The sequence below is a fragment of the Dryobates pubescens genome, chromosome 3, assembly GCF_014839835.1.
Source record: "Dryobates pubescens isolate bDryPub1 chromosome 3, bDryPub1.pri, whole genome shotgun sequence".
In the NCBI taxonomy this organism is placed as follows: domain Eukaryota; kingdom Metazoa; phylum Chordata; class Aves; order Piciformes; family Picidae; genus Dryobates; species Dryobates pubescens.
The window spans coordinates 16,696,606-16,766,556 of NC_071614.1; the positions used below are offsets into that span (position 1 = coordinate 16,696,606).

Genomic DNA, 69,951 nt, shown 5'->3' on the forward strand with positions numbered 1-69,951 from the left:
CCACCCCCCCGCCAAGGGCAGGATGCTTCCCATCGTGTCCAGAGGTGCCCCCAGCAGCTCTTGGGTCCACTGAGCAGGGCAAGGGCAGAGCCCAGGAGGGTGGAGGATGTCACAATAGCTTTTTTTTATTGCTGTGTTTATTCCCAGAAGCCTGATGCTTTGGCACTGGGTGAGTAATGGCTGTCCCTCTCTGGAGAGGATGTCACCCCCACCCTTCCCTTCAGGCTGAGCCACCGGATGGGATGCTCCTCCTTGAGCTTTTCCTTGAGGTCTCTCCCACCCTGGTGAGGATTCCACGACTCCCAGCCGCCCCTTTGCCACCACCTGGCTGTTTCCCTCCCATCCTGGCTTTATGGGGACCTGGGAGCCCCTGGTTTGCTGCTTCACAGGGAAGAGCTCAGAATCTTAACTAAGGCTTCGGGTTTGGAGCTGAGTCTTAGCCCGGGGTCTGCAGCCTGCTCAGGGAGCGTCACCAAGGGGTAGAGGCCACGAGGAAGGGATCCTGACTGATCTTCCTCTGTGTTATCTCAGGAAATGGGGCCAGGGACACATGCTAGAGGTTTATCCCGAGCACACAAGCTTTACAAATAGGGTTTTTTTTCCCCCTGGGAAGCACTCCCTGGGAGGTGGGAGCTGAGGTGCTGCCTGCCCAAAGGCAGCACGTTCTGAACGCTTCAGCACCCGTCCGGAAAACAGCACAGAATGCTCTGGCTTGGAAGGGACCTTAGAGATCATCCTCTTCCAACTCCCCTGCCATGCACAGGGACACCTCCCACTAGCCCAGCTTGATCAAGGCCTCACCCACCCTGACCATACCTCCCATACCTCCAAGGAGGGAGCATCCATGACCTCCCTGGGCAACCTGTTCCAGTGTCTCATCACCCACCCTGCAAAGAACTTCTTTCTAATCTCCAGTCTCAACCTGCCCTCCTCAAGATTCAATCCATTCCCTCTCATCCTATCCCCACAAGCTCTTGTCAGAAGTCCCTTCTCAGCTTTCTTGCAGGGCCCCTGCAGGTACTAGAAGGCTGCTATAAGGTCTCCCCCAGAGCCTTCTCTTCTCCAGGCTGATCACAATATTGTCCTCATCGAGGCTTGGGCTGTGGGTGGTGGTAAGCCCCAAATCTTGTTTCAGTGCTGCTTCAGGGGAACATAGACCTTGCTGGAGTGGGTCCAGTGGAGGGCCACAAAGCTGATCAGAGGGCTGGAGAACCTTTCCTACAAGGACAGGCTGAAAGAGTTGGGGCTGCTCAGCCTGGAGGAGAAAAGGCTCTGGGAGAGACCTTGGAGCTACATTTCAGTATCTGAAGGGGACCTACAGGAAGGCTGGGGAGGGATTGGTTAGAAGGGCTTGGAGTGATAGGATGAGGGACAATGGTTTGAAAGTGGAGCAGGGGAGATTTAGGTTGGACATCAGGAGGAAGCTCTGCACAATGAGAGTGGTGAAATACTGGAACGGGCTGCCCAGGGATGTGCTTGAGGACCTGTGCCTGCAGACGTCCAGGATCAGCCTTGATGTGTCCCTGGGCAGCCTGCTGGAGTTGGAGGTGTCCCTGCTGCCTGCAGGGGGGCAGGACAAGAAGACCTCTGAGGGTCCCTTCCAACACAGAGCAATCTGTGACCCTGTGAAATAAATGCAAGGGAGGTGTGTGCTGGCAGGGAGGCTTTCTGGAAAGGCTATGAGGGATGGGCAGCAGCTGCTGTGAGGGTCTCAGCATCCTCATCCCACAGCAGTGGGGCCAGGAAGGCCATGGGGATATGGCCAGAGGAGGGAAGGGGGAAGGGTGTCCCCCAAGCTGCCCTGGCAGTGGAGCTGCTGCTGTGTGTTTGCACTGGGACCTCTCAGGGTCTCTTCTAACCCAATGCAATCGGTGCATGTGAGTATCTGCTGGAGCAAGGCACCCAGAGGAAGTCAGGCACTTTCTGCTGCTGACTGTTCACCACTCAGAGCAGAAATGCAGGGGGAAACTCCCCTTTCCCTAACAGAAAACACAGAAAGGATCCTTTTCCCCTCAAAGCCTCTTCACACCAGCTGGGGCTCCTGGGAAGGGAAGCTTCTCAAAACACCTTTGCCTATGGAGGCCCCCAGAGCTTGGCATGGGGATGGGGGAGGAAACAACAGTGTCCCTGTGGCCATCTGATGGGGATCTGTCAGGGCCAGGGAGCCTGGATGGCAGAGGATGTTATTCCATGTAGGGGAGCAGGGCCTCCATCAGCTTTTTAGGAAAGAAAAAAAACCTGATTTTCCTGATATTGTTTTGCACCTCTAAAGGAAATTCCAGGACTGGGAACCTTCAGGGAAACAATGGGGGTGAAAGCAGGCTGCCCCAGCTTGGTGTGCTCCTCTCACAGCCAGCACAGGGCCCCCGTGGCCCAGCAGGACACAGGCAGGGGTCTCTGCCAGGACTGCTGCCCCATCTGCACTCAGCACCCTGCTGCCTGCCCCCACACTGCTGCCTGCACCCCATCCCAAGTGCAGGACTGGGGTTTGCTTCCTCATTTTCTTGTTTGTCCAAAATAAAGAGCCCAAATTCCAGGGCAAATTGCAGCAGGAGTAGGGCAGGGATCTCACCTCAAATATTGAGCTCAGTTTTGGGGCCCCTTACTCTACTTTAGAGGACACAGTCTCAAGCTGTGCCAGGGGAAGTTTAGGCTGGAGGTGAGGAGAAAGCTCTTCCCAGAAAGAGAGATTGGCCTTTGGAATGTGCTGCCCAGGGAGGTGGTGGAGTCCCCATCCCTGGAGGTGTTCAAAAAGGGACTGGATGTGGCACTTGGAGCCATGGTTTAGTAGTCATGAGGTCTTGGGTGACAGGTTGGACTTGAGGATCTCTGAGGTCTTTTCCAACCTTGTTGATTCTATGATGATTCTACACCAAGGAGGACATTGAGGTGCTGGAGCAGGTCCAGAGAAGGGCAACCAAGCTGGGGAAGGGTCTGGAGAACAGGGCTGGGGAGGAGCAGCTGAGGGGGCTGGGGGTGTTAGCCGAGGGACCTGAGGTGGTTAATTCGTTTTGGACAGGCTGGAGAGCTGGGTGGGAGGAAATCAAATGAAGAAAGGGCAAGTGTCAAGTCCTGGGGAAGGACAGCCCCATGGATCAGTATGGGTTGGGGGCTGAACTGTTGGAGAGCAGCCCTGAGGAAAAGGACCTGGGGGTCCTGGCAGACAACATAATGACCATGAGCCAGAAATGTGCTCTCATGGCCAAGAAGGCCAATGGTGTCCTGGGATGTATTAAGAGGAGAGTGGCCAGGAGGTTAAGAGAGGTTCTCCTCCCCATCAGCTCTGCACTGATGAGACCTCTTCTGAAGTACTGTGTCCACTTCTGGGCACCCCACCTCATGTAGGACAAAGAATCATAGAATCAATAAGGTTGGAAAAGACCTCAGAGATCATCCAGTCCAACCTGTCACCCAGCACCTCCTGACTACTAAACCATGGCTCCAAGTGCCACATCCAATCCCTTTTTGAACACCTCCAGGCATGGGGACTCCACTACCACCCTGAGCAGCACATTCCCATGGCCAATTACTCCTTCTGGCAAGAACTTTCTCCTCAAGAACTACTGTAAAGAGTCCAGAGCAGGGCCACTAAGATGCTGAGGGGACTGGAACATCCCTCACATGAGGACAGCCTGAGAGAGCTGGGGCTGTTTAGCTTGGAGAAGAGGAGGCTGAGGGGGGAACTCACCAGTGCTTACAAGTACCTAAAGGGTGAGTGTCAGGAGGATGGGGCCAGACTCTTCTCAGTGGTCCCCAGTGACAGCCAGGAGGTAATGGCCATGAACTCAAACATAAGAAGTTCCACCTAAACAGAAGCAGCAACTTCTTGACTTTGAGGGTGGCAGAGCACTGGAGCAGGCTGCCCAGAGAGGCTGTGGAGTCTCTGGAGACTCTCAAGACCCTTCTAGATGCATTCTTGTGTGACCTACCCTAGGTGATCCTGCTTTGGCAGGGGATTTGTGCTCAATGATCTTTAAAGGTCCCTTCCAAGCCCTAATATTCAGTGCTTCTGTGATTCTCCCTTCTGCTCTTTCCCCCTTCCCTCCTCTGAGACACTGAGTGTGGAATTCCCAGCTTAGGGTTGGGTGTCAGATGTTTCATTCCAGGTTGCTGCCAGGAGCCAGTTCATTTACAGATCAGCTGGAAGTTATTAGGGCCCTTAAAGCAAAATAAATTACCACAAACTCGTGCCTCCCTGCAGCTGCTCTGCTCTGCATTTGTGCTGACTGCTGGAGTCAGCTAAACCCCAGCCCACAGGTTCCTGTCTTCCCCTCTGGCATCTCTGGGTGCAGAGAGAAGGGCAGCAAGGAGGAGAATGGGGGGACAGGTGCTGGGCTTTGGGCTGCATGGTCCTCCATTCACAGAAGCACACCTTAAAGATCATCCAATTCCAACTCCCCTGCCATGGGCAGGGACACCTTCCCCTAGCCCAGGTTGCTCAAGGACTCATCCAACCTAGCCTTGAACACCTCCAGGGAGGAGGCATCCACAGCCTTCCTGGGCAGCCTGCTCCAGTGTCTCCCCACTGGAGGTGCTCAAGGCCAGGTTGGATGTGCTTGAGCAACCTGGGCTAGGGGAAGGTGTCCCTCCCCAGGGCAGGGGGGTTGGAACTAGATGATCTTTAAGGTCCCTTCCAAGCCAAACCACTCAATGAATTCCATGAACCTGGGTGGGATGTTAAGAGGGAAGGATGCTCCCCATCCTTTCTGGCTGTAAAGTACCATTGGAGCATCCAGCACAGCACCTCAGAATACAGAATTAACCAGGCTGGAAAAGACCTCGGAGATCATCCAGTCCAACCTATCACCAACACCATCTAATCAACTAAACCATGGCACCAAGTGCCTCAGCCAGGCTCTTCCTAAACACCTCCAGGGATGGTGACTCCACCACCTCCCTGGGCAGCACATTCCCATGGCAAATCTCTCTGTCTGGGAAGAATTTCTTCCTCCCATCCAGCCTAAACCTCCCCTGGCACAGCTTGAGACTATGTCCTCTTGTTCTGGTGCTGGTTGCCTGGGGAGAGGAGACCAAGCCCCTCCTGGCTACAACCTCCCTTCAGGGAGTTGTAGAGAGCAAGAAGGTCTCCCCTGAGCCTCCTCTTCTGCTGGCTAAGCAACCCCAGCTCCCTCAGCCTCTCCTCATAGGGCTTGTGCCTCATTGCCCACCTCCAACCCAACACCACCATGGCCTTCCACATCCCTCAATCCTTCCAGTCATGCACCACACATTCCCAGCTTCAAGGTGCTGCATGAGAATGAAATGTGAGGGCTCTTTCCAGGGATAAACCAAAGCACCCAGGGAAGGCTCTGCCCGATGCAGGCAGGGTCTGCAGCGCTCCAGGAGAGCCAGCGGCGCCGGGGCTGACGACGTGCCCCTGTCAAAGGCCTCAAAGCCCAGCTCATAAACTCTAACTTGGCAATTAAGCACCAGCAGGCATCCAAATCTCTACTGTTGGCCTACACAGGCATTTCTTTTCTTTTTTAGCTGAATAAACTGTTTGCAAAAGCATTTCCTAGCAGTGTCATGCCCATGTCCTCACCCTTCCCCTGCTCTCCTCGGCGGCAGATCCCGTTTCTTCCCTTCTCCTGCTGAGCTCGCTCCGGATCACAGAGGAATAAATAAGCCCTGATGATGGCTATGACCTCATCCTGAAATGCTAATTCAGGCAGAGGCTTTTGGAGCTCATTTTCACAGCCCTCCAGCTTGGCAGAAGGAAGAGCAAACCTGTCTTTGCCCTTCCCTGTGCATCGACGTCGGAGCCGGAGGGACCACACAAAGTCCTATCCCTCCCTCTAGGACCCAGCAAGCCCCCATCCTGCCACCCCACACAGGGCTCTCTGGGGGCCCCAAACCCTTTTCTCCCTAAATCCCATCCCTCCCTCTAGGACCCAGCAAGCCCCCATCCTGCCACCCCACACAGGGCTCTCTGGGGGCCCCAAACCCTTTTCCCCCTAAATCCCATCCCTCCTTTTAGATCCCAGCAAGCCCCCATCCTGCCACCCCACACAGGGCTCTCTGGGGGCCCCAAACCCTTTTCCCCCTAAATCCCATCCCTCCTTTTAGATCCCAGCAAGCCCCCATCCTGCCACCCCAACAGGGCTCTCTGGGGGCTTCCTAGATCCCAGTCCTCCTTTTAGATCCCAGCAAGCCCCCATCCTGCCACCCCAACAGGGCTCTCTGGGGGCTTCCTAGATCCCAGTCCTCCTTTTAGATCCCAGCAAACCCCCATCCTGCCACCCCACACAGGGCTCTCTGGGGGCTCCAAACCCTTTTCTCCCTAAATCCCATCCCTCCTTTTAGATCCCAGCAAGCCCCCATCCTGCCACCCCACACAGGGCTCTCTGGGGGCTCCAAACTCTTTTCCCCCTAAATCCCATCCCTCCTTTTAGATCCCAGCAAGCCCCCATCCTGCCACCCCAACAGGGCTCTCTGGGGGCTTCCTAGATCCCAGTCCTCCTTTTAGATCCCATCAAACCCCCATCCTGCCACCTCACACAGAGCTCTCTGGGGGCTCCAAACCCTTTTCTCCCTAAATCCCATCCCTCCTTTTAGATCCCAGCAAGCCCCCATCCTGCCACCCCACACAGGGCTCTCTGTGAGGCTCCAAACCCTTCTCTCCCTCCCAGAACAAGCCCTAGATCATTCCTGCATCTGAGGGAGGAGGCTTTGACCTGAAGAGGAGTGGAAAAGCAGCAGAGAGTTGGTTTGTGTCATAAAAAAACCCAACCCCAAACCACCAAATAATAACAATAACAACAAAAAAGAATTGAAACACCCCAAGCCCTGCTTTCATTTCACATTTCTGACAGCATTTCTGCCTTCCCAGCCAGGCTGGAAAGAAAACAAAGGCAGGGTTCAGTTCCTGACCCCCCCAAAAGGAAAACATGCTCGATGTGCTAAATGGGCTGAAGTACCTCACTGGAGCGAGGAGGAGGAGGGAGATGAAGGGAGGGGAGAACTGGATGGGACCCAGGGCAGCTCTCCCTCCTGAATATCTGGAGTTATCAAAAAGCCTGACAAATTTCAGCTGAATCAGAGGAATTCCTGGCAGGCAGTGAGCTATCTGCCTCACCAGTAAAACATCCTCCCAGCACAAGCACGTCGCAGCAGCTCCGCTGCCAGGGCAGCTTGGGGGACACCCTTCCCCCTTCCCCCCTCTGGCCATATCCCCATGGCCTTTCTGGCCCCACTGCTGTGGGATGAGGATGCTGAGACCCTCACAGCAGCTGCTGCCCATCCCCTCACAGCCTTTCCAGAAAGCCTCCCTGCCAGCACACACCTCCCTTGCATTTATTTCACAGGGTCACAGATTGCTCTGGGTTGGAAGGGACCCTCAGAGGTCTTCTTGTCCTGCCCCCCTGCAGGGACACCTCCAACTCCAGCAGGCTGCCCACGGACACATCAAGGCTGATCCTGGAGGTCTGCAGGCACAGGTCCTCAAGCACATCCCTGGGCAGCCTGTTCTAGTATTTCACCACTCTCACTGTGCAGAACTTCCTCCTGATGTCCAACCTGAATCTCCCCTGCTCCACTTTCAAACCATTGTCCCTCATCCTATCACCCCAAGCCCTTCTAACCAATCCCTCCCCAGCCTTCCTGTAGGTCCCCTGCAGACACTGAAATGCAGCTCTAAAGTCTCTCCCAGAGCCTTCTCTTCTCCAGGATGCACAGCCCCAATTCTTTTTCAGCCTGTCCTTGAAGGAGAGGTTCTCCAGCCCTCTGATCATCTCTGTGGCCTCCTCTGGACCCACTCCAGCAGGTCCATGTCCCTCTTGTGTTGGGGGTCCCATAGCTGGACACAGCACTCCAGGTGAGGTCTCACCAGAGCGGAGAGGCAGAATCCCCTCTCTCCATCTGCTGGCCACACTTCTTTTGATGCAGCCCAGGCTGCCTTTGGCCTTCTGGGCTGCAAGTGCCCATTGCTGCCTCACATCCAGCTCCTCATCCACCAGCACCCCAAGTCCTTTTCTGCAGGGCTGCTCTCAGTTTCATAGAATCAGGAAAAGACCTCAGAGATCCTCAAGTCCAACCTGTCACCCAACACCTCAGGACAACTAAACCAAGTGCCACATCCAATCCCTTTTTGAACACCTCCAGGGATGGTGACTCCACCACCTCCCTGGGCAGCACATCCCAATGGCCAATCTCTCTCTCTGGGAAGAACTTTCTCCTCACCTCCAGTCTAAACCCCCCTGGCACAGCTTGAGACTGTGTCCTCTTGTTGTGGTGCTGCTTGCCTGGGAGAAGAGACCAACCCCCACCTGGCCACAACCTCCCTTCAGGGAGTTGTAGAGAGCAAGAAGGTCTCCCCTGAGTCTCCTCTTCTGCAGGCTAAGCAACCCCAGCTCCCTCAGCCTCTCCTCAGTTTCCCTGTCCCGCAGGCTGTATTGACATCAAGAAGTTCCCCAACCTAGGTGCAGGACCTTGCACTTTGTTGTATTGAACCTCAGGAGGCTCTCCTCAGGCCACCTCTCCAGCCTGCCCAGGTGCCTCTGGATGGAATCCCACCCTCCAGCCCTCTGCTGCTGAGGGCTGCTGTCCTCAGCCTGCTGCAGAGTGTTTGCAGTGCTGCCTTAGGCTGTCTTTGCTCCAGTGATTGCACTAATGAGCTCTGGAAAATGGTGTTGCCTCTGCTATAAAAACATTGGCCTGCAGAGGATTCCTCTGTGACCTTGGAGAAATCCCTGCTCCTTTTGCCTTCAGGCCAGGGGCTTGCTTCTGAGCAGGGGCAAGGACCTGGCCTGTGCATATCTGGACATGCTGCTGCTGAAGCTGCTGCAAAGTGGGGCAGATGCTCACTGCCACCCTTTGCTCCCTGCCAGCTGCAGCTGTGGCTTCTGCTTCACCCCTGTCCTTGGCAGAGCTGAGAGTCTCCTGAAGCTGCTTTTTCACCCTCTGCCTGATAAACACTGAGGAAGGAGCTGTGCCTACCCTTCACCAGGGCAGCTAGGGCCAAGCAAGTTGGCTTCACCTGGCCATGGTGGTACTTTTGTTGCTGTTGGGCAGAGACAAATCCTTTCTGGGGTCATTATGGAAGTGCAGAGGCCCTACAGACATCCCCTGGCTGCTCTTATTGGCTGCTGTGCTACAGTTTGGGGGGTTCTCTCCAAAATCTCCACGTGGAGAGGTTGCTGAGTGGCTGAGGAAGTGTGGGGAGGGAGGCAACAACTGCTGCTCAAGCTTCTGATCCCTTTCAGTCACTGCCAGGGAGCTGCTGCTGCAAAATCATAGACTCACAGAAGGGTTGGAGTTGGGAGGGACCTTAAAGATCATCCTGTTCCAACCCTCCTTGCCATGGGCAGGGACACCTTCTGCTAGAGCAGGTTGCTCAAGGCCCAACCTAGGTGGCCCAACCTTGAACTCTTTCAGGGAAGGAGCATCCTTGGGCAACCTGTTTCAGGGTCTCACAAGCCTTGCTGTAAAATTCTGCCTGGCTTTGCTAAGCCAGGCCTTGCTAAGGCAGTTAACTGACCTCTGCTGCCCTCTTGCATGATCCCAAACTCTTCTGACACTTTGGCTTGCCACTGCTTGCAAAATGGGCAGCTCTGCAAGAGCCCAGGGGGTTGCTCCCCAGTTCCTGTGAAAACCTCTGTGCCAGGAGGCTGCAATCACTTCAGATGGGGCTTTGGGGTGGGTTTTTTTTTTGACAGCTTGGGGCTTTTCTGGACCTTGTGTCACCTCCTGGGGACAGTGAATCAGGGCTCAGTCTCCCTGTGACTAAGTGGCTAAGTTTAGGCTGGATGTGAGGAAGAAATTCTTCATAGAAAGAGTAATTGGCCATTGGAATGTGCTGCCCAGGGAGGTGGTGGAGTCACCAGCACTGGAGGTGGTTAAGAAGAGCCTGGATGAGGCACTTGGTGCCATGGTTTAGTTGGTTAGATGGTGTTGGGTGCTAGGTTAGACTTGATGATCTCTGAGGTCTTTTCCAACCTGGTTAATTCTGTGTGCTGGCTGGCCCTGCAAAGATCAGCCACAGGCATTCATGGGAGCTGAGCCTCACTTGGAGGGGCAGCTGCAGCCTGGCTGGAAGTTGGGGGTCTGGGTGGAACTGGATGATCTTCCAGGTCCCTTCCAACCCAAACCATTCTGTAAATCTATCTCAGAAAGCAGCCCTGTGGAAAAGGACTTGGGGGTGCTGATGGGTGAGAAGCTGGACAGGAGCAGGCAGTGTGAGCTTGCAGCACAGAAGGCAAATCACAGCCTGGGCTGCATCCAGAGCAGCATTGCCAGCACAGCCAGAGAGGTGATTCTGACACTTTGCTCTGCTCTGCTGAGACTTCACCTGGAGTACTGTGTGCAGGTCTGGAGCCTTCAGTGTAGGAAGGACATGGAGCTGATGGAGAGGGTCCAGACGAGGGCCATGAAAATGATCAGGGGGTTGGAGCAGCTCTGCTGTGAGGAGAGGCTGAGGGAGCTGGGAGTGTTCAGCCTGGGGAAGAGAAGGTTCCAGGGAGACCTAATAGCAGCCTGCCAGTACCTGAAGAGGGCAACAAGAAGGATGGAGAGAGACTGTTTACAAAGGCCTGCAGGGACAGGACCAGGGGCAATGGCTTCAAAGTAGAGCAGAGCAGATTGAGCTTGGATGTGAGGAAGAAGTTCTTCACTATGACGGTGGTGGAACACTGGAACAGGTTGCCCAGGGAGGTGGTTGAGGCTCCATCCCTGGAGATATTCAAGATGAGGCTCAACAGGGCTCTGAGCAACCTAATCCAGTTGAGGATGTCCCTGCTGACTACAGGGGAGTTGGACTGGATGAGCCTTGGAGGTCCCTTCCAGCCTGGACCATTCTATGACTCTGATCCTGTGCTTCTATGCTTCTATGCGTCTATGCTTCTATGCTTCTATGCCATGTCCTCACGTCTGTTTGTCCCTGGAGCATCTGTCGTGGGTGACAGATCCACGCTTTCACGCTTCCCCCTGCGTTTCTGGCATTCCTTGGCAAAGCGCTCCCAGTTTCCCTGCCTGCAGCCCTCGCAAGTGTGAGTCTCTGCTGCCCTCTCCTGTCAGCTGTCTGCAAACCGAACTCCTCCCTGGCTTGTCCCGGGATTTGGGATGCTCAGTCATTAAATTGTCACAGAATCATAGAATCATAGAATCAATAAGGTTGGAAAAGACCTCAAAGATCATCAAGTCCAACCTGTTACCCAGCACCTCAGGACTAACTAAACCATGGCTCCAAGAGCCTCATCCAGGCTCCCTAAACACCTCCAGCAATGGTGACTCCACCACCTCCCTGGGCAGCACATCCCAATGGCCAATCTCTTTTTGGGAAGAACTTTCTCCTCACCTCCAGCCTAAACCTCCCTGGCACAGCTTGAGACTGTGTCCTCTTGTTCTGGTGCTGCTTGCCTGGAAGAAGAGACCAACCCCCACCTGGCTACAACCTCCCTTCAGGGAGTTGGAGAGAGCAAGAAGGTCTCCCCTGAGCCTCCTCTTCTGCAGGCTAAGCAACCCCAGCTCCCTCAGCCTCTCCTCACAGGGCTGTGCTCCAGACCCCTCCCCAGCTTTGTTGCCCTTCTCTGGACACCTTCCAGTGTCTCAACATCTTTCCTGACCTGAGGAGCCCAGACCTGGACACAGGACTCAAGGTGTGGCCTAACCAGTGCTGAGCACAGTGCAGAATGACCTCCCTGCTCCACAGAATGTTAGGAGTTGGAAGGGACCTCCAGAGATCATCAAGTCCAACCCCACTGCCAAAAGCAGGATCACCTAGGGCAGGTCACACAGGAACACATCCAGGCAGGTTTTGAAAGCCTCCAGAGAAGGAGACTCCACAGCCTCTCTGGGCAGCCTGCAGGCTCCCATAGCCTTCAGAGCTCTCCTAATTCTCTGACAGGGTAATTCTGGTGAGGACAGCTGTGTGACTGTTGCCATCAGCATATTTAAGGAGGTGTATTTAGAATAGAATAGAATAGAATAGAATAGAATAGAATAGAATAGAATAGAATAGAATAGAATAGAATAGAATTGAATTGAATTGAATTGAATTGAATTGAATTGAATTGAATTGAATTGAATTGAATTGAATTGAATTGAATTGAATTGAATTGAATTGAATTAACCAGGTTGGAAAAGACCTTTGAGATCATTGAGTCCAACTTATCATCCAACACCACCTAATCAACTAAACCATGGCACCAAGCACCCTATCAAGTCTCCTCCTGAACACCTCCAGTGTATTTGGGAACAGCCTGGGGTGTGCTGGTCAAGATGACCTTTGAGGGTCCCTTCCAACCCAAAAGCAATCTGTGAACCTGTGACAACTCAGCAAAGAAATCCTGGAAAAGAATCACACAGTCACAGGATGTTAGGGGCTGGAAGGGACCTACAAAGCTCATCCAGACCAACGCCCCTGCCAGAGCAGGGTCACCTAGGGCAGATCACACAGGAACACATCCAGGCAGGTTTTGTCCCCTCTCCAGAGAGGGAGACTCCACAACCCCTCCTGGGCAGCCTGTTCCAGGGCTCTGTCACCCTCACAGGGAAATAATTCTTCCTCCTGTTTCCATGGCTCTTCCTCTGCCTCAGCTTCCACCACTGCCCCTTGTGCTGGCATTGGGCATCCCCCAGCAGAGCCTGGCTCCAGCCCCTGGGCACTCACCCTGCACATCTTGATCAACAATTGAGGTCACCTCTCAGGTTCCTCCTCTCCAAGCTAAGAGCCCTCAGCTCCCTCAGGCTCTCCTCATAAGGAAGATGTTCCACTCCCTTCATCATTTTTGTGGCTCTGTGCTGGTCTCTTTCAAACAGTTCCCTGAGGTCCTTCTTGAACTAAGGGGCCCAGAACTGGACACAATATTCCAGCTGTGGCCTCACCAGGGCAGAGTAGAGAGGAATGGAGAACTTCTTTTGACTTACTAGCCACAACCCTTCTAATCCACCCCAGGATGGCACTGACCCTCTTGGCCAATTGCTTACTTCTGTGGCTGTTTCTCCAGGGCCAAAATCAGGTTAAAAAAAAATCCCTCTGGGTCCTAAAAAGGCTGAAAAAATCCTAATGGTCTGAGGAAACACTGGTGCAGAGCATCAATAGAATAGAATAGAATTAACCAGGCTGGAAAAGACCTCAGAGATCATCAAATCCAACCTATCACCCAGCACCATCTGATCAACTCAACCATGGCACCAAGTGCCTCAGCCAGGCTCTTCTTACACACCTCCAGTGATGGTGACTCCACCACCTCCCTGGGCAGCACATCCCAATGGCAAATTAACTGTTTCTGTGAAGAACTTTCTCCTCACCTCCAGCCTAATCTTCTCCTGGCACAGCTTGAGACTGTGTCCTCTTGTTCTGGTGCTGGGTGCCTGGGAGAAGAGAGCAACCCCCAGCTGGCTACAACCTCTCTTCAGGGAGTTGGAGAGAGCAAGAAGGTCTCCCCTGAGCCTCCTCTTCTGCAGGCTAAGCAACCCCAGCTCCCTCAGCCTCCCCTCACAGGGCTGTGCTCCAGACCCCTCCCCAGCTTTGTTGCCCTTTGTTGCCCTATGCAGCCCTCGGTCTTCTCCTCCCAGGAGGGTGAGGGAGGAGGGATGCTCAGAGGGAGAGATGCAGGTCGGGGCTCTGTGCATCCCCCCCTGCTGCCAGCCAGCAGAGCTCAGGCAAGGAGCTGAGCTGAGCAGGTATTTGTTTACCCGGTCTGAGGAACCACAGTGGTGTTCCTTATTCCTGCCCTGGCTGCTGTCCCAGCAGCTCCTGGATGTTGGCAGCTTGGCAGGAGACACTGCTGCGTTTCACAGCCCCGCTCAATGCCCCTGTGTCTGCGCCTTCAAATATTCACACCTCTGGGGGAGCTTGCAGATGGGGGAGCTGCTCATGTGGGGTGCATGGAACAGGGGTGGGGGGGGGACAAACCCAGGGCTGCAGAGGTGTCCCCTGTACTCAACCATTCGGGACCTTCCCCTTGCAAGTCATCAGAGAAAGGGGACATGGCACAGGTCCGGCCCCGGGTTCGGGCTGGGGCAGCGGCCAAGGTACACAGGACACGTCTGGGAGCGAGCAGCAGCCAGGGTCGGCTCACCGAGCCCCATCTGACCCAGCTTTTCAGCCCTCTGCTCCATCCAGATGCCTCTCACGTCCTCCCTGTGGGCTGGGAGACGTGGCACGGGCTGCAGGATGCTCAGGCTGCATCATCCCTTCCTTTCCCCAAGCCCCAGCCGCTTGGTGCTGCCGAGTCCAGCCCCTTGCTGCTCCCCCTGGGGGCTCTGTTTGCATGCAGCAAAGTGCAGAGGTTTGTGCACAGCTTCCCTCTGTCTGCCCAAACTTTGGCTTTATTGGCATAAGTGTTTGGGCTGTTCCAAGCCTTCCAGTACCTGAAGGGGCCCTGCCAGAAAGCTGGGAAGGGACTTTGTACAAGAGCTTGTAGGGATAGGATGAGGGGGGATGGATTGAAGCTTGAGGAGGGCAGATTGAGACTGGAGATGAGGAAGGAATTCTTTCTAGTGAGGGTGGGGAGACACTGCAACTGGTTGCCCAGGCAGCTTGTGGATGTCCCCTCCATGGAGGTGTTCAGGACCAGGATGGATGAGGCCTTGAGCAACCTGGGTGGTGGGAGGTGTCCCTGCCCCATTACAGAGGGGTTGGAACTGGATGATCTTTAAGATCCCTTCCAACCCAACACATTCTATGAATCACCCAAAGCTGGACATAACCTTTTAACCCAGGGAGCTGATAATTCACTTCCTTGCTCTTCTCTTCCCCATGAGGGTGGTGAGAGCCTGGCACAGGTTGCCCAGGGAGGTGGTGAAAGCCTCATCCCTGGAGGTGTTTGCAGCCAGGCTGGATGTGGCTGTGAGCAACCTGCTGTATTGTGAGGTGCCCTGGCCATGTCAGGGGAGGTTGGAACTGGCTGAGCCTTGAGGTCCCTTCCAACCCTGACAACTCTATGAGCCTGCCATTGAGGGGTTTGCCAGGCTCTCAGCTCTTGAGGGGTCTGGAGGATGCCAGCACAGCCAACCTGGCACCTGCCAGGCCCTACTTGTCTGCCATAGACCTGCTCCAAAGCATCTCCCAGGTTTGGAGACATGAAAGCCCTTTGAGAGGCTGTGCAGGAGGCACTGAGGTGGAAATCTTAATTAATATTTAAATAGTGCAGGGGAATTTGTCTAAATCCTGCTGGATTAAATGCAGACATGGTCATGGATGAGCTTGAACTGCTGATGGAAGTGGTGGTGAGCTGTGCAGGAGAGGGAAAGCAGCCAAGGGACTGCTCAGAGCTTCGGTGCCTTCAGGCTTTGGTCCAGCTGCTGATGCACCTGGGCATGGCGGTTCTCATCTTGTGGTTGGAGCTGTCACACAATGCCAGCGTGGTGAGGGTTGGCAGGGACCTCTGGAGTTCATCTAAAGAAGAATTTCTTCTGCATCTCCACTCTCCATCTCCCCTCTCCCAGCTCAAAGCCCTTGTCCCTATCGTCCTGGCACTCCCAGCCCTCCAAAGTCCCTCCCCAGCTCTCCTGGAGACCCTTCAGGTTCTGGAAGGTTGCTCTAAGGCCTTTCTGAAGCCTTCTCTTCTCCAGGCTGAACAGCCCCAATTCTCTCAGCCTGTTCTGACAGGAGGAGGCTGAAAGCCCCCCATGAGAAGCTTGAGGGCTCACAGGGATGTTTCATCCCTCCTGGTTTGGAATCACAGAATTGTTAGGGTTGGAAGGGACCTCAAGGCTCAGCCAGTTCCAACCCCTCTGCCATGGCCAGGGACACCTCATACTGCAGCAGGTTGCTCACAGCCACCTCCAGCCTGGCTGCAAACACCTCCAGGCAGGAGGCTTCCACCACCTCCCTGGGCAACCTGTGCCAGGCTCTCACCACCCTCATGGGCAACAACTTCTTCCTGACATCCAATCTCAATCTCCCCACTTCTAGTTTTGTTCCATTCCCCCCAGTCCTATCACTCCCTGACACCCTCAAAAGTCCCTCCTCCTTCTTAAGAAGAGTGACCCAGAGCAGGTTGCACAGAATCACCTCCAAGTGAGCTGGGAATCTCTCCAGAGAAGGAGACTCCACAGCCTCTCTGGGCAGCCTGCTCCAGGGCTCTGGCACCCTCACAGCAAAGAATTTTCTCCTCGTGGTCAGCTCCTGGGTTCCAGTCCGTGCCTGTTGCCCCTTGTGCTGTTGTGGGGAACTGCTGGAAAGAAAGTCTGGCTCCATCCTCTTGGCCCTCCTTCAACCCCCACAGCAGTGGGCCTTGCTCTTTAGCTATTGGAAGGAGAAAGCAATGAAAATGAAACTCAGGAGGTGCTTGTGGCCCCCAGCTCTCCAAAGTGCCTCACTAGAAATGATGGAGCACAGCCCTGTGAGGAGAGGCTGAGGGAGCTGGGGTTGCTTAGCCTGGAGAAGAGGAGGCTCAGGAGAGACCTCATTGCCCTCTGCAACTCCCTGAAGGGAGGTTGGAGCCAGGTGGGGGTTGGTCTCTTCTCCCAGGCACCCAGCACCAGAACAAGAGGACACAGTCTCAAGCTGTGCCAGGGGAGGTTCAGGCTGGATGTTAGGAAGAAGTTCTTCCCAGCAAGAGAGATTGGCCATTGGGATGTGCTGCCCAGGGAGGTGGTGGAGTCACCATCCCTGGAGGTGTTCTAAAACAGATTGGATGTGGCACTTGGTGCCATGGTTTAGTTAGTCATGAGGTGTTGGGTGACAGGTTGGACTTGATGATCTCAAAGGTCTTTTCCAACCTGGTTGATTCTATGATTCTATGGGGATGGTTCTTAGAGCCCCTGGTTATGGTGTGAGGGCTTCAGGTCAGGGCAGCCAAGTGAAAGGGGAGATTGCAGCCAGTGTTGCCAGAGGTCAGTGCTGGGTCCAGTCTTGTTCAGTGTATTCATCAACAGCCTGGATTCAGAGACAGAGTGGACCCTCAGCAGGCTTGCTGATGGTACCAAACTGGGAGGAGTGGCTGATAGCCCATCTGGCTGTGCTGGCTTGGGCAGAGTGGAGAGCTGGGCAAACAGGAGCCTAGTGAAGTTCAGCAAGGATAAATGCAGAGCCCTGCGTCTGGGGAGGAACAGCACCATGCACCAGCACAGCTTAGGAGCTGACCTGCTGGAGAGCAGCTCCACAGAGAAGGACCTTGGAGTCCTGGTTGATAACAAGTTAGCCACGGGCCAGCAATGTGCCCTGGTGGCCCTAATGGGATCCTGGGGTGCATTCAGAGGAGTGTGGCCAGCAGGCTGAGGGAGGTTCTCCTCCCCCTCTGCTCTGCCTTAGTTAGGCCACATCTGGAATATTGTGTCCAGTTCTGGGCTTCCTAGTTCAAGAGAGACAGGGAACTACTGGAGAGAGCTCAACAAAAGACTATGAGGATGATTAAGAGACTGGAGCTGTGCTCCAGACCCCTCCCCAGCTTTGTTGCCCTTCTCTGGACACCTTCCAGCAGCTCAACATCTTTCCTGACCTGAGGAGCCCAGAACTGGACACAGGACTCAAGGTGTGGCCTAAGCAGTGCTGAGCACAGGACAGAATGACCTCCCTGCTCCTGCTGGCCACACTGTTCCTGATGCAGGCCAGGATGCCCTTGGCCTTCTTGGCCACTTGGGCACACTGCAGGCTCATGTTCAGCCTTCTATCAACCAGCACTCCCAGGTCCCTCTCTGCCTGGCTGCTCTCAGCCACTCTGACCCCAGCCTGTAGCACTGCCTGGGGTTGCTGTGGCCAATGTGTAGAACCTGGCACTTGGATGTGTTCAATCTCCTGCCCTTGGACTCTGGATGGCCAAAGCATCCTGCAGGAGTGGGGGCTAGTGGCCCCAGGGATGGGCTCTGGCACCCAGCAATGTCCCCAGATGGCCTGTGGGTCTTCTAGCTGCATACTAACTGGAAAGCTGTGGCTGCAAGGCTGGGCACCCACCCACTGCTGCTTTCTCATGGCTTTTTTAACTCTGGCTTCTCATGCTCAGGTGAAAGGGATCTCCCTTCTTCCATCCTTATCCCATCCTGGCTCTCTTGCCAACAGGAGGAGAAGCTGCAGGGGTGCCCAAAGCATCTCCCTGTTTGCACTGAGCAAGGAAACACCTCCTGTGCTTTCTTGAGCTGCTGGCACTCTCAGAGGAAGGCTGCTACCACCTCAAAACCATTTGCAAATATCTTCTGTTTGCTCAGGCAAACACTGGAAAAAAATACATCTTTTTTTTTTTTCCCCTCTTTCCCCTTGCAGCAGCCTGTTCCTTGCCCTCTCAGCTCAAGCTCAGCCCCAGGTGCTGCTCAGCACTCCTTCCAGCAGCCTGCTGCCACGGCTCCGGCAGGTTTCCCACCAGAGATGTTCTCCAAGTAGCTGCCACGTGAGGAAAGGCTGAGGGAGCCTGCTTTGCCCAGCATTGAGAGGGGAAGGCTGAGGGAAGACCTTATCACCATGGAGCAGTGCATAAAGGGTGGCTGCCAGGAGGATGGAGACTCCCTTTGGACAGGGAGCCACATGGAAAAGACAAGGGGTGATGGGTGCCTGGATGGGGGCTGCAAGACAGCTGGGAAGAGCCTTTTGACACAGGCTTGAGGTGATAGGAACAGAGGGAGTGGATTGAAGCTTGAGGAGGCCAGATTTAGACTGGAAATGGGGAAGAAATTCTTTCCATTTAGGAACAGGTTGCCCAGGGAGGTCGTGGATGCCCCCTCCAGGGAGCTCCCAGGTTGGATGAGGCGTTGAGCAACCTGGTCTGGTGGAAGGTGTCCCTGCCCATGGCAGGGGGGTTGGAACTGGATGATCTTTGAAGTCACTTCCAACCAAAACCATTCTATGAATCTATGATTCTGCTGCTGGGGAGCTGCTGATCAGCCTCCAGCAGAAACTGTTTCACCATGGGAGCAGTTAGAGATTGGAATCATCTCCCAAGGGAAGCAGTGGATTCCCCTCTATGAATCTATGATCCTGTGATTCTATGGCTCTATGATGCTATGCTCCTATGAATCTATGACTATGATTCCATTATTCTGCTCTTGGGGAGCTTCTGATCAGCCTCCAGAAGAAACTGTTTCACTCTGAGAGCAATTAGAGACTGGAATCATCTCCCAAGGGAAGCAGTGGATTCCCCTCTATGAATTTATGACTCTATGATTCTATGACTCTATGAGTCTGTGACTCTATGACTCTATGATTCTATGATTCTGTGAGTCTATAAGTCTATGACTCTATGATTCTATGACTCTATAATTCTATGACTCTATGACTCTGATTCCATGAGTCTATGACTCTATGATTCTATCATTCTGTGAGTCTATGACTCTATGAGTCTGAGATTCTATGACTCTGTGACTCTATGATTCTATGACTCTATGACTCTATGATTCTATGACTCTATGAGTCTGTGACTTTATGATTCTATGATTCTGTGGGTCTATGAGTCTATGACTCCATGATTCTGAATCTATGACTCCATGATTCTATGATTCTATGACACTATGATTCTGTGACTCTATGACTCTGATTCTATGATTCTATGACTCTATGATTCTATGATTCTATGATTCTATGATTCTGTGAGTCTATGACTCTGAGTCTGAGATTCTATGACTCTATGAGTCTATGACTCTATGACTCTGTGACTCTATGATTCTATGACTCTGTGACTCTGTGACTATGACTCTATGACTCTGTGACTCTGATTCTATGACTCTATGAGTCTGTGACTCTATGATTCTATGACTCTATGAGTCTATGACTCTATGACTCTGTGACTCTATGATTCTATGATTCTATGACTCTGTGACTCTGTGACTGACTCTATGACTCTGTGACTGATTCTATGACTCTATGAGTCTGTGACTCTATGAGTCTGTGACTCTATGACTCTACGACTCTATGATTCTATGACTCTATAACTCTGATTCTGAGTCTGACTCTATGAGTCTGTGACTCTGTGACTCTATGACTCTGTGACTCTGATTCTGTGACTCTGATTCTATGACTCTATGAGTCTATGACTCTATGATTATATGATTCTGTGATTCTATGACTATATGATTCTATGACTCTATGACTCTGACTCCATGATTCTATGACTATGATTCTATGATTCTGTGACTGATTCTATGACTCTATGAGTCTATGACTCTATGATTCTATGACTCTATGACTCTATGATTCTGTGACTCTGATTCTATGACTCTGAGTCTATGACTCTATGATTATATGATTCTGTGATTCTATGACTATATGATTCTATGACTCTATGACTCTGTGACTCTATGATTCTATGACTATGATTCTATGATTCTATGACTCTATAATTCTATGACTCTGTGACTGATTCTGTGAGTCTATGACTCTATGACTCTATGATTCTGTGACTCTATGATTCTATGACTCCATGAATCCAAGAATCTATGATTCTGCTGCTGGGGAGCTGCTGATCAGCCTCCAGCAGAAATTGTTTCCCCATGAGCTCAGTTAGAGATTGGAATCATCTCCCAAGGGAGGCAGTGGATTCCCCTACATTGGGCAGTTTTAAGACCCAGCTTGGCAGGGTGCTGGGCCAGCTCATTTCAACTCCCCTGTCACCTAGAAACATGGGACCAGATGGTCCTTGGGGTCCCTTCCAGCAGAGGGGGTTGGTCTCTTCTCCCAGGCAACCAGCACCAGAACAAGAGGACACAGTCTCAAGCTGCACCAGGGGAAGTTTAGGCTTGAGGTGAGGAGAAAGTTCTTCACTGAGAGTCGTTTGCCATTGGGATTTGCTGCCCAGGGAGGTGGTGGAGTCCCCATCCCTGGAGGTGTTCAAGAGGGGATTGGACGTAGCACTTGGTGCCATGGTTTAGTCATGAGGTCTGCAGTGACAGCTTGGACTTGATGACCTTTGAGGTCTCTTCCAACCCTGGTGATTCTGTCCCTTAAAGCTGGCTTTTCCTCCTGCTTATCTTCAGTGGCAGGTAGCAGGCCAGCTGTGTTCTTGAGGAACATGCAAACTGGGCTCGGAGAGAGGACGTTCCCCTGCCTTTCCCAGGGCTGCTGGTGCCACTGGTGCGGCTGGAAGCCTCCGTGCCCTGCTCTGCCTGCGTGCTCCGAGGGAGTGCCCGAGAACATGCAACACCTCGGCGCCGGCTTAGTGTTGAAGTGTGAGCTTTACTCGGCCTTTACTCACTGTGTGCACAGCTGGAGGGAAAAATCACTCCCTGCTTCAGTCGGGTAGTTAATGCCCTGCCCAAGGAAATGTTTTTTCCTGCCCGAAGCCCGGAGCGAGGTCTGGCAGCTAGGTGAGCAGGAAAAAAAACACCGACCCAGCAGCAGTTTGGGCTGCTGTTTGCTCAGGCGAACGGCTGGGGCAGTGTTGGATGTTCCCAGCTTTCCCCGTTGCTTCTCAGCATCCCTGTGCCGCTCAGGAAGGCAGAGAAGCTGCCTTCTCCTCCACTTTTTGATAGTCGGTAGTTTCTGTGGCATCAGCATCTCCAAAGGAGGGAGGTTGTAGTCCAAGGAGGGGATGCAGTGGTCCAGGGAGGGGATTCAGTGATCTGGAGAGGGATGCTGTGATCCAAAGGGAGGATGTAGCGGTCCAGGGAGGGGATGCAGTGGCCTAGGAGGAGATGCAGGTGTCCAGAGAAGGGCAACAAAGCTGGGGAGGGGTCTGGAGCACAGCCCTGTGAGGAGAGGCTGAGGGAGCTGGGGTTGCTTAGCCTGCAGAAGAGGAGGCTCAGGGGAGACCTTCTTGCTCTCTCCAACTCCCTGCAGGGAGGTTGTAGGCAGGTGGGGGTTGGTCTCTTCTCCCAGGCAAGAAGCACCAGAACAAGAGGACACAGTCTCAAGCTGTGCCAGGGGAGGTTTAGGCTGGATGTTAGGAAGAAGTTCTTCACAGAGAGATTGGCCACTGGAATGTGCTGCCCAGGGAGGTGGTGGAGTCCCCATCCCTGGAGGTGCTTAGGAAGAGCCTGGATGAGGCACTTGGTGCCATGGTTTAGTTGATTAGATGGTGCTGGGTAATAGGTTGGACTTGATGTTCTCAAAGGTCTCTTCCAACCTGGTTACTTCTATTCTATTCTATGCTAAAAGCAAGCCAGGAGCAACCCCCTCTGCCCAGCCTCAGGCTGCTGCAGGGCTTGGTGCTCCTGAACTGAAGGAGATGTGATGTATTGTGGTTTGATTTCTCTTAACCACATGGCTTTGGCTGTGCCTTGAGGCCTCCCAGGGCTACTTGCCCTCTGTGGTGCATTAATTAGAAAGGTGGGAAGGTGTTTATAGCCCCAGGGGAAGGGCAGCAGAGGCAGAGTGATCTTGGTGTGCATTTTTGCTGGCCACCTCCAGGAGCAGCAGAGCCCAATGGAAAGGGAAGACTGAGAGTGATAGAACACTGCAACAGGTTGCCCATCCTTGGAAGCATTCAAGATCAGATTTGATGTGGCCCTTACCAGCCTGATCTAACTGAGGGTGTCCCTGCTGCCTGCAGGGGGGTTGGACAAGATGACCTTTGAGGGTCCCTTCCAACCCAGTGTGCTCTCTGAATCTGTTGGTCCTGAACCTGATTTTTCTCCATGCCTTGGTCCTGTCATCCCCCAACCAGCTGGGAGCAGGCTGGGTATTGCTGCTAGAGGTTATTACATGGTCTGCTGTAACTCTGGAGACTTCCCTGGAGTAAAATGGGACAGGTTGCCCAGGGAGATAATGGAGTATCCCTCCCTGGAGGTGCTCAAGGCCAGGCTGGATGAGGTCTTGAACAGCCTGGGCTAGTGGGAGGTGTCCCTGCCCATGGCAGGAGGGTTGGAACTGGATCATCTGGAAGGTCAAACCTTCCAACCCAAACCATTCTGTAAATCTATCTCAGAAAGCAGCCCTGTGGAAAAGGACTTGGGAGTGCTGATGGGTGAGAAGCTGGACAGGAGCAGGCAGTGTGAGCTTGCAGCACAGAAGGCAAATCACAGCCTGGGCTGCATCCAGAGCAGCATTGCCAGCACAGCCAGAGAGGTGATTCTGACACTTTGCTCTGCTCTGCTGAGACCTCACCTGGAGCACTGTGTGCAGGTCTGGAGCCCTCAGTGTAGGAAGGACATGGAGCTGATGGAGAGGGTCCAGAGGAGGGCCACGAAAATGATCAGGGGGTTGGAGCAGCTCTGCTGTGAGGAGAGGCTGAGGGAGCTGGGGGTGTTCAGCCTGGGGAAGAGAAGGCTCCAGGGAGACCTAATAGCAGCCTGCCAGTACCTGAAGAGGGCAACAAGAAGGATGGAGAGAGACTGTTTACAAAGGCCTGCAGGGACAGGACCAGGGGCAATGGCTTCAAAGTAGAGCAGAGCAGATTGAGCTTGGATGTGAGGAAGAAGTTCTTCACTATGAGGGTGGTGGAACACTGGAACAGGTTGCCCAGGGAGGTAGTTGAGGATTCATCCCTGGAGATACTCAAGGTGAGGATGTACAGGGCTCTGTGCAACCTGATGTAGTTAGGGATGTCCCTGCTGAGTGCAGGAAAGTCAGACTGGATGACTTCTGGAGGTCCCTTCCAGCCTGGACCATTCTATGATTGTATGAAACCAGGCAGACACTAAAGAAAACCATGGGATCTTACTGCCTTAGGTCCAGGCCTTGTAGGGGGTTAGAATTTGCCCAAACCCTGCCAAATCTCAGTGGGATTTGGGAAACAAATCTCCTAAATCCCAACCCCCCAAAAAACCCTCAAAGAAGTGTTCTCCACAGCTCAGGTGGCTTCTCTTCCTCTTGCTTTTGCCTAGGCAATGAATTAATGAACTAAATAAAAACCAGCACCTGGGGGTACTGGTTGACAGTAGGCTGAACATGAGCCTGCAGTGTGCCCAGGTGGCCAAGAAGGCCAAGGGCATCCTGACCTGCATCAGGAACAGTGTGGCCAGCAGGAGCAGGGAGGTCATTCTGCCCTGTGCTCAGCACTGGTTAGGCCACACCTTGAGTCCTGTGTCCAGTTCTGAGCTCCTCAGGTTAGGAAAGATGTTGAGATGCTGGAAGGTGTCCAGAGATGGACAACAAAGATGGGGAGGGGTTTGGAGCACAGCCCTGTGAGGAGAGGCTGAGGGAGCTGGGGTTGCTTAGCCTGGAGCAGAGGAGGCTCAGGGGAGACCTTCTTGCTCTCTCCAACTCCCTGAATGACAGAATCACAGAATCACCAAGGTTGGAAGAGACCTTTGAGCTCATTGAGTCCAACCTGTCACCACAGGCCTCATGACTAAACCATGGCACCAAGTGCCACATCCAATCCCCTCTTGAACACCTCCAGGGGCGGTGACTCCACCACCTCCCTGGGCAGCACATCCCAATGGCCAACAACTCTCTCAGTGAAGAACTTTCTCCGCACCTCCAGCCTAAACTTCCCCTGAAGGGAGGTTGTAGCCAGGTTGGGGTTGGTCTCTTCTCCCAGGCACCCAGCACCACAACAAGAGGACACAGTCTCAAGCTGTGCCAGGGGAGGTTTAGGCTGGATGGCAGGAAGAAATTCTTCAGAGAGAGAGAGAGAGACTGGCCATTGGGATGTGCTGCCCAGGGAGGTGGTGGAGTCACCATCCCTGGAGGTGTTTAAAACAAGACTGGATGAGGAACTTCTTAGCTGCTCCAGAGGAGCCTGGATGAGGCCCTTGGTGCCAGGCTTTAGCTGCTTAGCCGAAGCTGGGTGCGAGGTTGCACTCGCTGATCTCTGAGGTCGTTTCCACGCTGGTTAATTCTGTGATGCTGTACAAACAAGGGGGGGGGGGGGTGGAGGGCTGGAGGGGTGGGGAGGGATGCTGCAAAGGGGGCAGGAGGTTGGTGCCTGAGCTGTGTTATTGCAGAGGAGATGACCTGGCACTGAAAGAATTAAAATAATGTCACTGGTGTTTGCTCGGGCTCAGGTTTAATACGCCAGTCACCTTGACATTTCTACAAGAATTCTTCAAGTATGTAAGTTCACAAATTATGCAACTTGACAAAAGCAAGGAGGAGGTGGGGGGGGGGGGGAAGGAGGGGAGGGGGGAAAGGTGGGAGGCTGGTGGAATAAATTGGGAGCTGGAGGCAGGCCGTGCCCCGTGCCCTGGGGAAGGGCGGTGATGCTGGGAGCTCAGCCGGCTCCTGCACCTACCCCCAGGGGGCCAGGGAGGGGGGAAAGGGGGAAGGGGATGGCTTGGAGCTACTCCTCTGGGCCAGCAGTAGGCCACTTGGGGCTCTTTGCTGGGGCTTAGTGAATGGGATGGGATGGGATGGGATGGGATGGGATGGGATGGGATGGGATGGGATGGGATGGAGTGGAGTGGAGTGGAGTGGAGTAGAGTAGAGTAGAGTAGAGTAGAGTAGAGTAGAGTAGAGTAGAATGGAATGGAATGGAATGGAATGGAATGGAATGGAATGGAATGGAATGGAATGGAATAGAATTAACCAGGTTGGAAAAGACCTCAGGGATCATCAAGTCCAACCTATCATCCAACACCATCTAATCTACTAAACCATGGCACCAAGTGCCTCATCCAGGCTCTTCTTAAACACCTCCAGGGATGGGGACTCCACCACCTCCCTGGGCAGCACATCCCAGTGGCCAATCTCTCTTGCTGGGAAGAACTTCTTCCTAACATCCAGCCTAAACCTCCCCTGGTGCAAATTGAGACTGTGTCCTCTTGTTCTGCTGCTGGGTGCCTGGGAGAAGAGACCAACCCCCACCTGGCTCCAGCCTCCCTTCAGGGAGTTGGAGAGAGCAAGAAGGTCTCCTCTGAGCCTCCTCTTCTCCAGGCTAAGCAACCCCAGCTCCCTCAGCCTCTCCTCATAGGGCTGTGCTCCAGACCCCTCCCCAGCTTTGTTGCCCTTCTCTGGACACCTTCCAGCAGCTCAACATCTTTCCTAAACTGAAGGACCCAGAACTGGGCACAGGACTCAAGGTGTGGCCTAACCAGTGCTGAACTGGAGTGCATTAAGAAGAGTGTGGCCAGCAGGTTGAAGGAGGTTCTCCTTCACCTATACTCTGCCCTGGGGAGACCACACCAGGGGTATTGTGTCCAGTTCTGGGCTCCCCAGTTCAAGAGGGACAAGGAACTGCTGGAGAGAGTTCAACAAAAGGCCATGAGGACATTTAAGGGACTGGAGCATCTCTTTTATAAGGAAAGGCTGAGAGACCTGGGGCTGTTTAGCAAGGAGAAGACTGGGAGGGGATCTGATTAAAGTCTATAAATACCTGAAGGGGGGGAATGGGGGGAGGTCAAGAAGAAGGGGCCAGGCTCTTCTCAGTGGTGTCCTATGATAGGACAAGGAGCAATGGATCCAAACTGGAGGAAAAACTTCTTCACTGTGAGGATGACAGAGCCCTGGAGCAGGCTGCCCAGAGAGGTTGTGCAGTCTCCTTCCCTGGAGACTCTCAAGACCCTTCTGGATGCATTCCTGTGTGACCTGCCCTAGGTCATCCTGCTTTGGTAGGGGCTTTGGACTCAATGGTCTTTAGAGGTCCCTTCCAACCCCTACCATTCTATGATTCTATGACTCTGAAGCCAGAAGCCCAGAGCCTGTCTTTGGATTTCATTGTTTTAATTGACATTTAGTTTCAGTGAGGCTATTTCAGACACCTTGTTCCCCCTGATCAGGAAGGTGCAGGAACTGAAGGTGGAGCACTGCTGCTCCCCAGCCTCTCTGACATGGGATGCTCTTACTGTGTTGACCCTCAGAGTACCACATGCCTGGGGAGATGAGGTCTTCTGAGCATCACCTCTTAGGACATCACTCATTTAATGAACTGACTCAACTCTGCTGTTCATTTCATAACATGAAATGAAGAGGAGGGTCAGGGGAGACCTCATTGCTCTCTCCAACTCCCTGAAGGGAGCTGTAGCCAGGTGGGGGTTGGTTTCTTCTCCCAGGCACCCAGCACCAGAGCAAGAGGACACAATCTCAAGCTGTGCCAGAGGAAGTTTAGGCTTGAGGTGAGGTGCCTCCTGGGATGCTCTTACGGAGCTGACCCTGCAGTAGGTGCATCCCAGCCCAGATCTTCTAGGGATGCTTTGGGTCTTTTAGGCAAACACTGGTGTGTGAAAGCAAAACCAACTGGCTTATGAGCTTCCTGAGCATCCCATCTGCTGTGTCAGCCCAGAGGCCCTCATCCTCAGGGCTGTAAACCAGCAGAGGGGGGTACAGGGGTCTGATCTGCTTCCCCCCCCCCCCACCCCGCCCATCATCCTAGCTGGAGCTGGGTGATTGCTCAGGCAGGAGGCAGGGAGGAGATCATTTGCCTGTGTAATTGTATGCTTTGCTCTTAAGTGTATTGATTCTGAAAAGTTAATCAGCCCCATTTGGAAGGGGCTTTATCTAAAAACATAAAATCCCATTAAACTGATTAAAACTGAATCCACCTTAAATAACCCCATGCAACTTAAAACTGTTGAAATAGTGCATTGTCTTCAAATAAAATTATTTCAGTCAAACAAGGCTTGCCAGCAGCTCTCACCCACTGCTGCTGCCTGCCTGGGGGAGCTGCCTGCTGCCACTGCCTGCTCTACAGCCCCTCTGCTGCCTTTTGGCACCACGGTGCCACCGGTGAACCCCACACTGCTCCAGGCACAGCTTGGTGAGGGGTGGAAAAGGGTCTCTGGGGTCCATCTAGCACACACACCCCCCCACTAGATGAGGCCTGGAGCAACCTGGGCTAGTGGAAGGTGTCCCTGCCCATGGCATAGGGGTTGGAACTAGATGATCTTTAAGGCCCCTTCCAACCCAACCCATTCTATGAATCACCCCAACACATGCTGCAGGTAGCCAAGGTGCCTCTGGGACCGGAGCCCCCTGGTTCCACACAGGGTGGAGAGGTTTGCCTTCGGGGCATGGCAAAAGCCCTTCTGACAAGGTCAGTGCCTTGATTTAAGCAACACCTTAAGGAGGGAGATAGCAAAGATTCTGGAGCAGACACTGATCCCTGCCGGGCTCCCAGCCCTGCGATCCCACAGGCTCCAGCCTCTCTCCGTGGCACAGGAGCTCCGTTTGGGGCTCTTCCCCGAGCGGGTCCCCCAGCTCTCGGCGTCAGGCTTTGGAGGCAGCCCCCTCAGCCCTGCCAAAGGCCAGCGTTGGAGTATTGGGCAGGCACCGGCAGCAGGGGTGGGTTTCAGCCCTCTGAGGGACAAGGAAAGGTTTTTATCTGCCCAGAGCTGGGGATTGTTTCTGATTGCATCACTCAGCCGAAGCCGCGGCGGAGAGCTCTGTGCCTTATATCACCTCAGAGATGCTATCAGCTGGCACCCGGCGAAGCAGGGCTCCTGACTTGCAGATAAGTGCAGGATTGCTCACCCACTTTGCTTCCAAATTTGTTGATTTTTATCCTCCCTCCTCTCCCCCCCTTTTCTGATCCTGCCATCTCTCCCTCTTGACAAGTTCAGATGGTGAGCCAGCCTCTCTTTATTAGAATCAGAGAGTTGTCAGGGCTGGAAGGGACCTCAAGGAGCAGCCAGTTCCAACCCTCCCTGCCACAGGCAGGGACACCTCACACTACAGCAGGTTGCTCACTGCCACATCCAGCCTGGCTGCAAACACCTCCAGGCAGGAGGCTTCCACCACCTCCCTGGCCAACCTGTGCCAGGCTCTCACCACCCTCCTGGGGAAGAACTTCTTCCTGACATCCAATCTGAATCTACCCATTTCTAGTTTTGCTCCATCCCCCCCAGTCCTATCACTCCCTGACACTCTCAAAAGTCCCTCCCCAGCTTTCTTGGAGCCCTCTTCAGATCCTGGAAGGCCACAATTAGGTCTCCTTGGAGCCTTCTCTTCTCCAGACTGACCAACCCCAACTCTGTCAGTCTGTCCTCATAGCAGAGCAGCTCCAGCCCTCTGCTCATCCTCGTGGCCCTTCCAGCACCTCCAGATCCTTCCTGTAATAGAGGCTCCAGAACTGGACACGGAGCTCCAGGTGTGGTCTCACCAGACCTCACCAGAGGTCTCACCAGAGCAGAGTAGAGGGAGAGAATCACCTCCCTTGACCTGCTGTTCCTGAAGAGCACACTGCTTTCCACCTTCCCCAGGGAGCAACAGGAATAATAATCACATCTCTGGGAAGGTGGGGGGGGGATGACCACCATCTCCCAGGGCTCCAGCGAGGAGATCCAGTATTCCCACCCCCCCAGCTGGCCTGGGGTTTGCCTTTTGGAAGGGCCACAAACCTTTCTTTACTCCAAAGGCTGGGAGAAAGAGTTTCCATGGGCACATTGCATCATGTCACCACTGTCAGCTGTGCCATGTCACCTCTGGAGAGTCTGAATCACAGAACCATGGAAGGGTAGGGGTTGGAAGGGAAGCTCTTTGAAACCAACATCCCCTGACAAAGCAGCATCACCTAGGGCAGCTCACACAGGAACACATCCAGGTGGGTCTTGAAAGTCTCTAGTCTCAAGTGTGTGCAGGCATCAAGACCCTTCCCAGAAATCAATCTAAAGCCATCAGAGAATCATCAAATGGAAGGGGTTGGGGAGGGACCTCTGGAGATCTGCCAGTCCAACCCCCCTGCCAGAGCAGGGTCACCCAGGGCAGGCCACACAGGAACACATCCAGATGGGTCCTGAAAGTCTCCAGAGAGGGAGACTCCACAGCCTCTCTGGGCAGCCTGCTCCAAGGATCCAGCCCCTCAGCCCAAGCCCCTCCAGCCAAGCTCAAACCAAGCAAATCCAGCTGAGTCTCCCTTTAGAGAATCACAGCAGCAGAGAATGGTAGAGGTTGGAAGGGACCTCTGAGGATCGAGCCCAACTTCCCTGCCAAGCCAGGATCACCCAGGGCAGGTCACACAGGAACACATCCAGGTGGGTCCTGAAAGTCTCCAGAGAAGGAGACTCCACAACCTCCCTGGGCAGCCTGCTCCAAGGATCCAGCACCCTCACACCAAAGAAGTTTCTCCTCATGTTGAGAAGGAACTTCCTGTGCTCCAGTTTGTGTCCATTGCCCCTTGCCCTGTCACAGGACACCACTGAAAAGAGCCTGGCCTCTTCTTCTTGACACCCACCCCTCAGATGTTTATAAACATTAATAAGGTTCCCTCTCAGCCTTCTCTGGGCAGCCATAGAGGTGGCCAGAAGTGGCTTAGGACATGTGTAGGCAAGGCAGAGGGGTTGGAAGGGACCTCTGAAGATCATCAAGTCCAACCCCCCTGCCAAAGCAGGATCACCTAGGGCAGGTCACACAGGAACACATCCAGGTGGGTCAACAGTCAACAGTCTGTAAATTCTCCATAACCTCTGGATGGGCAGAGGTGGCTCAGGACCACGTGTAGGCAAGTCAGAGGGGGTCTGAAGGGAACAGAGGGGCTTGGAGGAGCAGCACAAAGTGCTGCAGGGAGGGCTGGGGGTGCCTTTCTCTTCTCTCCAGCCCCTGGCTGACGTTCCTGCCTGAGCAGCAGCCGTGTGATTCCTGAAGCTTCTCCTGCTCCCTCCCAGTGCCTGTTTGCCTTTGCTGGCCCCGTGAAGCAGAGGAGGTAGCAGCATGCTAAATCTCCAGCCCTGACCTCTGCTGCACTGCCAGCGCTGCTTTATCTCCTCCGCAGCCACAGAAGGCTGCTCCTTGCAGCATCCCCAACAAAGCCTGGGTCGTTTTTCACCTCCTCGTTCATGGCTGCGAGCTGCCAGCCAAGAATAAATCCTGTCCCTGCCCCATCACCACCAGCAGCGGGGAACCTTCCTCCCAAGGCTGTCGGGTGCCTGGCAGTGGGGATGCTCCCTGCGCTTAATCCCACGGCTGGGAGAAGAGGGGAAGCAGCCCCTTGTGCAGCGAGGGGATGGGGATGAGGGGGGAGCCCATTAGCATTTCTATGTGTGTGATGGGGAGCAGCGGGGTGCAGTGGGGGTGGGAGGCTTCCTGAATCCACATCCTTGCCCTCCCAGGTGCTGTTTGCCCACCCGAGAAGCTGGGGCTCAGGAGGCAGCTGTGCCCCTCCGGGCCAGGAAGCATCTTCTTCCTCCTCATCCTCCCCTTCCTCCCACCACGGGAGCTCTGCATCACAAGGCTGCGGGTATTTCCTCGGCAGGGCGGGTTGTGTTTGCCGGGGACCCCGGGGTGCTGATGAGGTGTTAATGAGAGGATCGCAGGAGGCTTTTCAGCCTCCGAACCGGTGCAGGGCAGAGGGGGCAGGGGGGCCAGTCGGCTGTGTCCGGAGGCAAGGGATGGAGCGGGATGGCAGTCCGAGGAGGGCTTGGATGCTGGGGCTGGGAAAGGCTCTGTGGATTGGGAAAGCTGTCCTGTAAGTGGGTCTTTTGTGATGGAAAAAGGGGGGTTAGTGAAAGTTGTGTGCCGCGGTGAAAGTTGTGCTGCTGGAGTGTGTCCCAAAGAAGGGCAAGGGAGCTGGGGAAGGGTCTGCAGCGCAGCTCCTGCGAGGAGTGGCTGAAGGAGCTGGGGTTGTTCAGCCCGGAGAAAAAGGGGCTGAGGGGAGACCTTCTTGCTCTCTGCAACTCCCTGAAAGGAGATTGGAGCCCGGTGGGGCTCAGTCTCTTCTCCCAGGAAACAAGTGATAGGACAAGAGGGAGGAAACAGCTTCAAGTTGTGCCAAGAGAGGTTTAGTTTGGACACGAGGACCAATTTCTTCCCCAGAAGGGTTGTCAAACCCTGGACAGGCTGCCCAGGGCAGCGGTGGAGTCACCAGCCCAGGAGGGGGCTAAAGGATGTGTAGATGTGGTGCTGAGGGACATGGTTTGGTGGTGACCTGGCAGTGCTCAGTTAACAGCTGGACTCAAGCATCTTAAAGGCCTCTTCCAGCAACAATTATTCTCTGATGCTATGCTTGAGTACCCTCATGGGCAGAAAGGTACTGGGCGGGGAGGGGGCTGTGGAGCTTTGGGGCTGGCCAAAGCCTCCCTGCAGGGCAGGGAACGCTCAGGTTTGATGGGGCAGCCATAGGTGGGAGCTGCCAAAGGGCTTTGGCCAACTGCCCACATTGGGCATGGCTCAAACCCACTTGAGTTATGGGGGAATGGGGCCTGGGAGGGCAAAGCAGGGTGGTTTGGTTCCTATCAGCAGTGGTGGCAGTGCAAACATGGACAAGAGCTTTGCTGATGGGAAAGGAACACCTCTGAAAGCAGAGCCCATTGCTGAGAGCAGGCCAAGATGGGGACAGGGACCGGAGTGCAGCCACCTGCAAGGGCCTCACTGGGACCAGCACAACCAGCCCTTGGCAGTGCCAGGTGCTGGTGGGAAGGTGTCTTGCCCAGGAGGGTCCATAGCCTCTCTCCTCTCTCTTCCCCAGCAGGCACCAGAGAGGTCCCAAGTGCAAGAGCAAAGGGGAAACTTTGCCTCTTGCTTTCCTTTTCCTCTTTTTTGAGCTTTTTCTGCTCTGGTCTTTTTGTATGTTTTTGTTGCTGGCCCCATCACTACCCCCTCTGACCTTTGTTCTCTGCCTAAAGAGCACAGTCGTTCCCCAGGGCATCTTTTGGTATTAAAATAGGTGAGTGGCATGCCCAGACACTTGTTCCTGATGTATAAGGATGTCCCCACAGTTTAAAGCTTGATCTATAAACCCTAAGCCATGTACTTCATCTAGTGAGTGCTGGTGGATAAGGCTGTCCAGGAGGCACAGCTACAGATGGCTATCTGCAGAGATAAGGGCAAGCCTTGCTTTAGCATGTGGAGCCATGTCTGATGAGGTGTGTAGTGCTCCTGTGTGCCCACAAGAGTAGATTTCCCTCCTTGTGGCAGAACTTTGAGGAGCTCTGTCTCCTGCACAGAGATTGAATTAGTTGAGCCATGGGGCTGCAGACAGAAGGAAAGGGTCAGGACGTGGAGACAGGGAGGCTGCTCCTGGAGATAAGTGGTGCCTTCACTTCCCAGCCTGGGATGAGGGTTGGGTGGGACTGGATCATTGTATGGCCCCAGGGAATGACTCAATAGCTTGGAAACAGAAGGGAAACCAACCCCTTGGCTGGCTGGCTCCCTCCTGTTGTATGCAAGCCTGTCCATTGAGGCCTTCAGACTGAGCCTGTCCAGCCAAGGTCCTCAGACTGAGCCTGTTCAGCCTCAGCCCAAGTCCATCCAGCCAAGCTCAAACCAAGCAAATCCAGCTGAGTCCCTTTAGAGGATCACAGAAGCATAGAATGGAAGGGGTTGGAAGGGACCTCTGAGGATCAAGTCCAACTTCCCTGCCAAGCCAGGATCACCTAGGGCAGGCCAGACAGGAACACATCCAGGTGGGTCCTGAAAGTATCCAGAGAGGGAGACTCCACAACCTCTCTGGGCAGATTGCTCCAAGGATCCAGCCCCTCAGCCCAAGTCCATCCAGCCAAGCTCAAACCAAGCAAATCCAGCTAAGTCCCTTTAGAGAATCACAGAAGCAGAGAATGGTAGGGGTTGGAAGGGACCTCTGAGGCTCATCAAGCCCAACCTCCCTGCCAAGCCAGGATCACCTAGGGCAGGCCAGACAGGAACACATCCAGGTGGGTCCTGAATGTCTCCAGAGAGGGAGATTCCACAACCTCTCTGGGCAACCTGCTCCAAGGATCCAGCACCCTCACACCAAAGAAGTTTTTCCTCACACTGAGGTGGAACTTCTGTGCTCCAATTTGTGCCCATTGCCCCTTGTCCTATCACAGGACAACAATGAAAAGAGCCTGGCCTCTTCTTCATCACACCAACCCTTCAGATATTTATAACCAATAATAAGACCTCCTCTCAGTCTTCTCCTTGCTAAACAGCCCCAGGTCTCTCAGCCTTTCCTCCTCAGAGAGATGTTCCAGCCCCTGGGACTGAGCATGCCCAGCCTTGACCATCACTCCAAGCCCCTCAAACAGAGCACATCCAGCCAAGCCCCTCAGACTGAGTCCCTTGGACTGAGTGTTCCTGCTGAGCTGCTAGGACTGAGCCCATCCAGCTGAGCCCTTCAGACCATCACCACCCTAGCTCCTAGGCTCTGGCTCTCTCCCAAACGGTCGGTCAAGGTGCTTCAGAAGTTCCCTCTCACTCCTGCAGCTTTGCATCTGCAAATATTTGGAGGAAAAATATTCACAACTGCCTGCCTCAGATGTCCTCTTTCTTTTCTTTTCTTTTTTAACCTTTTTTTTTTTTTTTTCACTTTTTCTTCTCTATATCTCTTTCCCAAACTGTCATCATAGAACCATAGAACTGTCAGGGTTGGAAGGGACCTCAAGGAGCAGCCAGTTCCAACCCCCCTGCCATGGCCAGGGACACCTCACACCACAGCAGGTTGCTCACAGCCACATCCAGCCTGGCTGCAAACACCTCCAGGCAGGAAGCTTCCACCACCTCCCTGGGCAACCTGTGCCAGGCTCTCACCACCCTCCTGGGGAACAACTTCTTCCTCACAGCCAATCTCAATCTCCCCACTTCTAATTTTGCTCCATCCCTCCCAGTCCTATCACTCCCTGACACCTTCAAAAGTCCCTCCCCAGCTTTCTTGGAGCCCCCTTCAGATCCTGGAAGGCCACAATAAGGTCTCCTGGGAGCCTTCTCTTCTCCAGACTGAACAACCCCAACTCCCTCAGTCTATCCTCATAGCAGAGCAGCTCCAGCCCGCTGCTCATCCTCCTGGCCCTCCTCTGGACACCTTCCAGCACCTCCAGATCCTTCCTGTAAATAACCATCTTGTAATTCATTTTAAAAGGGGGAGGAAAAAAAAAAAAGAGGGAAATTAAGAACAACTCTGGGCTGCTCAGGTGCCATCAGGAGGAGCAGCCCTGAGATCCAGACCCATGGTTTCACCTCCACAGGGCTGCTGTTGTTGCCCACAGAAACTCCCAGACCTTGCGTGGAGCTGCCCCTTGGCTGGCCACGTGTGTGCCATGTGCTGCTGGCCCGCTGGCTGCCAAAAGCCTTTCCTCCACCTCTTCCCCCCCCCAGCACACACCTGGGGTGGAGATGGGGAGGGGGAGATGGAAATAGCAGCAGCTCTGTTGATTTACAACCACAGCCCTGGCTTTAACGGGGTGGTTTTGCTTCCTGACAGCTCCAGATTCGGGTGTTGGGTGGTTGTGTTGTGTTTTTAACAAGTCTCCTTCTTTTCTTTTTTATCCCCCCACCACCTCACACACCCCCTACTCCCCACACCCCCCACACCCCCACATCCCCACACTCCCCACACCGGCTTGCAACCCATTAGCTCCTCAAATTGGGGAGCTGGGGCGGGGGGGAGAGGAGGGCTTTCCCCTGCATGCTGGGGATGCAGACGAGCTGCTCTCATCCTCCCTTTGAAAAACAACCCCAAATCTTCCCGTGAGCACAAAGGACCTTTGCCTGCAGTGGTCGCTGCACCCCCGGGAGAAGCAGCCGGGGGGGCAGTGGGGGGGGGGGGCGGAGGGAAGTTGTTGGCTGCCGGCTGCACCCCGGCGAAGAGCGGATGGGTGCCGGCAGCCCCGGAGCTGGCCCCAGCCGTGCCACGCCAGCCCTGGGTAGGAATGTTTGCTGTCACCGCAGCCTGCGGCCGAGGAAATATTTTCCAAGCCCAAAAAGCGAAAAAAAAAAAAAAAAAGATGTAAAAAAAAAAGGCAAAAAAAAGGCCTCCCAGTGTATTTCACTCTGGCGGCTTCCAGCAGCCCTCTGTAGCCGTCTTGTTCTGCCGCCGCCGGGACACCTACCCGAAAGGAAGAGAGGAGGAGAAGGTGGGAGAGCTTTAAAAAGCTCTGGTTAAGTTTGTTCCACCCTGCCTGTTCTGTTCCCCCATCTCCAGCGGGGCTGCAAAACACCCCAGCGGCTGCTCGGAGGGGAGCTGATGGCTTCCACCAGTCTGCCCAGGATGCTCAAATCCCACCCCCCACCCCCCCCCTCCCCGCCAACCACCCCACCCCCCAGCCTGCCTGCCCGCCCAAGCGTCACATTCCAGGAGAAGCAGGCTCCTGTGTCTCTTCGAGGGGTTGGAGGGGTGGGGGGGGGGGGATGTCCCAGCTTGCTTCCCAGGCTGGGAAATGTAGGTCAAACCCTCATTGAAACCCAGTGACGGTGATGGTGTTACAGGTTGGGCTGAAATATGTCCCTCCAGGTCTTTACTCTGGCAACAAAACAAAATGTACTTCAGAAACCCGGGAAAAATAAACCCCGGGGCTCTGAATGCAGCTGATTGGAAAGGGCCTTCCAGCAGAAAAGTGCCTGTCTGACCCGTGTAAAATCGTGTGTTGGTTTGGGCAAGGTTTCCTCTCAGAGAGAAGGAGGGGAAAAAAAAAGAAGGAAGAAGAAAAAGATCAGAGTGAGGGATCTGGGGGGGAGTGGAGGAGGGTTGAGGGAGGGGGGTGGAGAGAGAAATGTTTGGAGAGAGCCAGAACCGCCACCTTCAGCAGAGCTTTTCCACCCCGACTGCAGAAGGGCTCTGCCTTGAAAACTGCTCTTTATTTAGCAGCCTGAAAAGCACTTGGTTTAGCAGCATAAAACCACTCTATTTAGCAGCCTGCTGCCTGCAACGTGCTCCCCTCGCAGGGGGTAAAACAGCGGCGGCCGCTGCAGGCTTGGTTGAAAGGCTGGTCCCTGCTGGGGATGCTCCTGCTGCCTTCCCCCCCCCCTCCACCAGGCTGCAGGAGCAGTTCCCGAGGAGGGCCACGAAGATGATCAGAGGAGAACCACCCCTGTGGGGGACAGGCTGAGAGAGTTGGGGCTGTTCAGCCTGGAGAAGAGAAGGCTCCAGGGAGACCTCAGAGCAGGCTGCCAGCACCTGAAGGGAGCCTGCAAGAAAAGCCAGGAAAGGACTTTGGACAAGGGTTTGTAGTGATAGGTTGAGAGGGAATGGATTGAAGCTTGAGGAGGGCAGATTGAGACTGGTGATTAGGAAGAAATTCTTTCCAGTGAGGGTGGGGAGACCCTGGGACAGGTTGCCCAGGGATGTCGTGGATGCCTCCTCCCTGGAGGTGTTCAAGACCAGGCTGGATGAGGCCTTGAGCAACCTGGGCTGGTGGGAGGTGTCCCTGTGCATGGCAGGAGGGTTGGAACTGGATGATCTCTTTAAGGTTGTTTCCTGTCCAAACCATTCTATGAATCCCTCAGTAACATCACTTTTAGTTGCAGGGACACACTTGGCTCAGTTCTAGGAGGGGAAAGGAGCTCAGCAGCGTGCAGGGAGAAAGCCTGGGTGGGATGGGCTGTGCTGGTGAACACTGTAGCTTGGTCAGCACATCCCACCTGGGCCAGGCAGCTCTTGGGCTTCCTAAAGACTGGGAGTTTCCTTCCAACTGCCCCCAGCTTCAGGTTTGGGGCCAAGAGCAGGTGCTGAATGCTTGTCCTCAAGTCCAGATGTGGGTGAGGTTTATTTCCATCAGAAAGGGGGTTTTGAGCAGAAACAAAGGATTACTGAGCCAGAGGGAGGCTTGATTGGCAGGAGCTAAGCCAATCGTGCAGTTAGAGCTATCCCAGATCCTAACAGCCCAGGCCGAGATGAAATTGCTTTGAGCCTGGAAATGAGCTGGGTGGAATGAAAACATCGTTACAGGTAGCCTCTAGCACTTGGGTGTCGCTGGCCCATGACAGAGGAGGGTGCCCTGGGGCAGGGGGAGGGTGGTGGGGGTGGTGCCAACCACACAAAACCTGACACACCTGGTAGTGCACGGCTGAAGGTGGCAGGGGAGGGCTCTGGCTGCCCCAGCAGACCCTGGGCACCCCTGTAGGGTGGCACCAACCCCCTCGCCCTGGGACACACTGCGTGTCCTGCTTGCACTCAGGGCACAGGGACGGGCTTGTGTGTGCCTGAGCAGATTTATTGGGTGATCCTGGGCTGTTATTAGTGGTCAGGGAACCGCAGACTCACAGACAGGGTCTGAGTCCCAGGCAAGCTCCTGTGTTATTCTTTCGGGGCAGAAATCTCCGCTCCGGCTGTTTTCGCCGGGCGGTTTTGCCAGGGACACCTCGTACCCAAGAAGGCTCCAGATGGGTCACCTGGGGAGATGGGGGTCCTCTGGGAGCATCAGGCTCCCCCTGCACCTCCCCCCTCCCCCCCACACCACCCCGGGGTGGGAGGGGTGCCGCGGAGGAGGGTGAGGCAAGGGCTGCGAGCGCGGCGCTCGGCGGAGCCGCGGTGCTGAGCGAGAGGCTCGCTCTGCTATTTATACCCAGCGAGCTCCAGAGGAGCCTTTCAGTATAAATGAAGCTATTTTAAAGGTCTTGGCCAGGTATAACTGGTTTAAACAAGGCCGGTAATGACTCAGAGGGCTATAAATGTCTGTCAGAAGCCTCAGGGAAGCTGTCGGGGATTGATCCCCTCAGCAAGCAGCGGTGTGGAAGAGCAGGCAGAGCCCCCCTGCCCCGACACCCACCCCACCACCAGCACCCTTCAGCCTCTCTTCACTCCTCTCCTCAGGGTTCAGAGGTTTGCAGATTCACAGATTGAGAGGTTGCATTGAGCTGGAAGGGACCCTCAAAGGTCGTCTTGTCCAACCCCACTGCGGACAGCAGGGACACCTCCAACTGCAGCAGGCTGCCCAGGGACACATCCAGGCTCATCTTGAATGTCTCCGGGGACAGGGCCTCAACCACATCCCTGGGCAACCTGTTTCAGTATTTCACCACTCTCATGGTAAAGAACTTCCTCTTCATGTCCAACCTAAACCCCCCCTGCTCCAGTTTCAAACCATTGCCCCTCCTCCTATCACTCCAAGCCCTTCAAACCAGTCCTTCCCCAGCCTTCCTGTAGGTCCCCTCCAGGTCTCTCTGGAGTCTTCTCTAGGCTGACCAGCCCAAATTCTTTCCACCTGTCCTCACAGGAGAGGTTCTCCAGCCCTCTGACCGTCTTTGTGGCTCTTGTCTGGACCCACTCCAGCAGGTCTATGTCCCTCTTGTGTTGGGGGTCCCGTAGGTGGACTCACCAGAGCAGAGCAGAGTGGCAGAATCACCTCTCTTCACTTTCTGGCCACACTTCTTTTCATAGACTCATAGAATCAACCAGGTTGGAAAAGACCTCCAAGATCATCCAGTCCAATGCTTCATTTGGTACACGTCCTCAGGGTTCATAGATGTGGTTCCTCCACTGTTGTCTTGGGCTCTGTGTGGGTCTGGACCCTGTGGTCCTCCCATCTCTGTCTTCCAGTCAGGGTCTGTGCAGCCACAATCACTGCCATGGGCTGAGCAGCACAAGCCCCTGGTGGGCTGAGGCCCAGAGGGATACCCCAGTGACTGGTTTGGCTGGTCTCATCTCTTCAGCCTGATGGGACATGCCAGGTCTTTTGGAACTGCATCCCCATGGAAAGGGATGGGGATGATGTGCTGAGCCTTGGGTGATGTGCTGGACCACCCTGGGTAAGATGCTGAACCACCAGGGCTCTACCCTGGGTGGTACCCTGGACTTTGGGGATGTGCTGGACCCCTTTGGGTGATGCATTTGACTTTGGATGAGGTGCTGAACTTTGGGTGATACACTGAGCCCCTTTGGGTTATGCACTGAGCCTTGGGTGATGCACTGGAGCCCTTTGGGTGATGCACTGAGCCTTGGGTGATGCACTGGAGCCCTTTGAGTGATACACTGAGCCCCTTTGGGTTATGCACTGAGCCTTGGGTGATGCACTGGAGCCCTTTGGGTGATGCACTGGAGCCCTTTGGGTGATACACTGAGCCTTGGGTGATGCACTGGTGCCCTTTGAGTGATACACTGAGCCTTGGGTGATGCACTGGAGCCCTTTGAGTGATACACTGAGCCTTGGGAGATGTACTGGAGCCCTTTGGGTGATACACTGAACCTGGGTGATGCACTGAGCCCCTTTGGGTGATACACTGAACCCTGGGTGATGCACTGAGCCTCTTTGGGTGATACACTGAGCCTTGGGTGATGCACTGGAGCGCTTTAAGTGATACACTGAGCCTTGGGAGATACACTGAGCCCCTTTGGGTGATACACTGAGCCCCTCTGGGTTATGCACTGGACCCCTTTGGGTGATACACTGAGCCCCTTTGTGTGATGCACTGGACCTCATTGGATCATACACTGAGCCCCTTTGTGTGATACACTGAGCCTTGGGTGAAGCACTGGACCTCATTGGATCATACACTGAGCCCCTTTGGGTGATACACTGAGCCTTGGGTGAAGCACTGGACCTTGGGTGATGCATTGAACCAGCTGGGCCTGCAGTGGCTAGTGTAAGCTGATGCATTCCTCCTTGCTCAGCCCCTGAGGGAACAGAAGCACCTTCAAACTGGGCCAGACTGGAAGGCTTCCAGCAGAAAGGAGTGTGCCTGCTAGGAAATAACAGAGGGGTTTGAAAACAGAAGGCTTTGGGAGTAGTCTCCATGTCCCATTTTGCCTGTTTGTTTTCTTGTTGTAAAACCAAAGCCATTGCAGTTTTCAGAAACTGATCATTACACACTGAAAAAAAATAATAATAAACCAGAATATTTCCCCTGAGTGAACCCAAAACCTGAATATTTTGGTCAGCCAGGTAGAACTTCTTCTACCTGCCAGGACCTTTGGGGGCTGGGCTGATGACAATGTCCGTGGCAGGGATGAGGAAGGCTTCCTTCACTTCTCGTTTGGAAAGCCAACATTGCTGAGCACCTCCCTCAGCACCTCCTTCTCTCTCTGCCATGTGAAAGCAGGGGCACAAGACCCAGGCACCATGATGAGGTCCAGGGTTTTCACACCAAAGGTTGGCTCCTGGACATCACTTCAGGTATCTGCTCAGCAAGGTTTCTCCCCTTCTGCTCTGCTCTGGTGAGACCCCAGCTGGAGCACTGCATCCAGTTCTGGAGCCTCTGTTCCAGGAAGGATCTGGAGGTGCTGGAAGGTGTCCAGAGAAGGGCCACGAGGATGAGCAGAGGGCTGGAGCTGCTCTGCTGTGAGGATAGACTGAGGGAATTGGGGTTGTTCAGTCTGGAGAAGAGAAGGCTCCCAGGAGATCTAATTGTGGCCTTCCAGGATCTGCAGGGGGCTCCAAGAAAGCTGACTTTGGAGGGCGTCAGGGAGTGATAGGGCTGGGGGGGATGGAATAAAACTAGAAATGGGGAGATTGAGATTGGATGTTAGGAGGAAGTTGTTGCCCATGAGGGTGGTGAGAGCCTGGCACAGGTTGCCCAGGGAGGTGGTGGAAGCCTCCTGCCTGGAGGTGTTTGCAGCCAGGCTGGATGTGGCTGTGAGCAACCTGCTGCAGTGTGAGGTGTCCCTGGCCATGGCAGGGGGGCTGGAACTGTCTGCTCCTTGAGGTCCCTTCCAACCCTGACAATTCTGTGATTCAATTCTAAGGTCCCTAATTTGGTCTCTCCAACACCCACCACCCATCACCCATCCCTGGGTGCTGTGGACCAGCGAGGTCCCTACCTTGAGCTCTCGTTGCACCCAGGGACCATCAGCAAATGCTCCCAGGTTTTCCAGTTGCCTCTCAGGAGGCTGTTATTGCCATCCTGTGGATGCTGGTGAGCCAGGAGGACCCTCTCTATCTCCACAGAGGACAATAATGGGACTTTATTTCCCCCCCAACCCACCACTCTTCAGGCACTTCCAGGGTTTATTTTACCTTGTGGTGCCAACCACTGATTCCAGCAGCTCCTTACCTTCAATGGCACATTGAATAATTACAGAGTGGGGAGGAACATCAACATAGAACCTGAATCCCCCCCAAAATAACCACATCAGCTATGTCCTGACAGACCAGGTGCTCCACCATGTTTGTGGCTGAAGCAAGTTGGCCTGAGATGGACTCCCTGAGAAGCAGGAGTGAGAAAGCATCATCCCAGCATGAAGGAGAGGTCAATCCTTGGGCTCTTGATTCTGGTTCTTCCATTGTGAGACTTGTTGAAAAGCCTTGGAAAATGTTTTCCTGATTGAGGAAGATCCATGAGATGTTGAATCCAGCTAGGAGAGGCTTGGCTGTGGAGTTCTTCGAGACTAGTTAAGTCAATATCACACTGTGTAATTGTGGTAATGCCCCAGCAGTGCCACAGCTGAGGACAGAGCTCTCCTCACCACAGGATGTCACTTGTTCCAGCGCTTCCCACCTGAATCCTTGGCTGAGGAATGGGAATGTTTCACCTTCACCCTTTGCTCTCCTTGGCTCAGACCAAATCATTCTCTTCCTCCAGGAACTACATCTGTTGATTCTGGGCCCCTCAGTTCAGGAAGGATGTTGAGATGCTGGAAGGTGTCTAGGGAAGGGCAACAAAGCTGGGGAGGAGTTTGGAGCACAGCCCTGAGAGGAGAGGCTGAGGGAGCTGGGGTTGCTTAGCCTGGAGAAGAGTAGGCTCAGGGGAGACCTTGCTCTCTCCAACTCCCTGAAGGGAGGTTGTAGCCAGGTGGGGGTTGGTCTCTTCTCCCAGGTAACCAACAAGAGGACACAGTCTCAAGCTGTGCCAGGGGAGGTTTAGGCTGGATGGGAGGAAGAAATTCGTCCCAGCAAGAGAGATTGGCCATGGGATGTGCTGCCCAGGGAGGTGGTGGAGTCCCCATCCCTGGAGGTGTTTAGGAAGAGCCTGGATGGGGTGCTTGGTGCCATGGTTTAGTTGATCAGATGGTGTTGGGTGATAGGTTGGACTTGATGATCTCAAAGGTCTTTTCCAACCTGGTCAATTCAATTCAATTCAACTCAATTCAATTCACTTTTGTTCTATCCTATCCTACTCTACTCTACTCTACTCTACTCTACTCTACTCTACTCTACTCTACTCTATTCCATTCCATTCCATTCCATTCCATTCCATTCCATTCCATTCCATGTGATAAGTTCTGATGGCAATCCTGGTGGCATCATCCCAGCATGCCAGGATATCTCCTTTCCTGCCTCAGACAAGATCTGGCACCTCTCTTCAGGAGGGCAAGGCAAGCTTTTGTCTCGCAGGAGAACCTCTTCCTCAATTACAGGCCAAGAGAAAAGCCACCACATTTGTAGTGAGACAATAGTGCAGTGGGGAGAGTTCATTATATTGGATTAATTACGATAATTATCAGCAGGAGGGAGATAATTACCCTGTTTGTTGTCAAGAAGGAGGTAAGAGGCTCTCCTTTTTGTGTGTGTGTGTGTGTTTGTTTTAATTATTATTTCCTTTTGCACAGACCAGCCTGGCAATCAGCTGGGAGGGGACACAGAGGAGGTGAACACCAGCCCTGCAGCTCCAGCTCCTCCCACCTCAGGACATCCATTGGCAAGGAAGAGCTAAAGAGTGGGGGAAGCAGATGGGGTCGGGCTCTCCTCAGCGGCACCCAGCAACAGGACAAGGGGCAATGGGCAACGAAACCCAGGGGGTTCCATCTGAGCTTGAGGAAGACCTCCTGTGAGGGTCCTGAAGAAAAGGCTACTCAGAGAGGCTGTGGAGTCTCCTCCTCTGGAGAGGTTCTAAATGAGATGGGATGTGGGGGTGTGGTGGCCCTGCTTTGTCAGGAGGGGTTGGATGAGGATGAGCAGAGGGCTGGAGGTGCTCTGCTGTGAGGACAGACTGAGGGAGTTGGGGCTGTTCTGTCTGGAGAAGAGAAGGCTCAGAGAAGACCTAATTGTGGCCTTCCAGTATCTGAAGGGGGCTCCAAGAAAGCTGGGGAGGGACTTTGGAGGGTGTCAGGGAGTGATGGGACTGGGGGGGATGGAGCAAAACTAGAAGTGGGGAGATTGAGATTGGCTGTTAGGAAGAAGTTGTTCCCCATGAGGGTGGTGAGAGACTGGCACAGGTTGCCCAGGGAGGTGGTGGAAGCCTCCTGCCTGGAGGTGTTTGCAGCCAGGCTGGATGTGGCTGTGAGCAACCTGCTGTAGTGTGAGGTGTCCCTGGCCATGGCAGGGGGGTTGGAACTGGCTGAGCCTTGAGGTCCTTTCCAACCCTGACAATTCTACAATTCTATGGCTATCTTTCAAGGTCCTTTCCAGCCCCTGGCATTCTGTGATTCTTGGATTCTATGATCCTCAGAAGTCTTTTCCAACCCCTAGCATGCTGGCATTCAGTGGGTGAACAGAGCCACTCCCCACCCCTGGGACAAGGCCACACCTTGAGTCCTGTGTCCAGTTCTGGGCCCAGTTTAGGAAAGATGTTGAGATGCTGGAAGGTGTCCAGAGAAGGGCAACAAAGCTGGGGAGGGGTCTGGAGCACAGCCCTATGAGGAGAGGCTAAGGGAGCTGGGGTTGCTTAGCCTGCAGAAGAGGAGGCTCAGGGGAGACCTTCTTGCTCTCTCCAACTCCCTGAAGGGAGGTTGTAGCCAGGTGGGGGTTGGTCTCCTCTGCCGAGCAACCAGCACCAGAACAAGAGGACACAGTCTCAAGCTGTGCCAGGGGAGGTTTAAGCTGCATGTTAGGAAGAAGTTCTTCCCAGAAAGAGAGATTGGCCATTGGGATGTGCTGCCCAGGGAGGTGGTGGAGTCACCATCACTGGAGGTGTTCAAGAGAGGATTGGACATGGCACTTGGTGCTGTGGTTTAGTAGTCAGGCAGTATTAGAATAGAATAGAATAGAATAGAATAGAATAGAATAGAATAGAATAGAATAGAATAGAATAGAATAGAATTAACCAGGTTGGAAGAGACCTTCGAGATCATCATTTGGTGACAGGTTGGACTTGATGATCTCTGAGATCTCTTCCAACCTTATTGATTCTATGATTCTAAGAGCACGTGGGGGGCACTCGCTGCCCCCATCCCTGCTGGGAGTGCTGGGGATGACCAGAAAGTGGCCTGACTCCTGCCAGGGACCTCCCACTCCTGGCAAGGCAGAGGTGGCTCCTCTGCCCCTAGCTGCTCTTGGGAAGAGGAACACCATTTTAAAAATTAAATTTAAAATAAATATTAGTTAAATATTAAAGAGAAGGAAGAATATTTTAAATGGCCAGAGGGCCTCCCGCTAACCCCTGCCAGCTCTGTTCAAACAAGACACAACTGAAAACCTTCCCCTTTCCTTTTCTTTCCTTTTCTCTTTCTTTTTTTGGATCATTTGAGGTATTTCTGACAATGTGTCTTGCATCTGTGTCCCTGCTCCTTTGTCTGCACCCTTCAGACACATTAATGTCCTCAGGGTTCCTCAGGCATGGAGGGCTCTGTCCTTGTGAGAGGAGGGAGAAGCAGGTGGTGAGGAAGTGGTCCCCAGTGCTGCCTGAAGCACTTGGCTTGCTGGAGTGTGTCCAGAGAAGGGCAACAAAGTTGGTGAGGGGCTTGGAGCACAGCCCTGTGAGGAGAGGCTGAGGGAGCTGGGGTTGCTTAGCCTGGAGAAGAGGAGGCTCAGGGGAGACCTTATCACTCTCTACAACTACCTGAAGGGAGGTTGTAGGCAGGCTGAGGTTGGTCTCTTCTCCCAGGCACCCAGCACCAGAATAAGAGGACACAATCTCAGGTTGTGCCAGGAGAAGTTTAGGCTGGAGGTTAGGAGGAAGTTTTACACAGAGAGAGTGACTGCCCATTGGAATGGGCTGCCTGAGGAGGTGGTGGAGTCACCATCACTGGAGATGCTCAGGAGGAGACTTGATGGGGTGCTTGGTTGCATGGTTTAGTTGATTAGGTGGTGTTGGATGATAGGTTGGACACAATGATCTTAAGGGTCTCTTCTCTTCTCTTCTCTTCTCTTCTCTTCTCTTCTCTTCTCTTCTCTTCTCTTCTCTTCTCTTCTCTTCTCTTCTCTTCTCTTCTCTTCTCTTCTCTTCTCTTCTCTTCTCTTCTCTTCTCTTCTCTTCTCTTCTCTTCTCTTCTCTTCTCTTCTCTTCTCTTCTCTTCTCTTCTCTTCTCTTCTCTTCTCTTCTCTTCCAGTACTTCTTGAAGGGCCACCTTCAGAGATGCCACCACTGCTGCAGGCCCTGCAGTGATGAACACAAATGCTTGGAGAGACCCCAGGGTGCATGTCCTTGTGTTGGAGAGGAAAGCCTTTGAGGACATGGCTGCTCCAGTTCAGCTTCAGTGCTGTGTCTCCAAGAAGTTCAAGAGAGACAAAGACCTGCTGGTAAGAGCCACGAGGGTGATTAGGGAACTTGAGCATCTCCCCTACAAAGAGAGACTGAGAGCCCTGGGGCTGTTTAGTCTGGAGGAGAGAAGGCTGAGAGGGGATCTGACCAATATCTATCAATAGCTGAGGGGTGGGGGGCAAGTGGAGGGGGCCAAGCTCTTTTTGGTGGTGCTCAATAATAAGGAACAACTGGTTCAAGCTTGAACATAGAAGGTTTCACCTCAGCATGAGGAGAAACTTTATTATGAGGGTGACAGAGCCCTGGAGCAGGCTGCCCAGAGAGGTTGTGGAATCTCCTTCTCTGGAGACTTTCCAGACCCACCTGAATGCATTCCTGTGCACACTCCCCTGGGTGATGCTGCTTTGGCCAGGGGGGTTGGACTGGATGATCTCTGGAGGTCCATCCCAACCTCTTATGTACTGTGATACCAGCAGTGCTCTGGGTGGGGAGGGATTTAGGGGCTATGTTGGATAAGGAGAAGCTTTTGTCATCCAACACATCCCTCCTTGGATAGATCCCTCACAAGGAAAGAGAAGAAGTTCTCATCATCCAGCTCATCCCTTATAGGATGGATCACCTACAGGGAGGAGGGAGAAGCTTTCCTCATCCATCACCTCCTTCATGGGATGGATCCCTCACAGGGGGTGAGGAGCTCTCCTCATTCCACACATGCTGTGTAGAAGGCCTCTCATGTCCCAGGTAGGACGAGAGGCTTGCATCATGGGATAGGCAGTGAAGGATGCAAGAAGGCAAAGCTGGATTTAAGCAAGAAGTGAAGGATGCAAGAAGGCTTAAGCTGGAGCAGCAAGAGCAGAAACATCTTCTGTAGCTGAGGAGTGGCCTCAAGTAAACATTTTGGGTCAAAGCCCAGGTGAGCATGACTCTTGTGAAAGCCTTTGCTGCTCCACAGCTTCCATTGAACACATGGAGGGCTGATGAGAGGTAGAAAAACCTCATCCTGGTGGCAAAAAAAAAGAAGTCCTGCTGACCTAAGGAGGAAACAGCACTTCAGAAAGAGTGGTGTGAGACTGGGGCCCGTGGAGCTCTGGCTGTGCCACACTGAGCCTTTTTCCATGGAGGTGCCAAGGTGCCAGACATGTCTGGAAGCACACCATCACCTGTGCTGTGGCAGGATGAAGGCCTGAAGGTGGATGAGTTTATTGCACAAGGAAATGGTCATCATGGCCTCTCTCCTCATGTGGAGTTCACCAGGACCTTCTGTACCAGCTGCAGCTATGATGGAAGCTTCAATCTTCACCTCTTGTGCAGAGGGGGGGAAAGTATCATGGAATTGTTTGGTTGGTAAAAGGCTTTAAGGCAGCACTGCCAGGTCACCACTAACCCATGTCCCTCAGCACCACATCTGCACAGCTTTTCAGTCTCTCCAGGGATGGTGACTGCCTCACTTCCCTGGGCAGCCTGTTCCAAGGGATTGAGAACCCTTTTGGGGAAGAAATTGTTCCTCACATCCAACCTAAACCTCCCCTGGCACGGCCTGAGGCTGTTTCCTGCTGTCTTATTGCCGATGCTGACCCTGACCACACCTCACCCAAAATGTCCTCAGCTGAGGAGTGGCCAGGGTCATTGGATGGATGAAATCCATCATGCCCAGCAGCAACAATGCTCATTTTACTGAACTCTCCCCAATTTGTCCCTTCCTGAGCCTTTGCTCTGAAGGAGCAGAGTTCTGTGGGGATGCCCTGAGCCCTGGCTCAGACTTGGGATGCATCTAGCCCAGAGTGAGTGATTTCACAGAATCCAAGAGTGTCAGCATGGGGAGGCTGGGAGTGACCTCTGGAGATCATCTAGTTCAAATCCTCTGCTATAGCACCCAGAGCAAGTTGCCCAGGACTGCATCCAGGTGGGTTTGAAATCTCTCCATAGAAGGAGACTCTGCAACCTCTCTGAGCAGTCTGTTCCCTCCAGCACCCTCATGGGGGGAAAAGTTCTTCCTTAGGAACTTTCTTAGGTCATATGGAACCTCCTGGGTTCCAGCTGGTGCCCATTGTCCCTTGTCTGCTTGCTGGGCACCACAGAAAAGGGCCTGGCCCCATCCTCTTGATCCCCACCCTTCAGATACTGATAAGCATTGAGAAGATTCACTGTCAGTCTGCTCTTCTCCAGCCTAAACAGCCCCAGGCGTTTTAGAGAGCGGCTCCAGTTCCCTCATGATCTTTGTAGCCTCTGATGGACTCCTCCCTGTAGTTCTTTGTCCCTCTTGATGCCCATACTTGGACCCAGTATTCCAGATGTGGCCTCACCAGGGCAGAGTAGAAGGGGAGGAGAACCCTTCTCGATGCACCTCAGGAGACCTTTGGCCTTCTGGACCAGAAGAGCACATTGCTGGCTCAGGGGCAGCTTGCTGTCCTCCAGCACACCCAGGTCTTGCTCAGCTCAGCTGTCCAACGAGGTGTCTCTGGTGAGTGCCTGCCCCACCTCAGGTAAGACACTGCACCACCCTGGGGATGCAGCAACCACCAAGGGATCCCCGGGGGAGTCCCCTCCCCCTACCTCACCCCTTCACCCCCCAGCCCTGAGGACCTACAGCAGGCGACAGGGGGCGCCCCACCACCGTGTTTAACCGTCGGACTCGTCCCGGCGGGGGGACACCAGGGAACTCCCCTGCTTTGGGGGTACCCCCCAGCTCAGGTCATAGCCCAGCCCACCTTCAGATCCCCTAAACAAGGGCTGGGGTGGGAGTGACGGAGGCGGGGTGCCGCTGTCGCAGCGACTATCGCGATAGGAGCGTGCCCATTCCGCGGGTGGTGCAGTGGTTGGCGTTTAAGAGGGACCTGCTGAGGGTGCCGGTGGAGTGAAGTCCTCTTCTCTGGTGAGTTTGGGGTTAATATTTATTTTAAAATCCATCTCCAACCTTCGCTGGCTGGGGGGGGAGGGGGGAGGGAAGGAAAAAGGGGAGAAGGATTCCCCCTCTCTCGGGAGAAATTAATTAATTAATTAATACGTGTTTTTCTAAAAAGTAAAATTAAAGTATAACGAAGTAAAGTAACAAGGGAGGAAAAAGTTGGCAAGAGGGTAAGAAAGACAGAAGGAAAGAGGAGAAAAGGGAAAGAAAGAGGGGAAGAGGGTAAGAAAGATGGGAAAAGAAGGAAAGAGAGAAAGAGTGAAGGAAAGAAAGAGAGAAAGAAGGAAAGAAAGAGAGAAAGAAGGAAAGAGAGAAAGAAAGAGAGAGAGAAAGAAAGAGAGAAAGAGAGAAAGAGAGAAAGAGGGAAAGAGAGAAAGAGAGAAGGAGAGAAGGAAAGAAGGAAAGAAAGAAAGAAAGAAAGAAAGAAAGAAAGAAAGAAAGAAAGAAAGAAAGAAAGAAAGAAAGAAAGAAAGAAAGAAAGAAAGAAAGAAAGAAAGAAGGAAAGAAGGAAAAGAAAAGAAAAGAAAAGAAAAGAAAAGAAAAGAAAAGAAAAGAAAAGAAAAGAAAAGAAAAGAAAAGAAAAGAAAAGAAAAGAAAAGAAAAGAAAAGAAAAGAAAAGGAAAAAAGTTAAAAGGAGAAAATAAAAATAAAGTAAAATAAAATGATATAAAATAAGACAAAACAAAATAAACCAAACCCAAACAGGCGGTTTCTGAGTTTTTGGTGGTGGGCAGATCTCGGTGGGGATCCCTGAAGCAGGCGCGGTGCGGGCAGGGGAGCCGCTCTCCGGGGAGCGGGGTCACTCCGGGATGGTGCCCGGTGAGGTTAGCCCCAGCCCGGGGAGGGAGGGAGGGAGGGAGGGCGGGAGGGGGAAGCCCCACTCCGTCCCCCTCCACTGGCCAGACCGCGCCAGGAGCCGACGCGCCCGATGGGGCGGGCGGCGGAGCTGGTGGGGGTGTGGAGCCGGGTGATTTTTTTGTCGCCCGTCTGTCCTTCCTTCCTTCCTTTCCTTCCCCTCCCCCTCGCTCCGTCTCCGGGGCTGCCTGGGGAGAAGTAACGTTGCCCCGACGGCGTCCACCGGGACCCCAGGCCGGCGCCGAAATAGCCCCTGGGGCCCCCGACAGCGGTTCTCCCGTCGGCCCCCACACCCCCACTCCGCTCCTCCTCTGTTTGTTTTAGTTACGATTTTGTTGTAGGTACCTGAGCCGGCGCCCGGGGAAGAGCCAGAGCGTCGGGTACCGGCCTTCGATGGGGCAGAGCCGGATCACGGCCGGGAGGGCAGCGGGGTGAGCTCCGGGGCCGGGGGCTCCTCCGAGCACCGCGGGGAGGAAAGGTGAGTGGGACTGGGGGGGAGGACAGGGCTGCATATCGTCGAGTGGGTGCTGAGAGGGGGCAAACAGCTCCTCTCTGCAGTGCTGGAGGGGGGAGGGGGGCGGGAAGAAAACAGCTCCCTTCACGGGGATGCTGGGCAGGGGGGAACAAGTCCCGGTGCGGGGGCTGGGGAGGGAACCAGCTCCCGTCCTGGGCGCTGGAGGGGGCTGGCAGATCCCACCAGGGATGCGGAAGGCAGATGCCACCGGGGGGGTGGGGGGGTGGAAAATGGTTCTCATGGGGGTGCCAGGGGGGCTGGCAGGTTTCGTCGCGCGTAGTGGGGAGCTGGCAGCTGCCTCCCATGGGGGTGCTGGAGGGGAGGTGGAAGCCGCTCCCGTTGTGGGTCTGGAAGGCAACTCCCGTCAGGATGCTGTGGTGGGGAAGTTGGCTCCTGTCGGGGCTGCACCGCGGGGAGGGGTCAGGGAAATGGTCTCCCTCAGGATTCCCCCGCAGTGTCAGAGCGAGGGGTGCCGCCGGTCTCCCCGTGCACGGCGTCGGGGTGCGGGTAGGTGCGCGGGGGGCCGCGAAGGAGCAGCTCCCGCCTAGGTGTGAGCTGATTATTCAAATGGGCAGCCGAGGACCTGGGGATTGGAGGCTCGCCCGGCCGCTCCGTGCTATATCACTTGGGCACCCACGTCACTGCAGCACTTGTCCTCCTCTTCCTCCCTCCTCCTCTTCTTCCTCCCTCCTCCCTCCTCCTCCTCCTCCGGCTCCTCCATAGCCTCCGGGCAACTCTTCGCCGTGGAAGCGCTGCGAAAAAACCCACCCAAGGAGCAGGCAGCGAAAAAAAAACACCCACCCACCCCAACCCCGGCACCGCTCGATTCCACACCCCCCCCTCCCGCCTCTTCCTCCCTCCCTCCTCTTCCTCCTCCTCCAGAGGCTCCGGCGGAGAGGAGGGAGGGCTGGGGACGGGGATTTTTTTTTTCCCCTTTTTTTTTTTCTTTTTTTCTTTTTTCCTTTTTTTTTTTTTTTGGGGGGGGGGGGGTTGCTCTCTGTCGTCGTTTGTTGTGGCTGTTAAATTTTAAACTGCCATGCACTCCACTTCCAGTATGCTGGGAGCGGTGAAAATGGAAGGCCATGAGCACACGGACTGGAGCAACTACTACGGGGAACCCGAGGTAAGGCAAAAAAGCAAGCGGAGCTCCGACACCCGCCCCACCCCGGAGCCTTCCCCGGTTTCTCACCGGGGTCCCCTTCGCTCTGCCATTCCCCCGGGGATGAGGTTAACTTTGGCATCAAGCCCCGAGCCGGGGGTTTTCGGCAGCGCTCGCTGCGGCCAGGGTGCGGGGTCCCGGGGCGGGGGGGTGCCGGGCGGGGGGGTGCTGCCGAACGGCCGTTCGCGGTTTTTTTTCCCTTCCTCTCTCCAGGTATTTTTGTGACTCCCTTCCTTCCCCCTCCCTCCAGCTCCTGGAACCGCGGATCCTGTTGCCATCCCGTCTCTGTTTTTTTATGTTGTTTTATATTTTTCCCTTCCCCCCCTAATATATAAATATATACACCTATATATTTGTTTTTCATTAACGAGGAAAACATCACCATCCCTCCCCACCCCCGCCCCGGGATTTAACCCTCCCCACCCCGCCAGGCGTTAAGCACCGGGGCTGGCGGCGATCCGGGCTGGGCTAGTAGCGGCCACACACACACTGCCTGCTCTCTGGGCTACCCTTGTCCCCGACGGGGCCAGACAGCCACCTACCTACCTACTCCCCTTCCCCCTCCTCAATGTCCCTCTTCTCTTTCACTTGTCCCTGCAGAGCTACTCCTCGGTGAGCAACATGAACGCAGGGCTGGGCATGAACAGCATGAACACATACATGACTATGTCGGCCATGAGCACCACAGCCAACATGACAGCTGCCACCTCCATGAACATGTCCTATGCCAACACAGGCATGAGCCCTTCTCTCACTGGCATGTCTCCGGGCGCAGGGGCCATGCCCGGCATGGGCTCGGCCGGTGTGGCAGGGATGGGCGCCCACCTGAGCCCCAGCATGAGCCCCATGGGGGGCCAAGCGGGCTCGATGAACGCCCTCGCCCCCTACACCAACATGAACTCCATGAGCCCCATCTATGGGCAATCCAACCTCAACCGCTCACGGGACCCCAAGACCTACCGGCGGAGCTACACCCACGCCAAGCCACCCTACTCCTACATCTCCCTCATCACCATGGCCATCCAGCAGTCGCCCAACAAGATGCTGACCCTGAGCGAGATCTACCAGTGGATCATGGACCTCTTCCCCTTCTACCGCCAGAACCAGCAGCGCTGGCAGAACAGCATCCGCCACTCGCTCTCCTTCAACGATTGCTTCCTCAAGGTGCCCCGCTCCCCGGACAAGCCAGGCAAAGGCTCCTTCTGGACTCTGCACCCCGACTCGGGCAACATGTTCGAGAACGGCTGCTACCTGCGCCGCCAGAAGCGCTTCAAGTGCGAGAAGCAGCTGGCCGCCAAGGAGGGCAGCGGGGCGGGAGGTGGGGCGGGTGGCGGGGGCAAGAAGGGGCCTGGGCAGCCCCCCAGCCAACCCTTGGGAGAAGGCAGCTCCTCGGGGGGTTCCGAGGGCTCGGCCGGCGCCGAGTCCCCGGCCAGCTCCTCGCCGTGCCAGGACCACAAGCGTGCCCTGGCTGACTTGAAGGGCACACCGGGGCTGAGCCCAGGGGAACCCTCAGCCTCACCGGCCCAGCACCTCCTGGCCCCTCCACACGCTGGCTTGCCCCACGACGCCCACCTTAAGCCTGAGCACCACTACGCTTTCAACCACCCTTTCTCCATCAACAACCTGATGTCCTCTTCTGAGCAGCAGCACCACCACCCTCACCACCACCACCACCACCACCACAAAATGGACCTGAAGGCCTACGAGCAGGTGATGCACTACTCAGGCTACGCCTCGCCCATGCCCGGTAGCCTGGCCATGGGGCCCGTAACGAACAAAAACGGCTTAGAGTCCTCCCCTTTAGCCGGAGAGACTTCTTACTACCAAGGTGTGTATTCCCGGCCCATCATGAACTCCTCCTAAAAGGGGGCAAGGGGAAATCGTTCCCCCCCCACGGTGAGGGGGGTGTGTGGAAAAAAAGCCTCCCTGCCCCCCCAACCCCCACCTTTTCCCGAGCAGTCCCTTTAGCAGAGCGATGGACTATGAACGCTGTCGAGCACGGTACCTATCCATATATACCTATATCTATTTTTTGGGTTTCTTTTTCTTTCCCATCGGCTCCAGATGTTTGCATCCCTCCGGGAAACAGCTGCCCTGTGTCTTGCAAGCATCCTGACCCCACGCCAAGGGCAGGGGGATTTCTCAGCACCCCCCTTATGCCCCCCAACTCCACCCGTGGCCGGGGAAGGGGCTGTGATTCCCTCGCGGGGTGGTTTGTTTTGGTGGGGAAAAAGGGGATGGGGGGAAAAGGGTTGGGGTTGGGTTTTGTTGGTTTTTGGGGGGGAAGGGGGGCTTATCTTTTTTGTTGTTATTTTTTTTCGTTGTTGTCATCACCAGAGGGTATAAATATATCTATTTTTTTGTGTGGCAGTGAGAGGGGAGGAAAAACAAACACAAACCAAACAACCCCCCGACCCATAAACATAATGAACCTTTTCCTTCATCGTGAAACCCACCCTAAGGGTTTGAAGCCGAGGACCAAAAGTCTCTTAACGTTGTAAAAAAAAAAAACATAAAAAAAAAAAGGGGGGGGGGGGAAAGAAAGGGAAAGAAAAACAAACAATAAAAAAAAAAGGGGGGGGGGAAGAGGAAAAAATAAAAGGAAGAAAAAAAAAACTGTGAAAAAAAATTATATTAAAAAGGACAAAAAAAAAAAGTCAGGGTAGATTGTTGTAATTGAAACAAATGCTTGATGTTACCGGGAGAGTAAAACTACTTGGATCTGATTAATTTATCGTTTCTGTACGCTTTATTTATGGCTGATAAATGTGTATTCTGGTAGCGACTAGCCAGATTTTCACAGAACTATATTAAAGTGTTATTGGCCGGTTTTTTTTCCCCCCTTCATCTCTGTTCCGCCGGGACTCGCCAGTCTCCTCCGCTGCCGCCGCCGCCGCCTCCGCCGCCGGATCCCCTCCATCCCTGGCCGGAACCTTTCCCGGGACCCTCTGCATCTCGTCCCCGGATCCCCGCCACGGGGACCTTCTCCATCCCCTCCCGGGATCCCTGGCACCGGGATCTTCTCCATCCTCTCCCTGGACCTCCACCACAGGGATTCCCTTCCATCTCGTCCCGGGATCCCCACCGCCGGGACCCCGGTCTGGGCTGCCCCGACGGTTTCCTCGGGATGGGTAGGAGAGAGGCGGCCCGTGGGCCTCCCCGGTAAAGCCTGGGGATAGGGAGCGAGCATCCCCTTTTTCTCCAAGGCCGGATGGCACAAAGGGCGTCGCGACCCCTCTCCCCGAAATTACCAGGCAGTGTTAACTGAGGGGGGGGATGGGGAATGAGCTCGGAAACGGAGCGCATCCCGCGGGGGATAAACCGACGGTGGAAAAAAATAACCGGAGAGCTTTTTATTTTGCCATTAAAAACATCCCGTCCTCTAGGATCCTCACGGAATCCTCCCGTCGCTCCACTGACACCCTCGGCCAGCCCGATCGGGTTGATTCGCATTTATTTCTCCCCCCCGCCTCCCCTCCTCCCGTCGCACCCCCCCCCCGCTATCCCCACCTCGTAAATACCCTGCTCCGTTTTCCCAACCACTTGTTGTTTTCCCACGCGTTTACGGCGCGGTCAGAGATGTTGCTTTGCGAAACAACATCCAAATCCTTCTTAAAACGCCGCATTGTCCGCGGGAAGAGAAAAGGGGAGAAAGGGGGGTGTGGGGGTGTGGGGTGAAACACCAACCCCCCCCTTCCCAAAAAAAACAAAACACGGATCCAGCCAGAAATCTGTCGGGCAAGGACACACACGTTGTGAACCCGAGGCATGAAATGTGTTTCATTAGCACATAAAAGGCTCCCGCGGGGAAGGAGCACGGGCGAGGGGGTGCCCATGGTTTGGGGGTGACCTCCCCGCTTCTTCCCTTCTTCCAATTGCACCTACCCTGGGCTGCTGCTCCGCGCTGCTCGGGCCCCGGTACGCAGAGCCGTTTGGACGCTGCCTCTAGCAGCGAGTCTCTCCCCCCCCCCCCCCCCCCCATCCCTACACCTACCCCTCTATTTTTCTTTTCCCCTTCCTCATGCTGAAGTGGAAGGATGGAGACTTTGGACGGGGGGGACGGGAAGGGGGGGGGGAAGGAAAGAAATCCCCACGCTCTCGACGTTATTGCTTTTTCCTTGCATTGCCCCCAGCATTTAATTTTTTATTTTTGGCCTCCCCCCCCGCCCCGACTCCTCACACAACTCTCCCGCCCCCGGCCTTGCTGCAAAGCGCATTTTGCTCCCGCAACCGCGATCTGTGAATAAACAAAGTCAGTAAACAAAAAAAAAAAAAGGGGGGGGGAGAGAAGAGGGGAGGGGAGGGAAGGGAAGGGGGGGGATCTAGATCCAAATTCCAGGAGGGTAAACTTTCAACACCACGTCATACTTCAGCAAATTTACACAGATATTATATTGCGTCCCTTTCCTTCCCCCCCCACCCTGCTTCCCGCCCCCCCCCCCCCCCCCCCCTTTCTCCTTTTGAGCCATTGTGCTTAACTGAATTTTATAAAGCTGATCGATATCTTGGTAAAATATTCATTTTTAAACTAGCGGGCAGCGAAATCTTTGCTTTGTGCTAAAGTCAACAGCAGCCCGGTTCCAGCTCCAATAAATGCCGGGATGCTCCCAGGCAGCTCCCGCAGAGCCGGGGCGCGGCGGGCCGGGGCGCAGGTAGGTAACACCCGCCGCTCCTTCTCCTCCGCTTTTCACTCCCACCTTCACCTTCTCCTCCATCCCTCCCTCCCTCCTTCCCTCCCTCTTTCTCTCCCTCCCTCCCTCCCTCCTCCTCCTTCTCAGCTCGCCGGCGGGTTACGGGGGGCGCGGGGTGGGGGATGGATGCTCCCAGCTGGGTTTCGGGGAGAGGCATATTGAAGGGGCGAAGCCTGACCTTACTGTCACCCCTCCCAATCTAGGAGTCGTTTTAAGCAGGGAAAACCCGCGATGCCTAGCAGGGGAAGAGGGAGGGAAAGGTTCATATTTGAGGGGGCGGGGGGCAGCCCGCGCAGGAGCGGGGTGCGTACGGGGCCGGGCTGGCTGCCAGAGCCGTTTCTGCCCGTTTCTGCCCCAAAACCCCTTTGCTGAGGTTGGGAGTCGTTGTGGCCCGGTCGGAAGAGGATACGAGAGGGACGGGGACGTCCTTCTCCTGTTCCTTCCTTGTTGTTTTTCACTTTATATTATTTTAAATCATTTTATGTTATCCCCCGTAACGTTCTCCCACCCTCTCCCCGCCCCTGCTCCGTGGCATCTTTTGTTCCGGGCTGGCAGCTTTGTACCTCAAGGAAGGGACATTTCTCCCGTGTCTGTGACGCCAGGAATGCCTCCCTGCCCGTACCCGCTGCCCGCAGCCGGTACCGGTCGTGCAGCCGGTGCCGCTGCCGGCAGGACCCTGCCCCGTTGCTTGCAGCCGCCTGTGCAAAACAATTTGGGGGGATGGGGGAAATAATTCCCACCTCTTTTTGCTTATTTTGTTTGGGGTTTGGTTTTTTTTTTTCCCCTTGGTAAAGGGGAAAGAGTGAGTTTCGGCGGGGCCAGTGGCCCTCACTGGGGGTCGCCCGTCTGGGCACCAGGCACGGACACGAGTGACATCGCCCACACCGCTATAACGGGTCCCGGGATGCCTCCCACGGTGGGGTGGAGGGTCTGGGAAGGGGATATAGCCTCAGATTAGGAAAGGAACACGGCCGCGCGGCCGTGTCCCGGCTCCGGCTGCCGTGTCCGAGCCCCGTGCTGGCGGTGGAGGGAGCGGGTGGGTGCGGATGTCCCCGTCCCCGCGGTGCGGTGACAAGTGATATCTTGCCTGCAAGAGCCGGGCCGTTAATGGGCTCTCAATAATTCATAACAGCCCATCCCGCTCGTAATGCAACGCTGCGCGCTCGCTAATTACTTATCATTAAACGCCTGTCACCCGCGCGGGGAGGAGGACGCGAGTGGGAAGGAGCCAGGTCCACCCCCGCAGCATCCAGGGGCGTCCCTCCCCGCGGTGAGGGTGGCGGGGGAACCGCGCTACCCCAGGCCTGACCGGGGACAGAGCGGTTCAGCCCCGCGACGTCCGATGCACCCGGAGTGTGCTTACGGCGGGGGGGAGCACTACCTTTCCCCCCCAATTTCTGCAGCCGAGCATCCGCAGCTTCCTTAAGCTCCCTCCGCTCAGGGACAGAGATCTGGGCTCCGTTTCCCCCGTTCATTTTCATTTCAAGTTTGTTTTTTCCGGGGAAAACCAAGGGACATCCCATGGCACCGATTGAGCCGGATCGGGCCCAAGGAGGGCGAGCACGGTTTGCTCCCCGCTGCGCCGCCCCAAATCGGCCCAAATCGAGCCGCTCACTTTGCCCTCATTGAGTTTTATTTTTAACCCGACTTTCCAGTTATTTACGCACTTATTTTCCACTCCCCCTTGACTTCCCAGTTATTTATTTAATTATCCTCTCCGGGACTTCCCAGTTATAGATGCTACGCTTTGCTTTTTTTTTTTTTCCTGAGGTGGGAGGGTAGGGGGTGCGGGGGGGGGGAGAGGGGGGGAGGGAAAGTCACTTCTTTTTAATTGTCCGGGCCCCTAATGACATGCAGCGATGGCTCAAAAGACATCAAAGCACAAAGAAGATGGCACGGCCAAGCAGTTCGATAAGGAAGCCCCGCGCTAGCCACGCTGGGCAACCAAGGGCTCTCTGCCCTCGCCCCTAAACTCCCCCCGTACTTCACTCCCCGCCACCCCACCCCGACCCTGCCGCCTTCCCCCGGAGAGCATCGAGACGGGCAGGTCCCCGTCCTGCCTGCCCTGCTCGCACTCAGGATTATGGGGAGGAAAGTAGAGTTTATTGATGATTTTGAAACCAAACCCAGGACGGGACAGCTCGGGGGTGAGATGAGTCTAATTATTGCTGGGTCTAAAAAGAGCTGGAACACCCAAGTAGGGCTTAACTCGTCTCCTGGGCAACTGATGGAGCCCTATTTTCCAAGCTGTGATTCCGCTTTAGACCAAAAGGCAGTTCACACTCTCCTCTTTCTTCTAGAAATAGTCCTAATCCTATATTTCGGTCGAGGAAGGAAGGAAGGTCCCGCTTCGGCGCTAGATTAAATCCAGAAACCGCATAAAATCAGGTGGGGAAAAGGCTGGAAAAGTGGAAGAAGACAACCCCACCCCCCCCAAAAAAAAAACCCCAACAACCACCCAACAAACCCAAACCACAGTTAAAAAAAGAGAATCGTTCCAACTTTGTTCCCTCTCCTCCCTGACCTTCAGATAGTAAATATGAAAGGGTGATGGAGAGGTCTGCCGGCTCCTGGTTTATGGGGAGGCTTCGTCGCTAAACCCGGTGGGTCTCGGGAGGAGGTTTTTTGGGGTTGTTTTCTCTCGTTCTCTGGCTGTAGGTTGTTTTTCAGGCTCAGGCTTTCACGGTGGCGAGCGAAAAATTTCTCCTCGCCCGAGTGAGCCGAAGGCAATTATTTGGTTAGGTTTATTTTTATTAAGCAAAAAAAAAAAAAAAAAAAAAAAAAAAAAAGGAGGGGGAAAAAAAAAGAGAGAGAGAAAAATAAAATAAAATAAAAACCAAACCCAAAACCCAAACCCAAATGAAACAAATAAAATTAAGAGGGGGGAAAAAAAGCGAAAACAAATTAAACCAACCCCCAAATTCTCTCGCAGTGGCAGCCGGGCACCAAAATCAAGGCTTTTCCCCCCAGTTATTTTTCAAGCGTCACTTGTGTCCCTTGCTTCGGGATGTCCCCCGAGCCTCGGGGCTGCCGGACCCCCCCTATAAACCGGGGCCCGGCTCCGAACAACACAGAGGAGGTTTTTTTGGCGGTCGAAGCGGCTCGACTCGCCGTCCTGCTGCACACCTGAGCGGTCAAGGGCACCGAGGGGGGGGCCCACGGAGCCAACCCGGCCGTGGAGAAGGTGGACCGGATAGAGCCCCGAGTTGCGGACTGGGGTCGATGAGGACGAAAAAAGCCGCAGGGGGATGTTGGGTTTGGGAGGGTAAAAGGATGGAAGGAAGGATACAGGGATCCCTGGAGGGGTGGATGAAGAGGTGAAAGGAGGGACTGAGAAAAGGATACAGGGATGGAGGGATGGATGCAGGGATAGAGAAAAGGGATGGAGGGATAGAAATAGGGATGGAGAGATAGAAACAGGGATGGAGGGATGGATGCAGAGATGGAGGGATGCAAGCAGAGATCGATGGATGGTTGGACAGATGAAGAGCAGAAGGCATGGATGGATAAATGGAGGGGTGGTTGGTTTGATGGAGGGATGCATGCAAGGGTCGACGTAGGGATTAGTGGATGGATGAACTGACAGAGAAAGGGATGGATATATAGACAGAAGAAGGGATGGATGGATGTTGTTTTGGTGGAGGGATGGATGGAGCTGTTCCTTTAGCCGCTGCCGCACGCAGGGCCCGGTCCCCAGCCCCAGGCCGTGTAGCTCGGCGTGGCGTGCCCGGCAGCGGCACCGGGCTGACGGGAAGCGCCTCGAACGGACCGGGAAGGCGACCAGAGGCGCCGGGGGGGGGGTCCGGGGAGGGGTGGGTAGGAAGGGCGGGCGGGGGTGCACGTTATGTTTGCAGGGGCAGCCGGGCGTGAAATTGCATGGAAAAAGAAAAAGAGTAAAAGTTGTTAAAAAACGCAAATGAGGCCGAGGCGAATCCTGGGGGGGAGCGTGGCCGGGGGTGTCTGGGGGGGTGCCGGCTCCAACCCCACCTGCCCGCAGCAGGGTTCGTTGCGGGGCTGTGCGGGGCTGTGTCCCGCGAAGGAAAATGCTCCTTTCGCCACGGACTCGTCTCATTCCCGGGCTTTTCTCTTCTGTCCTTATATTCCCCTTGCTTTTATTTAGATTTGCTTTTATTTCCATTCATTTTCTATTCCATTTCCCCCATTTTCTCAATTTCTTTTTCTTTCTTTTCCCTTCTTTCAATTTCTTTCACTTTTTCCCCCTCTTTCGTTTCCCTTCTTTCCCTTTCCTTTTCTTCCTTCTTTTCCTTATTTTCTTACTCCCGTTTCAGTTTCTTTCCTTTTTTTACCCTTTCCCTTCCCCTTCTTTTTTTCCCTTTACTTTCTTTTTTCCCCATTCCTTCCCATGCTTTCATTCTCCCATTTCCGTTTTCCCGGTTTTCCTTTTTAAAATAGCTTTTCCTCTTTTTTAATATCTCTTTTCTTTCCCCCTTTCTTTCCCATTCCTTCTTTCTTCCCTTTTCCTCCTTTCTTCCCTTTTCCTTCTTTCTTTCCTTTCCTCTCTTTTCCCCCCTCTTTTAAATTACCCTCTTTTCCCAATTATTTCAGATTTCTTGCTTTCTTTCAGTTTCCCCCATTCTTTCCTTTTCCACCTTTCTCTACCCTTCTCCCTGTTCTTTTCTGTTCTTTCTTTTCGTTCTCCCCTTTCCCCCCTTTTCCTCCCTTCCTTTCCTTTTCCTTTTCTGCCTTCCCCCCCTTTCTTTCCTTTTTCTCTTTTTCATTTTCCCATTTTTCTTTCTCCTTTTCATTTTCCCATTTTCATTTTATCCAATTCTTTTTCATTTTTCCCGATTTCCCCCTTTTCCCTCTTTCTCATTTTTTCTCTTTCCCATTCTTTAACCTTCCCCCCAGTTAGTTTCTCTTTCTTTCTTTCTTTCTTTCTTTCTTTCTCTCTTTCTTTCTTTCTTTCTTTCTTTCTTTCTTTCTTTCTGTCTTTCTTTCTTTCTTTCTTTCTGTCTGTCTTTCTGTCTTCTTTCTTTCTTCTTTCTTCTTTCTTTCTTTCTTTCTTTCTTTCTTTCTTTCTTTCTTCTTTCTTTCTTTCTTTCTTTCTTTCTTTCTTTCTTTCTTTCTTTATTTCTTTCTTTCTTTCTTTCTTTCTTTCTTTCTTTCTTTCTTTCTTTCTTTCTTTCTTTCTTTCTTTCTTTCTTTCTTTCTTTCTTTCTTCCTTCCTTCCTTCCTCCCTTCCTTCCTCCCTTCCTTCCTCCCTTCCCCCCTTCCTCCCTTCCTTCCTCCCTCTTTCTTTCTTTCTTTCTTTCTTTCTTTCTTTCTTTCTTTCTTTCTTTCTTTCTTTCTTTCTTTCTTTCTTTCTTTCTTTCTTTCTTTCTTTCTTTCTTTCTTTCTTTCTTTCTTTCTTTCTTTCTTTCTTTCTTTCTTTCTTTCTTTCTTTCTTTCTTTCTTTCTTTCCTGTCTGTCTTTCTCTCTGACTTTCTTCCCTGTCTTTCTGTCTTTTTTCCGCTTTCCTTTTCACCTCTTTCTTTCCTTACCCCACTTTTCCTTCCCTCTTCCTCCCCACCATGCCGACACTTCGCCTCTCCTTACAGCCCTCCCAATTCCCACTCCATCTTCTGCAAATCCCTCCACCCACAGATCCCTTTTCCAGGGGCTCAGGACTATGGGCACATAGCCCCTTTCCAAGGGCTCAGCTCAGAGCAGCCAGCTGAGGTTATGGGCAGCCTTGCTGCTATGAGGATGGGCACTGTGGTGAGGACCACAGCAGCATGACCCTCCTGCTGTCCTCCACCTCCCAGGGTATGAGGCTTTATAAACCATGGGGGAAGAAAAGCAGATTCTTGCTGTCAGGTCCTTGTTGCTGGGAGATCTGTCCACATCTACCTGTCCAGGCCACACATCAATAAGGCCAGAGGAAGATGTTCACCCCTGGCTAGGGAGGAACTGGCTTTCTACAGGGTTTTACCTCAAGAAGCAGCAAAAAGAATGAGCCTCATCTCTCCACAGCTGGAAAAGAGTTACCAACAGCACAGAAGAGTGTGAGCTGAGGTGGTTTTACTTCCCATACCTGTAGTGAAACCATCAATATTGGAGGATTTTGGAGACACTGAATTGCTTTGCTTGTCACCTCCTGCATCCCAACTCCCCTCCTTTTGCTCTCCTGTATTTGTTTTAATGGCAGAAGGAATCAGTGGCAGGGGTGGCTGGGGCAAACTCCTGGGCTTGTGTGTGCTGCTGCCGTGTACACATCCCCTATTAAAGGCACAGATTCCCATCTCTTTGTGTCTGTCCTGGTGTGTGATACCTGTCTCACGCTCCAGCAGTTCCCAACGGGAATGGGCAGGAGCATGATCCTGGCCTGGAGGAAGCTGAAGAAGGGACTTTGCCCGGGGTGGTTTGGGATTCAGGGGAGGGGGAAAAAAAAAACCCCACCCCAAACTCAACAAACACCACCTCATAACAGCACTCTTGAGAAAGTTGAGGAGTGAATTAGTTTGTGGAGCCCTTTGGAGGGATGCACCTTGGTGCTATGCTAACAGTGAGCTCAGGAAGGGCTTTGGGGAGGAGAACAAATGCCAGCCACCAAAAATACCCCCGAAATGATGACTAAACCCCTTCCTATGCCTCAGCATTCCTACCATTCCTGGCTTTGGGGCTCTGTCTGCTTCCTCCTTCACCACCACTGTGGCTATTTCTATCCCTAGTGACAAGAAAAGAAGGTTTCCCATGGGAAGGGGCAGATGTGGGGACGAGTGAACCCCATTTTCTTCAGGAAGAGCTGCCTCAGAGCCCTGTCTGGGGCTCTGCATCGTTCCTAAGCTGATGGCTGGGAGATGGCAGGGCATGAAACCAACCAGGCAGCTGGACAGGGGGCAGAAGTTGAAGCTGGTTTCAAAAAGGGTTGCCAGGACTTTCTGTCACCCCTGGGTCCAATCTGAGGCATCGTTAGCAAACTAATAAAGTAGCTGCAGATGTTGAGACCATGGCAGAGCATCCTGACAAACTCTGGTTTGGAAAGTCAACATCTCACCCCTGCTTCTCTCTCTTTTGTCTCCTTTTCTGCCTTCTTCCCCCACCCCACCTCCCACCCCCCACCCCTCCCCCGCTTCCCTCCTGCCTGGATTTTTAAGGAGAGAAGAAGGGGAAAGGCTGGAAAGGGCCTTTTGCAGAGGGAAAGGTAAAAATCTCATGACCACATCCAATCCTACTGCAGGGCTGCCAGAGCCCGGAGACGTGTAGGGACCCTCAAAGCAATAAAATCAGCAGGAGGCAGGTGCTTCCCTGCCCGCTGGCTTGAGCAGGGCTGCTTTCCCCTGGCACAAGGATGCTAAGAGGAGGAATACATCAAGCAGGGTGACAGGCTCTGCTGCTGCAGAGACAGGGATGGGCTTTCTGCAGAGAGCAGAACCCCCATCCAGGGAGGGGGTTGAAGCTGATGAAGTGCCTCTTAACCTTTTCTGTATCCTGTTACTAAAGGCAGGGGGGGAGGAACACCAACAAAAAAAACCCCACATGAGGAGTGCCTGCCTCTTCACCTGAGCATAAAGGCGGGGGGGAAGAAAGGAAGAAGAGAAGATGCTATTACCCAGCTCTGCAAGATGTAGGGATCCATGAAGCACGGCAGGCTTTGTCATAGCAAAAAGTCAAGCACTAGCCAGGTCCTTGGGAGAGGGGAGGAGGAAGGGTGACTGTAGGGGGAAAGCACCCAAACTCCAGGCTCACTTAGGCTCAGGATTGTAAGGGTGTTTTAGGTGGTGTTAACAACAACAGCAACTGCTGGTTTTGTTGGGGGTTCTGGGGCTGCTTGAGCAAAATCTGTGCTTGAGGAACTGTGTTCTCACGACTGGCAGCATTTTCCTTCTGCTGAGCTGCGTTCTAGTGTGAGGTGTCCCTGCCCCGGGCAGGGGGGGTTGGAACTAGGTGATCCTAGAGGTCCCTTCCAACCATAACAATCCTATAATTCTCTGATTCTGTGACTGTATGATTCTATGACTCTGATTCTGTGATTCTATGATTCTATGACTCCATGACTCTATAATTCTATGATTCTGTGACTCCATGATTCTATGATTCTATGAATCTATGATTCTATGACTCTGATTCTGTGATTATATGATTCTATGACTCTATGACTCTATGACTATGATTCTATGAATCTATGATTCTATGACTCTGATTCTGTGATTCTATGATTCTGTGACTCTATGATTCTATGATTCTATGACTCTATGATTCTATGACTCTATGATTCTATGACTCTATGATTCTATGATTCCATGCTTCTCTTCTCCAATGCCCCAGAAGCATTATGGAGTTCAGCCAAGTTAGCAGAGGCGGTCCTGTCCCACTAACAGCAGCACTCCTCTCTCAGGTGAAATGGGAGATTCGGGGTCAGGACTGGCTCCTGCTGGGGTGAGGCCAGGGGGGAGCCAAGGCGGCGTGCAGGCAGGCGATGCCTTGGGACACTCCCTCCATTTGCAGGCAAAGAGGCCCCGAGGAAGGAGCAAGAAGCTTGGGACGCGCCAGGCTTTGGGCTGTGTCAGGGAAGGTCCTGCCTCATCCCAGCTCTTCTGCCCAGGAGCCTGGAGATGGATGAGAGACAGCTCCGTGCTTCAGCAGGGAGCAAAGAGAGCGCCTGCATATTTTTCCCCGAGTTACTTATTAACCACTGCTCATTTGACAGGATCGATATTTCCAGCGAGGGAGTAAACACTTAAGAAGCACCACTCTGCTTTGCTCTTTTTGATTCCCCACCCCCCACCCTTCCCACCCTCCTTCCCTTTTGCAAAATGATTTATATATATATATATATATAATTTTTCTTTTCCAGCATGCATCTGCCTGAGGAAGGAGGCAGCTCCCCGGAGCCCCCCACGGGTGGCTTTTTATCTGCAGGATATGCAAAGCACATTTATTTTGTCTTCTTTTTTTATCTCTCATATTGCATGTTGATCCCATACATATAGATTGATTTTTTCTTCAGGTAGATAATGAAAAGTCAAGTGGAAAAATTTACACAAAGGCACTCAGGATCTCGACTTTCTATTGGTATATAAATTGGTTTATTACTTCATTCCCTTAAACAGGGGCTCTCACACCGCGGGGAGGGGTTGGGGGTGGGGGGGGGAACACTTTAAAACAGATCATCTTTAAACACAGGACCATTTACCTTCCACGTTGTGGTTTTGTTGCTGGGGTTTTGTTGTTTCCCCCCCCCCCCCCCCCCCCCCTTCCATCAGCAATTTCCTCGCCACTTTTGTTAATTACCCAAGATATTTGTGTTTAAACAAGGGCTTGCTCCTTCTCTCCATCCCTCCAGCAATTCATCTTCCTCCTCTTGCACCCCTTCCCCTCCCACACAACGTTGCCCCCAAAAGTCCCGATGGGAAGTTTCTGTGCCTGCTGGGCTGGCAGTACCTCAGGAGCTTTTTATTCATTCCCTATAAGCAAGCCTTCATTTCATCAGCTTTTGCCTGATGTTGAGCAGAGGGCACTGCACAGGAGAGGACAGCTTGGAACACACACACACACACACACACACACACACACACACACACACACACACACAAAACCCCCTCACAAAACAAAAAACCCCCAACAAATCCAAACCACCATAAAACCCCAGCCAAAAAAAAAGACAAACCCCAACCCCCCCCACCCCCCCCACCCCCAACACTAAAAACCAACAAAAAAAAACACCTAGAGGAAACATTATTAATAAACATCTTCTGGACATTTGGTGGCTGGTGGAGGCTGCTCCAGCTTAAAGCAATTAATTCAGGATACTGACATAAACTCTCCAGCTCTTTGACAGCTTGGAGCTGAAATAAAAATGCTAGTTCTCCAGGGAAAAGGAGAGGATAGTTGGCTCTTTTCTGGACTGTTTGCTTATAGGCCCAGAGAGCAATCTTCCTCGCAGAATGAAATGCAAGGACACAAACAATGTACCAGGGAGAGAATAGGAGATGGGAATGAACAGTTTGAACTATTTGCTCAGCAGAAGGGCAGTCACAATGCTCGGCCAATGGCTTTCCCATGCATCAACCGGGCTTCTTAGCTTCTTTTGTTGTTCAGCCTCTTCCTCCAGCCAGATAAGAGCACAGCTGCAGCTAAGGCAGGCCTTTGACTTATCCACCCAAATCTCGCCTCGCCTCTACTGTATGTCCTCCCTGTGAAACCCCCTCCTCACTCTACTGGATGCTGGATTCACCCCCGGGGCCATTCGTTAATGCCTGGGGGCAAGCTGCCTCCTGCAGCTTGATTTTGCTTGCTGGGGACGGCTGGGAAACCTTTTTTGGGATACCTGCTAGTGCCACTACGATCCCCTTGTCCTCTGCTTGAGTGTCCTACTGAGTTGCCTCAGCAGGCAAGGAAAACCAAGGCACCAGCGAAGGCCAGGCTGGATGTGGCTCTGAGCAACCTGATCTAGTGAGATCTGTCCATGGCAGGGGGATTGGAACTAGATGATCCTTGAGGTCCTTTCCAACCCTAAACACTTCTATGATTCTGTGTGTCCCCATCCATCCCTTTCCACATCCCTCTGCATACCTCCACTTCCTCTCTCAGAGCACGCTGCCCTAGCTGCAGAAGTGCCATGCTCTGAAAGATAAAAGGACATTGCCCTTGTGGACTGGGGACACAGAGCTGCAGAAATGCAGAGGACGTTGTCCTCAAGGCCTGGGGCCGGGGCCGCAAAAATTCAGAGGGCTTTCACCTCGTGGGTTGGAGCTGCGGAGCTGCAAAAAGGCAAAGGCTTTGCCATCACGGGGCTGGAGACAGAGCTGCAACCCCACCACATTGCATATTTCTACAAGTCCCAACCAGCCTGCAGGGCTTTATTAGCCTCAACACTCGCTGTCCTTGCAGTGCGGCGGTGGGATCACATCTCCTGCCACCCGGACACAGGCGGCGGGGGCAATACCCTTGCAGGGGCAGGTCCTGCTGTGTTCAGGCAGCCACCTCCATTCCCTTTCCCTCCCTGAAGATCACTCTCCCTCTTTTAAACCACCCGGGGCCACTTCCTTGCCGGTGTCACCGCTGAGCAGGCAGGCAGAGGCTGTAATTAAAAATAAATAGGTATCAAGGTCGGCCGCTCCGGCGTGGGCTGGGCTCACCCTTGGAGCTCAGCCCTGCCGCTGAAGGGGGACGCTTTGCTATTTTTACTCTTTGTCCTCCCCTAGGCTGTTGGTTTTGGGAGCCAGGCTGCTGTTGTCATCAGGTTTGTTTAGCTTGAAAGGGCTTTTTACGAGGTGAAAAGGCAAAATGCCGAGGACTCGGGAAAACGCCTGCCTGGCGGAGCTGATGCTCGGCGTTTGCAGGCACCCAGAGCACCTGCAGGAAACACTGACTTCAAAACACAGCCACAAAAATCTGAGAACCCTTCTTTTTGTTGTTGGTGGTTGTTGGTTGTTTTTTTTTTTTTTGGGGGGGGGGGGGGGGTTGGGGTTGTTTTTTATCTCCTCCCTTTCCCCCTTCTTCCCTGGTGGGTGGTCAGGAGGACAGGCTGAAAAGCAGGAGGGCTCCTATTGTCTCTGCCCTGCTTTAAGAGCTGACCCCACGTGTCCCCAAAGTCGCTGAGCACCTGGCCGTGCTCCACACCCAGGGGATGCTGCAGCAAGGGGATGAACCTACCAAGAGCAAACAATCACGGTCTAGAGGTGTCTGGCTATGAAATCCCTCATGAAAAGAGCTTTTGTGACTTCACAGCGGTGGTATTCTTGCCCCCAAACAGTCAAATCGCTCTTCACAGTTGGGATACTCTGTTTTCTTTAATTGCATTTGTATGTCAGGGAATATCTTCAAGCTGGAAAGGGGCTCATGAGGACCATCAAGTCCAATTTAGCTGTCACTTTGAAGGTACAAGGCTAAAGAAAAGCTGATGCTGGTGGTCATCTTAGGACATCCGGGCACTGTTTCATCCAGAGCTTGACCCTCACACCTGACATCTATGGAGAAGCTCTTAAAGTTCCCAAAATTCACAGATTCCACTGGGTTGGAAGGGATCTTCAAAGGCCTCTTTGTCCAACCCCCCTGCAGTCATCAAGGACACCTCCAACTAGATCAGGCTGCCCTGGACCACATAAAGTCTGATCTTGAATGTCTCTAGGGATGGGGCCTCAACCACATCCCTGGGCACCATGCCCAAACTCAGCCCAGTTTGCCACCTGAAAGGGTGAGGAATGTGTCTGGAGGCTCACAAATTGGGGCTGACATGTTCTCTAGCACAACACTAAGGAAAAAATGATGCTGGTGTCCATTTTAGGACATCCAAGCTTTGCTCTTCCAGCAGCAGCTTGACCCTTCACACCTGGCATCTACAGGGCAGGTATTGAAGTCCTCCAAAGAGGATCAAAGAATTGTGGAACCATAGAATCATAGCATGGCAGGAGTTGGAAGGGAACTCTAAAGATCATTGGGTCCAGTCCCACTGCCCCAACAGGATCACCTGGGGCAGATCACAGAGGAATGCACCCAGATGGGTCTTGAAAGTCTGTAGAGATAGAAACTCCACAACAACTCTCTGGGCAGCCTGCTCCAGGCTCCATCACCCTTACAGTAAAGTTTCTCCTCATATTGAGGTGGAACTTCCACTTTGTATCACTTGCCCCTTGTCCTGTCACAGGACACCACTGAAAAGAGCCTGGCCCCTTCTTCTTGATGATCTTTGAGGTCTTTTCCAACCTTATTGATTCTATGATTCTGTGATTCTATGGTTTTATGGTTCTATGATTCTATGGTTCTGTGGTTCTATGGTTCTGTGGTTCTATGATTCTATGGTTCTATGATTCTATGGTTCTGTGGTTCTATGGTTCTGTGGTTCTATGATTCTATGGTTCTGTGGTTCTATGGTTCTATGGTTCTATGATTCTATGATTCTATGATTCTATGGTTCTTGACAGCCACCCTTTAGATATTTATAAACATTAATAAGATCTCCTCTCAGCCTTCTCTTTTCCAGGCTGAACAGCCCCAGGTCATTAGACACATTTTCCAGTCCCTTCCCCATCCACATAACCTCCATCGGACACTCCCAGGCATACCCCTGTCCCTCTTGAACTGGGGAGCCCAGAACCGGACACAATAGTGTCCCCACCGGGTCCAAATGTGCCTAAACTGAGCCAAATCCCACCCCCCCCAGGGTTGAGCACCGAGCCCGGAGGCTCAGCCGGAGCAAAGCAATCCCGGCAGCTCCCGGAGCAGGGCGGCTTCTGGCCCTCCTCAGGGCATCAAAGCTGCTCCAACAGCCCAGACTGGTTAATTAATGAGACGTTAAAGAGGCGGAATGACACTTCCCAGCACTCACTTAACGGCGCTAATTTCCGAACCACTCCGCCATAGACAAAGAGAAAAGTGCAGTTAAGCGCAGAGTAATTTGCGCTGTGCTCCCGGCGAATGAATTTAGCGGGGGAGCAAATATAGTTATGCAGAATTTAAATTAAAGTTGACACTAATGTAAATACAGCGATGCAACTGCGTGTGGAAGGACCGTGATGAGGCTACGGTTTTAATCAGGTCCTTTTAACTCAGGTGGCATTTTAAATCCTTGCCATTTAAATTGGATAAAAGGGGAAAAAAAAAACCCAACTCGGGAGGCGGTGAGGAGGGAGCAAGCGTGAGAGGGAGGCGCGGAGCAGCTCTGCCCCCAGCTCCTTCCTGAGGGATGAAGAGCAGAGGATGCTCTGGGGTGTTGAGAGGGGGTCCGGGTGCGGGAGGGGGTTCTGGGCTCGAAGGAAGGCATCCGCTGCAGGGTAGTGATTGGAAACCCGACGCCTGGCACGGGAGACCTCCTCACCTGCAGAAGGGGGGGCGGAGAGCATCCCCATGGAGACCTCCCAGCATGGCTTGACCCCCTGCTCGGAAATTCAGCAGCTTGCTGACCAGCCATTGCACTGACATTTCAAGGCACCACAGGCACTCCCTGGCCCCGTCCATAAAGCAAACAATCCAGCTCCAGAGGTTCCCTAACCAGAGTCAACACTCCTCATCTCTCCTTAATGTCTGTGCAGCACAATTTTTTTAGGGAGGGGGCCTGTTGCTGTCCCCCTACACATTGAAAGTTCTGTTTCCAGCCTATATCATAGACTTGGGGGGGGGGGAAAGATGGGAAGGGAAAGGAAGGGAAGGAAAAAGAAATAAGATAAAAAGAAAAAAGAAAAAATTTAAAAGAGAAGAAAAGAGAAAATAAAAAAGAAAATAAAAATAAACCAAAACAAAGTAAGGGAAAAGAAAAGAAAAGAAAAGAAAAGAAAAGAAAAGAAAAGA

General features: G+C 53.5%; 1 protein-coding gene across 1 annotated transcript; it reads left to right on the plus strand.

Moving 5' to 3' along the window:
- Positions 1 to 50,890: 50,890 nt before the first annotated feature.
- Positions 50,891 to 52,894, plus strand: FOXA2 (forkhead box A2). Its single transcript, XM_054179706.1, has 2 exons — positions 50,891 to 50,995; positions 51,632 to 52,894. The coding sequence occupies exons 1-2, from the start codon at positions 50,909 to 50,911 to the stop codon at positions 52,892 to 52,894; spliced, it is 1,350 nt and encodes a 449-aa protein (XP_054035681.1). The 5' UTR covers positions 50,891 to 50,908.
- Positions 52,895 to 69,951: the final 17,057 nt, after the last annotated feature.

What these genes read in the sequence shown, in the direction of transcription:
- FOXA2 (XM_054179706.1), top strand. Translation starts at nt 50,909, where the DNA reads ATGCACTCCACTTCCAGTATGCTGGGAGCGGTGAAAATGGAAGGCCAT. An exon ending in ACTACTACGGGGAACCCGAG is followed by an intron (nt 50,996 to 51,631) that starts GTAAGGCAAAAA and finishes TTGTCCCTGCAG; the next exon opens with AGCTACTCCTCGGTGAGCAA.